Genomic DNA, 60,948 nt, shown 5'->3' with positions numbered 1-60,948 from the left:
TCATTTTTATGATTTTTTTAGGATATCGGTTACTTTTTAAAGTACAGATATATAGAACAGCTTTCTAGTAATTCAAGTATCACAAATATATGTATTTTTGATTCTTATCACATAACTTTGTATCAGTAACAATTTATGCAATATAGTTCAAAATAATTGAAATATATGGTATAAATGTACATATATAAAATATATAATTATATTATAGTATACATATATATATATTTTATTTAATCATATATGTAAATGTTTGTATAATTGTAATAACTTTTAACGATACATTGCACATTTATTTCAATTGCAACAGAATGAATTTATATTTTTGTATGAATATTGAAAATAAAGAATGGGCCCCTCCATCGCCCATTCTCGTGAGAACGCAACCATATATTTTTCTTCGTCTCTCCGATTTTAACACGACATACATATTTCTGTCTGATAATTTTTTTCTGGATGATACTTTTTGAAATGTCATGAAGCTTAGGTCAAATTAGAAACTTATTGCACTCGTTTTAATGCAGCGCTTACAGCAGCTTTTATAAAGCGCCAGAGCAGCCGAAATTTTATTTTGGCGCTTACGGCAACTTTTATACAGCGCTAGAACAGTTGATGTTTTAATGTAGCATTTACGGCAGCCTTTATACAGCGCCAGAGCAGCCGATGTTTTATTTCGGCGCTTACGGCAGCCTTTATACAGCGCCATTATTTAATCTGTTCTAAGAACAATATGTATGCCCCTTGTGCTCCTTTGGGCCATTTTTTCTTGAACACTTCCATATCATTAGAGTAATACCATTCCGATTTTGTGTCAGCTCTCAACATACACGTGTAGTGACCACGATTCATTTCTTCACCTTCGTGAAATATAGCGCTTATTACCTTGTACTTTTTTTTATTAATCGTGATATTACTTGTCGGCACGGCGTTAATCCGATTGTTGATAATTTTTTTAGAAGCATCGTTTACAAAAGTATATAAATTGAGCTGTATTACTACGACGGATAAAGTTGATTCGATTACAGTTTTCTTTTTCAACACGGTACCCTTACATTCGTTACAATTGCCGTTTATCGTTTCCCATTTGGAAAATTCTACATTAATCAAACTTTGTAGAGTGACACCTTTTTCCTTTTTAATGTCGAATGTATAGGTAATATTAGCAAACTACTGCTTTCCAGCTTAGTTACATTGTAATTACATTTGACATTCGAGCAACATGTTACGTGCTTTAATTCGAGTTCTAATACATCATTGATGTCGGAATACGTCGACATTAGAGCCGTAAAAAATTCCGAAACATTTTGTTGTTTTCGTTCTTCGAAGCGTTTTCCGACAGATCTTCTAACCGCTTGAATGTTGCAATATTTACGTTCACCATACGCGCAGATAGCATCAGTCAATGCATTCGATGCTTTATTTTTCAGTATTTGTTACCTAATACGTACGCAATGAAACGCACATTGTAATATTACATTAGCGTAACACGAAACAGCATCGTTATTGCAAAGACCATATATTTTCCACGTAACTATACTTTCTGGTTCCTCACAATCATAATTCTGCACATCATCAATAATATTAGGGATAGCCCATCGACGATCGTACATTTTCACAACCTTTTTCTCGGACGCATTGATTTATGGCAGTTCAGATTTGAATATAGATCTCAGTCGATTATATTCTACAATGGCTCTCGAGTTTGCTTTAACTGATGCTGGATTGAAATTTATCAAATGTAGACCTTCCAATTTACTTACTTGTGACAAACCTACATAGGCTTGACCATCACTGAATACAGTCGTTCCTAAATCCATCATTGCATTGTTACATGTAATTCCTTGACTTTTGTGTATAGTTATTCCATAACTGAGAGACAATGGAAATTGTTTCCGATGTACCACTAATTTGTGGAATACTTCAAATTTAATATCTACTTTTGTTATTGCGATTTCTTTGTTATCCGAAATAACTATTTTGATGGAATCAATACGATTGCCGTCAGCAGAGCGATTAACTGCAACTACATTGCCTATCGTTCCATTGACAAGTCCTAAAGTTACGTCAATGTTTCGTCGAATCATCACTTTAGCGCCAATTTTAATCGCTATTACTTTTTCAATGCCAGCTGTTTCAGACACTTTATCATCTTTGTCTTTCAAAATTTTATGCACCTTTTTTTTTATTGCTGGAGCACAGTCGACATCATCTTCTGCTATCAGTAGAATTTCATCGCTGTCGATTTTATCGAGCATTGCTGTGTTCAAAACCTTGCACAAATAACACGTGGGCAATAAACAAATTGTATCAATCGGTAATTGATTCATATAAGTGCAAAGTTCATTCAATCTTTTGTCGCAACTACTTTTTTTGAACATGGCTTGACCTTTTCATTTTTATGATTTTTTGGAGATAGGGTGAGAGAGGACGAATGAGGGTAAGAGAAGACGAGATAGGCGAAAGAGGGTGAAAGAGGACGTAATTGGGTGAAAGAGGGCGAAAGAGGACGAAAGAGGACGAAAGAGGGTGAAAGAGGACGAAAGAGGGTGAAAGAGGGTGAGAGAGAATGAAAGAGAGTGAAAGAGGACGAAAGAGGGTGAGAGAGGGCGAAAGAGGGTGAGAAAAAATAAAAGAGGGTTAGAGAGGACGAAAGAGAGTGAAAGAGGACGAAAGAGGGTGAGAGGAAATGAAAGAGGGTGAAAGAGGGTGAGAGGGAATGAAGGAGGGTGAGAGAGAATGAAAGAGGGTAAAAGAGAACAAAAAAGGGTGAAAGAGGGCGAAAGAGGGTGCAAGAGGACGAAAGAGGGTGAAAGAGGGTGAGAGAGGACGAAAGAGGGTGAGAGGACGAAAGAGGGTAAAAGAGGACGAAAGAGGGTGAGAGGACGAAAGAGGGTGAAAGAGGACGAAAGAGAGTGAAAGAGGACGAAAGAGAGTGAAAGAGGACGAAAGGGGGTGAGAGGGAATGAAAGAGGGTGAGAGGGAATGAAAGAGGGTGAGAGAGGACGAAAGAGGGTGAAAGAGGGTGAGAGAGAATGAAAGAAAGTGAAAGAGGACGAAAGAGGGTGAGAGAGGGCGAAAGAGGGTGAGAAAAAATAAAAGAGGGTTAGAGAGGACGAAAGAGAGTGAAAGAGGACAAAAGAGGGTGAGAGGAAATGAAAGAGGGTGAAAGAAGACGAAACAGGGTGAAAGAGGGTGAGAGGGAATGAAAGAGGGTGAGAGAGAATGAAAGAGGGTAAAAGAGAACAAAAGAGGGTGAAAGAGGGCGAAAGAGGGTGAAAGAGGACGAAAGAGGGTGAAAGAGGGTGAGAGAGGACGAAAGAGGGTGAGGTAGGACGAAAGAGGGTAAAAGAGGACGAAAGAGGGTGAGAGGACGAAAGAGGGTGAAAGAGGACGAAAGAGGGTGAAAGAGGACGAAAGAGAGTGAAAGAGGACGAAAGGGGGTGAGAGGGAATGAAAGAGGGTGAGAGGGAATGAAAGAGGGTGAGAGAGGACGAAAGAGGGTGAAAGAGGCGAAAGATGGTGAAAGAGGACGAAAGAGGGTAAAAGAGGGCGAAAGAGGGTGAAAGAGGACGAAAGAGGATGAAAGAGGGTGAAAGAGGGTGAGAGAGGACGAAAGAGGGTAAAAGAAGCGAAAAAGGGCGGGAGTGGGGGTGGGGGCGGGGGGCGGGATGTGGGAGGGAAAGGGGTGGGTGGAAGTTGAGGGAGGTGTGAGTGAAAGGTGAGAAGAGATTTATATATATATATATAATCCTGATGACGTCAGCGGACGCGGACAGAGAAGAAGAAGAAGAAGAAGAAGAAGAAGAAGAAGAAGACGACGTTACTTCATTTTTCATGAAAAACGTCACTTTTTGACCGCTTGTATCTCCAGAACGGCTTGACCGATTTTATTTTTTCTTGGCTCAAATTACTCGTGGCGATGCTGCCTTTTAGGTTATATTACGTGCAATTCAAAATTTTTTATATTTTAGTAGTTCTACACCCCTAAAAAATGGACTTTGATGGTGCAGGATAAGGAGACTTGTAGTGTCTTTTAAGGTCTTTTAGGGTTTGAACATGGCCGGAGACACTACCGCGTCTCCTAATAAATATTCCCAGCAAACACGGTATATAAATGTTATATACATGTAAGTATTCAAGCATGTTACATGTAACGTATATGTTAGTTATAATTTCCCACTCATAGATGTAACATTTTTAATATAACATATATTACATTGTAGTTATATTGTCATTATACCCCAAGATAGCACTAACTTATCAATACATCAATGTGCTATTTGGTATATAATTACAATATAACTACAATGTAATATATGTTATATTAAAAATGTTACATCTATAAGTGGGAAATTACAACTAACATGGATGTTACATGTAACGTACACGTTATATTACCTGTTACATTTCGTTTTATTATAGCAATGTAACAGTTATATCGGTGTTTACTGGGTAAGCTTAGCAGAATGTAAATTTTGGTGTCGTAAGTATTAATAAATAATATACGATACTTAGGAACGACGAAGTTCACATAGGAAACCTTTTTTGATAAAAGAAGCGAAGTCCAGCACGCCGTAGTTTATGAATTGGCCGACGACTATACCGCGAACAGTGTCCATAAAATGAGACCATATTTTGACTCACCCCACCACTGGAGTTCGGTCTCCTGTTCTCTAGTCTTCTTGTCTGGTTTCAACAAATTTCAGTTCTGATTAAAGCTAATCTTGAGCTGAGTTAACCTATAATTTCTAAGCCATATAATAGCACAAACTATACTTTTTTAGTTCTTGAGTGTTGGTGTCCCTGTACATCTTGGAACAGGTGAAGTTATATAGCTGCTAGTAGTTCATTCTTATACAGGGTTTCCGGTAACTAACGGATCAATGATTAAGGGCGAATTCTATGGCCAATTTGGAGACAATTTTTCCTTAGCAAAAATGTTGAGAAATCAATAATTTTCGAGTTAAGCGATTGAAAAAAATGGGTTTTTTGAAAACTAAACATTTTGGAGTTAAAAGTCTAACATAATTACATTCTTTAGTTAATTTCAGGTAGAGTTTACTATAATAAAATTTTAATTTGAGGCTTAGTTATAAAGATACATAATGACAAATATTGGAAAGTTGTAAAAAATAATGACCTTTTTCGACATTTTCGCTCAGGAAAAGTCGTTCCCAAATTGACTAAAGAATCTATTTGTAATCGTTGGTCCGTTAGTTACCGGACACCCTGTATAGTCAAAGTTATAAACTAATAAATTATGAAATATAAGATATTATATTTAGTTTTCATCAAGAATTGTATTACTTGTCTAAATCATTTTTTGAACTAAAAGATTTATTTTTTGACTGTTTAATTATTTGCTTTTATATGTTAACATATAAATAATTTGACAAATGTAAATGTAGCGATGGATAATATCATTAAATTCATTACATGATTTACAAAGTGGTATAGTGGTATAGAATGTACCCAAGAAATCATAAATATTAAGTGTTTAAATAATTGAGGATGTACCTGCCATCGATCCAAATGCTAGAAGGGAAAGGAGAGAGAGAGAGAGAAAGAGAGAGAGAGAGAGAGAGAGAGAGAGAGAGAGAGAGAGAAAGAGACAGAACGCAAAGCGGAAAAATCGAATTTCGCATACAGCCGGGATTACGATGAACTTAACGTAACGCAACGCTACAGAACGTGAAGTAACGTTACGTGAACTTAACATTAACTTATCGGTTGAACTTATCTGTGAAATTACGATCGCCGTAACGTGCCGTAATAAAAAAGTAAAAAATGATTTAATAGCGTTGTAAAAACTTAATGTCAAAAATTTTCTCTTATTAAAATATACTTATTGTTTTCCTCGTTGATAGTTGCTGTGTTTGAAAATTTAAAATGGATTCTATTATTAGACATTATTAATATTTAATTTAATTTTGGTTGGATATTTATATTTACAATTGCGGAAAAGAAATCGAGTTCGAACTATTGGTGTAAAAAAGATTTTTCGAAGAAGAATCCAGTTTGATGATGGATAATCTTTTAGCATTTTTTTCAGTGATTTCTCTTTTTTTTATTTACACAAGAATGAATGTCGAAAGTAATATTTAATAATTATTTTGCATAAAATATAATCGTTTTTACAAATTAATATGTTTGCTTTTCTACATTCTCTTGATCTTGCTTAGTTTAGTAATGAAGAAGCGGAAAAGATTAATGATTTTTTGCCACAGAATTTATTTTTGTAAATTATATGTTTGTTTTCTTAGATTCAAGTATCTTCTAAGCTTAGTTGATCCTCTGTTAAAAAAGCGAAATATGTACTGCTCTTTTACCCGCTCAGATGTTTGCTATGGCATTAAGGTAAGATTACCAAATATTTACTTTAAAAAATTTTTATTAATTTCTCAGAACCGATTCAATTTGTAACTTTGATTTGCAGGTTTTTAGCAGCAGGAGATAGCCAGGATACTCTAAGCTTTTCATATCGATGTGGCCAAAGCACTGTTTGCAAAATTCAAGCTAAAACTATGCGAGCACTTGTGAGCGTCTTGAAAAATGTGTTTGTAAAGTCTCCAGCAAATGAAGCGGAATGGCGTGAAGTGGTTGCTGGATTTTGGGAAGAATGGCAGTTTCCTCATTGTATGGGCGCCATTGATGGAAAGCATATTCAAATGCAGGCTCCACAAGCTTCACAAAGAATTTTTTGTAATTACAAGAAGACATTCAGCATAATTTTACTGGCAGTTTGTGACACACATTATAATTTTATTATGCTGGATGTAGGAGCAGAAAGCTCACAAAGTGATGGCGGAGTTTTTTAATCGTCTGAAATGGGTCGGCGATTGAATGATAGCTCTATTAATTTACCAAATTCAACTAATCTTCCAGGAACTGATATTAACATGCCCTACTTTCTTGTCGGAGATGCAGCTTTCCCTCTGAAACCTTTCTTAATGAAACTGTATGGCGAGCGCAACATATCCCATTACAAGTCTGTCTATAACTTCAGATTAAGTAGAGCAAGAAGAGTCATTGAGAATGCTTTTGGGATTTTAGCAGTTCGCTGGAGAATTTTCCGTCACCTTATTATAGCTTCAGAAAACAATGTGGAATGCATTGTTGAATGTGCGATTTGCCTCCACAATTTCCCAATGAGAAACGACAAGTCGGAAAGGCGACTATTAAACGTCTATGCCGTGTATGGTTGAAATTGGTATCCAAATTAAACCCACTTTTAAACTACTTTCAAAAGTTTTGTTTCTATTGATTGTAACGATGTCTTTTTTACAAATTTATAACTTGTATAATACAAAACAGAATTTAAGAATAAAAACACAAAAATTTGACTTTGAATAGACGTGGATTTGACGTCTTTTTAACCAATCATTTTATATACGATTTTTTTCTAGTCAGGTGATATTGATTTTTTTTGCATAACTGATTTAATTTTTTTATACTATGTGTATATTTTTAATCGTTTTTTATTTTTATTTTGAGAAATCTTAAAATTGACTAAAGAATCTACACACGAATGTTAGCTCGTGAGTTATGAGACCTGTATAAAATAATTTATATTATATATATATATATATAACTGTTATATTTACTATGAAATAATTGGTTAAAAAGACGTTTAATCCACGTTAATTTTTTTGCTTTTATTCTTAAATTCTGTTTTATCTTATGATACAAACGATGAACTCATCCGCAAGACAGGCGACAAAAAACTCAACTTGGAATATTGCCCCCCTTTTTTTGTGGATTTTAAATTGCCAACTGGCAAATTGGTAGAGGGAGAATGGCATGATATAGTAGCTGGAGAGAATGGAGCTCTTATTAATGGTCGAAGATTAGTTGCAAGAAATGGTGCTCTTGGAATTGTACAGCAGCGAGATGCATTGAAAGAATTTGTAAATGGGCCTGGAACTATACGGCATCAAAATACAATTGTGAGAATTCAGCAAGGAATTATCTTCAAGATATCCCTCAAGATTTGCGCTTATTGCCTTAAAAGTAGATATTTAAAAAAACAACTCTGATTTCTGTTTTTTGATTTTTTGATTTTTTGATTTCTGATTTTACGAAAAAAGAGCATATTTCTATATATTATGCATGCAATAAATTTTAAAATTTAATTTTATGGGTTTTCCTAACATTTAAATTTCAAAGACATTTTGAAAACATGAATTAAACATTTTTATTTTCAATTTCAAATCAATTAATATATTAGATAATATATAGTAACAATAAAATAATAATACAATCAAATATTAACACGTAATATTAATCTGATATATTTATATCTTTAGTCTCCTCCTTACAATCTTGAACAATAGATCTATATCTCCTCCTGTATTTCAGTTTTAGTACTATATTTTTTAGATTTTTTAGGCAAGTTTCAACATTTTTAGACAAGAGCTTCTTTGAATATCTCAGTCGTTTCATTTATCTTTGGCTTCTTGCATCAGCTAGTAGGCCCTAAGTAAGGTATATTTGCAGCTGTTGATGAGTTGCACTTAGGTGAAGACGACGAGATAAGAGGACAGGAAGCGATAATTTTAAACAGACCGCTAACATCATTTACAGCCTGCTTGTATAATATTATTTCGTTATTGCCTGGAAATTCCGACAGAAATGATATTTCTTCATTAGTTGATGACAATGTTGGTGAAAGTGTGAGTGCGGGCATCAACGCTTTTGATGGAATTGTCCACAGATCTGCAACCAGAAATAATTGAAAGAATTTGTCGCAATTATTTGAAAATACATGAAATAAACTATTATATATTAAACTTACTTTTTTTCTAATGTAAGGTGTCAAAAATGACATGACATTATAAAGAGACTATTCTGGACGGGTTGAAGCCGCTGCTCCAAACCTTCCATCTTACTTAAGAATAGGCTTTTCCTTTGCAAATCTCTCGCGAAGGGTATGCCACCTGGCCGTACAATCTGTTACAGATACTGAAATCATGACAAATGATATAAAAACACAAATAATGTAAAATATAAAAAATAAATACAATACAAGAACCATGCGATATAACCTACCATTTACTGCTTTAGCCACAATCTTCCATGCAGACTCTTTTATTCCGGCATTCTTAAATCCTGCATGTCCCTTATTGTATATTTCGGGATGCGCCCGCACACATTTTATTAATAAAGTGTCGTTTATTGACATTTTTTATAACGTGCTACGAATACACAACACAATGTAAAATATGTCGAACTCGAGTAGCGCGCGCAAGAAAAAACAGCGGAAAGTTTACACTACAATATTTTCAAGATAAAATATTTGAATAAAATAAAATAAAATAAATAAATACCACAATCGTACATACAGATCTGGAAACTCTAGTAGAGGGGGGCAAATGACAACGGCCGCTAGGGGTGCTTAATGACAACGGTCGCTAGGAGCGCAACATGTAAAAGATGTTTTTTGCATTTGTTTTTAAATAATCGCAGTTCATGGAAGTAATAATATGGTAGTAGTTCATTTTAAATATTTAAAAAATAATAATTAATAAAATATTATCAAAATAATAATATAAGAACAACTAACAATAATAACAACAAAAACAAAAACCTCTCTTCTTAAACTCTAGCTCTTATTGCCTTTTATTTGTTGATTAATTTATTAAAGAGCTGTTACAAATTATAAAAACAAAAACAATAATAATAATAAAGTGTATAGGACGGGCTAATTAAGGGCCAGGCGCGGTAATTAATGCGCAGAGAATTATTCGTGGATATTATTCTTTATTCAATGTACATTTCGGTCCGATATTGAACCATCTTCAGAATCTGCTGGTACAAAAAGAACGGAAACAAAATTAAAATTTTTAGAACATATCTATGGATCTACGACGATTACGTCAAAAACAGATGAAATCTTTTTATATGTCATATACATACTTATTTTGTTATGCGCGTTAAAGTAGTTTAAAAAAGGAAGAAGACAATCATGAGCCTCCTTTCGGTTCCCGCCGTAGGAATGAGCTTTTCTTTTTGTTTGAAGATGGCTTATAACACTTTGTCATTCTATTGACGAGTCATAAATTGTTAAATATTAAAATTTTTGATCACAAGATTTGAACAATATAATACAGGGGAGACTCACTTCTTTCCTTCGAAATTACATGTTTCAACGCGCGACAGCAATACAAAACTGTCAGATATTCAATAGTTACACAGTCATGTCGACGGATAAACAAACAAACGGTAGACAGTTGCGTACAAGAATTAAATTTTTTGCAAATCATGTATGACGGAAAGATAGGAATTATATAGACCTTCTGTATCGCACTAATGATTTAGGCCTGTTTTTTGCCTCTTTATAAAGATCATCTCCGATGTCAAACGTTTGCCGTAAATATGTTCCTCGTCTAAGACCTCCACGCTATCCCACGTAAATTTGTGATTCAATAATCTATGGTCTGTGATTACAGATTGCTGTGTTGTATTTCTCCTTATGTGATTCTTGTGTTCCGCTATACGAGTTTTCAGCAGTCTACTGGTCTGTCCGACATATGAAGCGTCACAGTCTTTACACGAGATTTTGTAAACTACGTTGTTCTTTAATTCTCTCGAGAGTTTATCTTTATGTATGCGGATAAATTCTCTTAGTTTATTTAACCCAGGGGAATAATTTCTTTAGGGGGAATAGGGGATACATGGAATTAAAAATCTCTTGTAGAGATTATTCCAATTTTATATCTTGGCCGTGTCCAAGTAAAATTTGGTGCCTTGTGCACAGGTATTTAATTCTAACGAAAAAATTTAGTTTCGTTTAAGATAACGCACTGTCATCCGCGATTTGGCTCTTATTGCCTGTCTTATATATGTTAAATTTATATTTATATTACAGAGCCTAGTTAAACTCTTAATTTATACACGCTGGCTTAAAGGCGTTTGTTTACCAACATTAATATATATAACAGAGAAAAATATAGAATCGAAAGGATCCGAATAGCTCAGTTGGAAGAGCAGTCGCCCGGCAAGCGAAAGGTCTCGGGTTCGATTCCCGATTCTGCGACTTTCGGATCTATATTTTTCTCTCGCATTTATTTCTTTAGGGGGAATAGGGGTACATGGAATTAAAAATCTCTTGTAGAGATTATTCCAATTTTATATCTTGGCCGTGTCCAAGTAAAATTTGGTGCCTTGTGCACAGGTATTTAATTCTAACGAAAAAATTTAGTTTCGTTTAGGATAACGCACGTCATCCGCGATTTGGCTCTTATTGCCTGTCTTATATATGTTAAATTTATATTTATTTAACCCAGTATAAGATAATTTGATCTGCAGATCACGAACCACGGTCATGAAGCGTTCCGAAATTGTCGGAATGTATGCGATGTTAAAAAATTGAATATGCTTTGTGTTGTTATCCTCATTTGCTCTTATATCAGTTGAATTTTTTTGTTAAATTTTATGTCTAGATATTAAGGTTTTTATACGTTCTCTTAGCGTCTTAAATTTTTATATTTATGGCAGCGGATATTCATTTTCTACGACATTGACAACAAGGCACAGATTCTTTTCTTGGAAGCGTGAATGTGATAGACAAACGGCTCTATCGATGAGGCTGATGGCCGTTACTTTTTTATGGCAGAGAGGGTGTCGAAACTCAAAGTGTAAGAACTTACTCGAAAAAGTAGATTTACGATACCAGTCAAAGTTTAAAAAATTGTTGTTTAAAATTAAAGTCACATCTAAAAAGTTGATTTGATTGTCGATTCCCCTCTCCATCGTGAACTGTAATCTCGGATGGAAAAAATTAAATATATCTAATATGTTTTTATGCATGAAGGAGGGGACCGCCAATATAATGTCATCAACATATCTAAAATAAAACGGCAAAGTAAATGGTAACGTCTCGTCCTCATCTCTAGATCTTGTAAGGTGACATCGGCGATGATCGGGGAAAGCGGAGATCCTATAGGAGAGCCGAAGGTCTGTTTGTAGTAAACATCATCGAATTTGAAAAATGTAGAATCTAAGACAAACCAGACTGCCCCTAAAAATTCATCGTGAGGAATAGCACATTTTTCTTTTATAAAAGTCCATCTATTTGCAACGCTGTTTAAAGCCAAGTCTACAGGAACAATTGTGAAAAGTTAATTACGTCTAATGATGTTAGTTTATAATCATATTGTATATATTTATTTGAAAGTTTTTTGACAAGTTTGAAACTATCAGAAACATGGCTTGTTGCAGATGATAAAGCTTTGTGTATTATTTCGTGTAAAAAAAGCCGTTAGTCCATAAAGAGGTGTATTAATTGATGAAACAATAATCCGGAGGGGCAATCCGGCTTGTGGATCTTCGGCAGTCCATAAGCTCTTAGTAGTGTACCGTCAGTGCAATTCAGTCTATTATACATCATGTCAGTGATGTATTTACATTTCTTGTTGACAACCGAGTATGTATCACGATCACTAAGGAGACTTTTCATTTTGTCTATATAATGAATTCTGTCAAGGGCAACCGTAACGTTGCTCTTATCTGCTCTCGCGAATATCACTTCCGGATTATTCCGTGTGAATTCCTGTGCTATACGAGCAGCCACAACAACTTCCCTATATAATATGACGCAAAACGAGATATATGTATGATACGTATGGTCGGATTAGAATACTTCGTATGCGATGTTTCACAATTGTTAAAATCTTAATTTATCATGTACCGAATTTTATTTGTAACAAATTTTTTAACACGCAACATTGTTCTCTTGATTCTTCGCTTACGATCCGCGGTTTCTGGCGTTTTGCGTATTTTCTGCCGCGTTCGCGTCTTCTCGCGATAAGCGTTTTGAGAGCGTGAGAACTTTATAATTCTTTTTTTTAATATAATTATATAATATGATTATGATTATATAATATAATAATATATTTATAATTATATAATATAGTAATATGATATTCAAATATTATTATAAAGAATATCATAATAATATTCAATATAAATTAGTTATAGTCATTCGGACTATAACATTCCTCCTCCGTAAAAAAAAACGAAGGTACGAAGTTTTTCGCTTTAATTCTTATTCGTAAAATTTCTTCTTAGTCTATGTATAATAGTTGTCTCCGGTTACAATATGGTGTTACAATCGTTTTTTAGAATCTAGTACTTTGGCTTCTTCTTAGTATTGATCTCGGTATTTCAAAGTCATCGCTTATTGTAACTCTTGGTTGTCTTTTATTTTTCTTTTTTCTTTTTATTATTATCCATGTTATAATGGATATTGTAGTTACTATTATTATTGTTCCGCTAAATGTCATCGGATAGATAAATTGTTTCTTTGCATAGAAATTTTGCTCGTTGTTTTATAAGTCATTGTCTATAGTTTCCAATTTGGCTTTAAGTTTTGTCAATTCTAAACGATGTTGTGAGATATTCTCTAGTACGTCCTTGTTATGTCCTATTATATGTTTGTCTTGTGGAATTGTTATGTTTATATTTGGTAGGAAGGTTTCTAGAGCGTTTTCGTATGATTCCTTTCGTTTGTAATATTGTGTCCGTTGTTGTCAGTTTACAGTTTCCGTTTAATGTAATTTCGCCTGTGTTTCTTATTATTTTATTTTCTGACCGTCCGTTGCATTGTATAATTATCATCTGTTCAGCAGAGGTCGAGTATAACCAAGTATCTCCTTGGTGTAGGGTTATCCATAACATATGGATTGAGGTATAATGTCTTACATTACATTTATTTTGATAACGCTGTCGTAGCGTATACATTTGGATTTTGCAAGGCGCGTCTACATCTATGCGGTATATAGATGTATTTTGTTTACATACATGTTGTATATTTAATTTATTACATTGTTGTAATTCGTTTTCTGTTATTATAACGTATGAGGAGGTATACTAGGCTGGTTCTAACTCAGGTCGTCTGAGGGGGGGTGAGAGGCGGGGAGGAATCGGGGGCAAGGGAGGTGACGTCACGCGGGGGAGGGGGTCTTATCAACTGATAAGCTTATCTTATCAGCTCAGGTTACCTGATAAGGGCCTCTTATCGGCTCATGTTACCTAATATGTTTCTAAACAAATATAAACATATATCTATTACAAGATAAGCGGATATCTATTACGGCGATATCTATTACAAGATAAGATAAGGTAAAAATTCTGTGTGCAGAAACCTTCGATTATTTTTTCTCACAGAACGGAAAATATTTATTGGATTGCTGGTTCGACCGTTTGTACGGATTAGGCAGGATGTGATCTTGACAAATTACTTGTGGTTTGTTAAACGTGTGACTTTATTCAAAATAATTAAAGTAAAAATAAACTTTATTCGCTATCTCGGCTTTGCTCGCGACAAACTCGAACGAGCTCTTGGGATGATCGTTCTCCACCGAGCTCTTCGGGCCGACTCCTGTCCAAAATACGCAGGATCGACGGCAACGGCAGCCGATCGATCCTTCGCTTGGACGCGTGGCACGCGCGTGCAGAAAACGTGATTCGCTAGCGAGGCTCGAAGGCTCGAGACAAAAGCGCGTTTTTGTCAACTTCTCGCTCTCGGAATCTAAAATACGCGGAATAACAACTCGGCGGCGAATATATTCGCGACCTTGCTTTAGCATTCTCGCAAGGCTTTTATAATTTTAAACATTCTAGGTAATCAAATTCTAAGAATTATTAAAAACAAAAGGGCTGCCGCCGTTTCTTTGGCGAGCGCCGACAATTAGATATCTATTACAGCGATATCTATTACTCAAGATAAGGTAAAAATTCTGGTTAATCAAATTCTAAGAATTATTAAGAACAAAAGAGCTGCCGCGGTTTCTTCGGCGAGCGCCGACAATCAGATATCTATTACTAAGGGGATTGCGTTTCTTCCCCCCATAAGTAGCTGCGAGCGCGGCTGTTCAGCTGCTGCTGATCTATACGTTATCTGTTTATTTCTAAAAAATATCAGCGGGGATATTTTGCGTCATCGGGGGCGAACGTGTCGCCGCTTGCGACATGTCTTCGCCGCTTGCGGACGGGGTAAAATTTACACCAGGGATGTAACGATGATTTGCCGAGCGGCGGCTTTATAATCGTTATCAAAATTTTCTTAGAAAATCTGAAGAATATCAGCGAGAAGATATCGCAATTATTTCTTGCGAATTAACAATTGCATCATCGCACGTTGAAGAACAAAGGGTTAATCGGGATATATAATGAGGACCGATGCTGCTGCCGGGTCATAGTACGGTGACCACGAGAGCGCACGCTTAAATTCGGTCTGCAAGAAAAAAAGTTTAGTGATCACAAGTAGTAATACAGTGTGAAAAAGTGACAGACAACAAAAATGGAATACGCGGAGAATGTTGAGCGCTACCTGTTGGAGCGTTCCCACCAAGTCCCCACCTTGGGCAAATATTTCGGATGGTTGCAAGAGTGCGAAGAGTTTATTGAAGAGCTGGAAGAACGCAGCTGTGTCAAGCGTCCGCATCTCTCGATTGGACATAGGCAATCTCTGGTGGTGAGAATAGCACGACTCGAGGGTGCAAAGGTGCGCTTGCAAAGACGGTCGGTGGATCCATGCCTGGATTCAGTGGCGGTGGTGATGAATACAATGGCGGCGGCGGCAATAACGCGCAAAAACTTGTTTGGCGCGAGATCGATACGGCGTTCGATAACCGTATACTGACCGGTGCGGTAATTAACGCAGACTATATCGAATCGCGTCAATTTTTGGAAAATGCCGCAGACATTGTAGTCGAAAACGTGGAGAATGTGCTGCAAAGACACGTCAGTGTGAAAGTGAACACCGTTTTCAACGGCGAATTTATGTCTGGTGACAAGCGCGCCAATAAAAGTATCAACACGAGAAACTTTGAACTCTTTCGCACGTCTGATGTACGCGAGTGGTACGAGCGCCGCGTAATCGAGCCCACGCTAGCATCGCTAGAAGAGTTCCAGGAACGCGATAGCGGCTGGACATTGTCGCGGATAATCGATTTGACAGTGAATGTAAATAAGTACAATCAAATGCGCGCGGGATGTCATGTCAAATTACTGCAAAAAATTATGGCAAAGAGAGTGGTGGTGATGTGCGATCAGCGGACAATGCGTGTTTCGCATGGTCAGTAGTGGCCGCTCTGTACCCCGCTAAAAGAAATGTGGAACGAGAATCCTCCTATTCGCAATACACCACAGTGCTAAATCTCCAAAACATTCAGTTTCCAATGACTGTGAACCAAATTAAAAACTTTGAACTGGCAAACGACATCTCCGTAAACGTGTACATTATCGACAACGAAAACATCGTCCCGCTACGTCTTTCGAAAAAAAAGAAAGGCAGACACGTCTATCTGCTGTACGTGGAGGACACAGAGTGGGACATTTCACGTGCAAAAAGAATCTGTCTCGCCTCGTGAGTTCGTAACTGAGCAAACAAGCTCATAAAAAATTTATTTGCGATCGGTAAGTATATATTTATTAAACTTAAATTATATTAAAAAAAAAATAATTTTAATTAAAATTTTTAATACTTTCAGATGTTTACACTATTTTGGAGAAATGGATAAATTGCAGGCGCATTGTACACGTGCTTTAAATTGGTGGCGTCTTGTTTAAACAGGATTAGCAGGTTTGCGTTGTCGCGTATAAGATGTTTTGGTATTCTCGCGTATGTCTGACAGAGATAAAAGCGTTTATTGAAAAGTACTCTCTTATCGCATCTTGCTTGTCGCATGCCACGTCAAAGACAAAAATTGAATTTGGACATGCCTTGCTCGGTGGAATGACGTCACTGTTATTGGAAAATGTAAAGTAGCCGATTTCCTCAATGGGCGTCAATAAATCCTCCAAATAGCGATATTTCGGTTGTTACAGTGATTTTGAGTACACGTACACGTTCTCGAAACGCACACCGTGCGGACTTTCCAGCAGGCTTATCAACACGTTGGTCTTACCGCAGTTTGAGAGGCCGCAAACAATCGCACGTATAGTTGTCGGTAGCATCGTACCGTGTTTGCGCACACCTTTGTTCACGCTGCAGCGTACTCTGTCGTCGTAATTCATCACTCGTCAGAAATTGTCGCATGAATTTCATTTTTCCCACTCCCGATTTGACCTCAAACGTCCGCCTATTTATAGCTGCGCTCAGTAATGTTTAGAGATTGCAGCAAATGTCAACGAAAGTAGGCACAGGTCTATTACATTATGCGATAAACGCACTTCTGGTCAAGCTGTCTGGGCAGCGATGAAAGCCAAGACGAAGCTCGGCATAGGCTTGAGGACAAAAACGAGGACGAAGATAAAGACAAAGAAGAGAATACTTCCGGCAGCGAAACGAGACGAATTTTTGCCGATTCTACCAATGCTAAGCGCGCTCGGATCCCTGGTTAGCGGAGCGGCTGGCGTAGCAAAAGCGGTGAACGACAAAAAAGCCGCGCAACGTCAGTTGCAAGAGATACTACGCCAGAATCGCGCTATGGAAGGCCGCGGCCTGTATCTCGCCTCTTACAGATACGGACGAGGAGCGAAGAAAAAAAAACGTCAAAAACGTTAAAAATGCCGCGAGGTGTAACTACCAATGTGCAATTGCTACAACTGGCAAAACGTATGCACATTCCGTACTTTAGAGGTGTTTTCATGCGCAATAATTTACCGATAAATGGTGCGCGAGAAAATGAAAGCGGTATCGCCAATCTGGACGACACAGATGGCCCTGGCACTCATTGGGTGGCATATGCAAAAAGGGGAAATTGCGCTATCTATTTCGACAGTTTTGGCAATTTTCGACCTCCCGAGGAAGTGGTGCGATATTTAAATGTGTCGAATTTAGAATACAATCGCGCTTCTTATCAAACGTATAATCAGAGCATCTGCGGACAATTGTGCTTGCAGTTTCTTTGAGAGATTAAATTTTAGTTCAACTCTCCGCGAATTTAAAGATTGACATTGCGCTATGTAATTCAGTTTTGTCAACATGTCGCTAACACTAACATTGACTGAGAAGAGTAGCGTCCTCGCGGCGACCTACTTTCCGTCCATAGATTTGAACGACGCGGACTACGAGCTCGGACTGGCGTATTTTGAAACTTATCACACTATATCGAATGTGAATTCCTCGAATAATAAATTTTACTACAGCAAAGACGACGCGGAAATTACGATTTCCGAGAAATCGTACGAGCTGCAAGCAATACATGCATTTTTGAAACGCACACTTTCCCGAAAACATAATGCTGTTAGTGATAAAGGTGTCGACGATAAAGATTACTCAATCGTGCTCCGCGCTAATTACAATACGATGAGAAGTGAGATCAAGTGTGCTTACAGAGTAAACTTAGCATGCCCAACATTATAGGATCGCTGCTGGAATTCGCGAACCGTATACTGCAACCGCGAAAGTGGTACGAATCGGACATGCCAATTAATTTTATCAACGCGAACATTATCCGCAAGAGTGCAACGTGACCGCGGGTGCATACAGCAACGGTAAACTCGTTCACACGATACACAAATTTTCACCCAGGGTACCACCAAGATATAAAATATCGGAAACGCCGGCGCAGATCAGTAGGGATACTAGGGGAGTTCTAACTCAGGGGCAATGAGGGGGGGTGAAGGGCGGGGGGGAATCGGGGGCGAGGGGGGTGACGTCACGCGGGGGGAGGGGGTCTTATCAGTAGATAAGCTTATCTTTGTTTATAAACATATCAGATAACCTGATAAGGGGATCATGTTACCTGATATATTTATAAACAAGATAAGATAAGGGGATCATGTTACTTGATATGTTCATAAACAAGATAAGATAAGCTAAGCGGCGTCTTTGAGCGGTATCAAAGTTTTCATAAATTTTCTCCGAAAATCCAAGATAAGATAAGCTAAGTTTTCGAATCCAAGATAAGCGGCGTCTTTGTAAGGTATCAAAGATAAGCGGCGTCTTTGTAAGGTATCAAAGATAAGCTTGAGCGGTATCTAAGTTTTCATAAATTTTCTCCAAAGATAAGATAAAAATTCTGCGAATGGCTGCCGCCGTTTTTTTAGGCTGAGCGCCGACAATCAAGGGGGTTGCGTTTCTTCATCTAAATTTGATAAGATAAAAATTCTGCGAATGGCTGCCGCAAAATCCAAGCTTGGATCGAGCGCCGACAATCGGATATCTAAATTTTCATAAACAAGATAAGATAATTCTGCGAATTACTAAGAACAAAAGGTTTGCCGACAATCAAGCGGGTTGATCCGTACAGGTTGCGACATGTTAATCCGATCCGGCGTGTCTTGCCGACGGGGTGAAATTTATCTATGTATTTCTAAGAATTATCAGCGATATCTAAATTTTCTCCGAAGATATCACACAAATATTTCTCGCGAATTAACAATTGCATCACCATCCCCACGAACAAAGGGATGATCGGGATATATAATGAGGACCGATGCAGCTGCCGGGCCATAGTACCACTGGCGAGCGCACGCTCTCTTCATTCAGAATGTTTGTAATACTATCAAGTGCTTCCGACATTCTCAGTTTAAGTGCCGAACAGTTGCAATATATTCCGAAGATTGTTTTACTGCAAAAGTGCGGATATTTCGTAGAGCATTTGTGGGAAAAACTGCCGGAGCACATTAAGACGGATCCGGAGGTTCAGACATATCGTCGCTGCCTCGAACACTACAATCGGCCGTGGATGCGAACGCATATTGACGGTCCTGCACCGATGATCAGGGATTGCAGCGAATGTCAGCGAAAATAGGCTGAGGTTAAAAGTGCGAATAAGTGATAGACATTGAAAAATGGAGAGCGCACCGCAAAATCATGCAGAGTGTCATGAGAAGGGGTGTTATAAGACTGCTGAGAGATGGTATAGACATCTCGAGGTATGCTGTCACAATGAAAAAAAAAATAACCCGTTTTGTAATAAACGTGAAGCGGTGACTTCAATTGTACAATATGTACGAAATCGCGAACTTGGTGTGCGAAAACCGCATACAAGACGTGTAGCCCAGTTCTTGGAAACGCATGAAGACATTGTAAGAGTGGCTGGTGATTTATCTAAATGCACCAGAACGTCTAAGCGACACAAGCGAGTCGCATGTTATCAACGTCGATACAAAAATTGTGTCGATTATTTCACTGTGGACAACTATGAATTTGGCTACATGGACATGCCATCACCATCGGTGTCATGCAAAACACAATCATCCGAAAATGATTCTGACCAAAAAATGGAGGAGGAGGAGTCAGATAAGAGAGAACCATCGTCATCATCATCATCATCATCATCATCGCCAGATTTTTTGTCGGCAGCCTATTTATCTTTTCTGTGATAAAATAGGTGTACAACATATGTGATATCAACGTGTTCTGAGAGAGAGAGTAGATATGTCTTCGCGGAAGGTGTAAACATGTCGATAGACAACTACTGAGCAGCCGCTATTTTTTGTTTCGTCGGAGATCATCTTTCGGAGATAATTGCATCATTGCATGAACAAAGGGATGACCGGGATATATAATGAGGACCGATGTCACTGCCGGGTCATAGTACGGTGACATTTCAGCGCAATAAGTGACTCGAGAATCAATTGTTTTTGCAAAAATGGAGAAAGACATGGAAGTAGTGATCTCCGACGATGAAGAGATGAAGGTGGTGGTCATCCCTGATGACGAGATGGAGGTGGTCGTCGTCCCGGATGACGAGATGGAAGTTATAACCATCTCCGACGACGACAGTGACAGTGATGGTGCGGTGTACGACCCTGTGTACGACAGGGATGTGAACATCCTATTGGACGACATTGAGGATATGGATGTTGATATCGTGCCCATTGAAGAAAACGGTGATGACAATGACGATGACAATGACGATGACGATGACAATGACGATGAAGATGACGATGACGATGACGATGACGATGACGATGACGATGAAGATGAAGATGACAATGACGACGGGTACGATACTGACAACGCTGTCCGGGAGTCGTGCAGGTCCCGGATGTATGGCATACGCGCCACTGCATCCCTCGACGAGACAGCGAGGGTATGCACTGTGGCGTCGTATGTCATGGCGTTCGTCGCACCATGGGGGATGATCAGGATCTGCTTTCGCTGTTTCGTGAGAAACAGGGGCAGATTCCTAAGCATCACGACCGTCGAGGAACACACAACATCGCGGTACATAAATGTACTCGAACAGCGTTGCGAGGATTGCCGGGAAAGATTATACATATTCTACCTGGCCAACGCTTGTCCCACATGTCAAGGACGTGAGTATATATAATATGTCAAAAATATAGAATATGTCAAAAAAATATATAAAATATTAAATTATTATATTTCTATGCACAGATGTCGAGTCCGATGACAGCGATGGGTGATGCGACCCCCCCCTCTCTCTCACTGTCCCGTCAGGGCTGTAAGTATATTAAAATACCAAAAAAATATTGAAGCAAATCTATAAAATATTAAATTATTTTTATATTTCTATGTGTAGATGCCACTACCTCGAGCCGCCGCCACATCTCTCTCTCTCGCTGCTCACTCGCCGTCACCGTATATTTTTTATATTTTATATTTTATATTTTTTATATTTTTATATTTTTATATTTTTTTATATTTTATATTTTTATATTTTTATATTTTTTTATATTTTACATATATTATTTTTTATTTTTTATTTACACACACAGTAGAGAGGGTTTGGAGTCATTAAATACCGCGGAAGTGACGAACCGCGGGGTCCTCATCTCTACTGCAACACATGTACAAGTACACACACGCATACACACATGCACATACTCTGACATATGAGGTGTAAATCCGACCGGCAACCTCCACGCGGTACACCTCGGGTAATGCTAATGCCGGCGGTAATATATTAAATAAAAAATATTAATAAAATGTTTATTAATTTAAAAAATGTTTCCCTTCTTCTTTCCTTATAGAAAAAATATGTAAAAACTAATGTAAAAAAATATGAATAAAAAAAGTAATGAATAAAATATATATTTTATTAAAATAAAAAAAATGTTTTTCCTCCTCTCCTTCACATCCCTCGCCGCAACATCTCTCTCTCGCAAAATCCAGGCTTGGATCTCTCTCGTTCACCGTCGCATCTCTCACCGTCGCATCTCTCGCCGCCGTATCCAGGCTTGGATCTCTCTCGCCGCTGCATCTCTCGCCGCAGGCCCGAGCCGCCGACTCTCTCGCCGCTGCATCTCTCGCCGCAGGCCCGAGCCACCACATCCAGGCTTGGATCTCTCTCGCCACCGCGCGCTACCTCTCTCTCTCGCTCCGACGGGAGAGCTCGTATACCGCCGCGCGCTACCTCTCTCTCACTCTTGAATGCATGCTGCATCCAGGCTTGGATCTCTCTCTCTCTCTCGAAGGCGTGCGTCTCTCTTACTCTTAATGTCGCGTGCGCCTCGTAAGATAAAATTATCGATTCTGCCGCAGCATGGATTGGTCTTATCTCGTAAGATAAAAATATCGATTTTTTTTTTCGCTGAATGCAATGTCCTTGACACAATAATTATCTCTTGCAAAGTATGTAACGGGTGGCACGCAAATAAAGTACACCATGATATATACATATAAGTATTTATTCGTCTTATATTTAATACATAATTATATATAAGTTTTATTACATATTAAAAACTAAAGCCACCAGCTCGCAATCGACAAGTTGGTGCATGTTGAAGGCATTGCTAGCGCGTATCGCATTCGACAATTCTCTCGCATTCGTTACAGTGGATGCAATATTGGAGAATTGAGTATATTTGATATCAACCGTTGCGACGAGCCTCGTCAATCGATCGTACATTATTTCGATACATGAATCGAGCTCGAACATACGATGTAACGTCGATTCGACCATCATCATGCGCACGTCCGCCTGATTCGAGACTTATGAGCTTGGTGCCGTTTATCTTGTGAAATCGCACTGTTAGCGGCCCGACACTTATGCAATTATACACATCGTTGTTGGAGGAGGAGTCATTGTTCAGGTAATTATGAATAGCGTGGCGTTGCTCGTAGAGTTCTTTCCACGTTTCGAGAGATAGTAATAGCTGTTTTCCCCGATGATCTTCTATGGCGATCTCCACGTAACTCGGCGGATCCACTCTGATGCCGATTTCGAGGAATTTGAATTCCGTCGCCGTCAATGCGTATCGCCTTCCAAGTATGCGAACCGCACGAGGCTCCAGCGAAACGCTGTATAAAATTTGGAAAAAAAATTAAAACTAAATTAGGAAAAAAGAAATTATAACTCATAAAAAAATATAGAATATAAAAAAATATATAAAATAAAATTAAAAATATAAAAGATACAAAAAAAGTTATACTTACTCGTCGCATTTCTTCTCGCACGTTTCTTCATGTCTCGGCATGTAGTAATTCATGCTGCTGCTGCTTCTTTGAACCGAGGGTATTAAAAAGTGAACCGTCAGTTAGAACGGTCGACGAAAGACTGATTGTATAATAAGGTACTAATAATCGAGTAACGGTCATTTTTAAAATATTAGGAGAAGGGGATTCTTAGAAATATATCTGGAGGGAAAGACAAATTATTAAAAGTAGTGGGGGTAAAAGAAATTCTTAGAAATACGATTGCATGAGAAATATTTAAAATATTAGGAGAGGGGGATTCTTAGAAATATATCTGGAGGGAAAGACAAATTATTAAAAGTAGTGGGGGTAAAAGAAATTCTTAGAAATACGATTGCGTGAGAAATATTTAAAATATTAGGAGAGGGGGTAAAAGAAATTCTTAGAAATACGATTGCGTGAGAAATATTTAAAATATTAGGAGAAAGGATTTCTTCGAAATATCTGGTTAGGAAAAATAATAAAGAGAATAGTATGTAAAGAATATGTTTATTCAAAAAAACGGATGATCGTCGCGATTAGCCGACCACCAATTGAATAATTTAAATACATTTTGTAACGCACAATTTTTTACATGTTTACATCGTAGAGTATATGTGGGATCTAATTTATTTAATGCAGGCACATCTTCATATATGGCATCCAAGGTCTCAATCATGAAACCGCTGCACGCATCGTCCACTATTTCGGCAAGCCACTCTCGCTTTTCGAGTCCTTTTACATACACGAGAGAGGACTCTTCTTCTTCCTCCTCGTCTTGTTCATTTATGCCATTGATAGCTGCCGTGATCAAGCGCTGAGCCATGCAGTATGGAACATTTCCATCCTCCCATTGCAAGCTATGATGATGCTGAGTTATCCATGAGGCCTGGCGCCTTTCCGACTTTATAAGCACGCTCCACGGCACAGGGCATGCGAAGAAATAGTGTGACATGATATATCCTCTTCTCAGGATTGCCGCTTCCTTCACGATAAATCGCTTGTTTAGGATAAATCCTTGCAGGTCGACAAACGTTGGTGCGGACATGATCTCTTCGATGTGAGTCAGTCGAGAGGTATTACTTCACTAACATCAGACATCTCGCATCATCATGATTATGTATCCTCCTCCCCCTCCCTCACACGCGTAGTTGTGTAAACATTTTTTAGGTGATTTTGCGCACAATGTTAGTGTTAGCGACATGTTGACAAAACTGAGTTAAATAGCGCAATGTCAGTCTTTAAATTCGCTGCAAGTTGAACTAAAATTCAATCTCTCGGAGAAACTGCAAGCACAATTGTCCACAGATACTCTGATCATACGTTTGAAAAGAGGTGTAATTGTATTCCAATTTCGGCACGTTTAAATATCGCACCAATTCCTCGGGTGGTCGAAGATTGCCAAAACTGTCGAAATAGATTGCGCGATTTCCCCTTTTTGCATACGCCACCCAATGAGTGCCAGGACCGTCTGTGCTGTCCAGATTGACGATACCGCTCTCATTTTCTCGCGCGCCATTTATCGGTAAATTATTGCGCATAAATACACCTTCAAAATATGGAATGTGCATACGTTTTGCAAGTTGTAGCAATTGCACATTTGTAGTTACACCTTGCGGCATTTTTAACGTTTTTTTGACGTTTTCTTTTTCCCCGCTCCTCGTCCATATTTGTAAGGGGCGAGATACAGTCCGCGGCCTTCCATGGCGCGATTGTGGCGTAGTATCTCTTGCAACTGACGTTGCGCGGCTTTATTGTCGTTTACCGCTTTTGCTACGCCAGCCGCTCCGCCGACCAGGGATCCGAGCGCGCCCAGCATTGGTAAAATCGGCAAAAATCCGCCTCGTTTTGCTGCCGAAAGTACCCTCCTCCTCCTCTTTTTCGTCCTCTTCTTCAAGCCCATGCCGAGCTTCGTCTTGGCCTTCATCGCTGTCCAGACAACTGCGGCCGCGGCTCTCTCACCGAGACTCGAGTTTTTCGCGACGATGCGAGTTTTCGCTTTCTCGGCGAGTACCTTATCCGCCGCGTGTCTCTCGGCGAGTTCGCTGCTCCGAGAGTACGCTATATCGTGTTCACGACACGCCGCGTCCAATGGGTTGACGCCTTGATCACCTCTAGCCAATCGCTTTTCCAAACGAGTTCCCGGGCCGCAAAATTGATAGCCGGGGATATGAAGCTCGACCGGAAGTGCGTTTATCGCACGATTTAATACACCTGTGCCTATTTTCGTTGACATCCGCCGCAATCTCTAGACGATACTGAGCAAAGCGCGAGTCCGCGCAGCTATAAATAGGCGGACGTTGGAGGTCAAATCGGGAGTGAGAAAATGCAATTCGTGCGACAACCTCTGACGATACGAGTGATGAATTACGACGACAGAATACGCTGCACGATCGACGTGCTACCAAACAACAATGAGTGGCAACAATGAACGACTCGGAAGCAGCAGCTGTGAACGGCTCGGAAGCAGCAGCTGTGAACAACTCGGAAGCAGCAGTGAACGACCTGGAAACGGTGGTGAACGCGACCGCTACGATCGAGGTTACGATCATGTCAAACAGGGTTGCGAACGAGGCTACGAACAAGTCCTTAAAGGTTACATACAAGGCTATCACCAACTCAGTAAGGGTTGCAAACAGGTCAGGGACGGTTACGATCGATTCAAAAGCGGCTGCGAACGGATCAGAAACGACTGCGAAAAAGGCTGCAAACGAGTCAAAGACGATGTTCGAATGGGTCAAGGACGGGAGTGAACTACGCTATAACGACTACCTAACCCGAAAGAACCCCGAAACAACGTGAACGAACCCTGAAACAACCCCGAAACAACGTGAACAAACCCCGAAACAACGTGAACGAACCCCGAAACAACCCCGAAACAACGTGAACGAACCCCGAAACAACCCCGAAACAACGTGAACGAACCCCGAAAGAACCTCGAAACAACGTGAACGAACCCCGAAACAACATGAAAGAATCCCGAAACAACATGAACGAACCCCGAAACAACGTGAACAAACCCCGAAACAACCCCGAAACAACGTGAACAAACCCCGAAACAACGTGAACGAACCCCGAAACAACCCCGAAACAACGTGAACGAACCCCGAAACAACCCCGAAACAACGTGAACGAACCCCGAAAGAACCTCGAAACAACGTGAACGAACCCCGAAACAACCCCGAAACAACGTGAACGAACCTCGAAACAACGTGAACGAACCCCGAAACAACGTGAACGAACCCCGAAACAACGTGAACGAACCCCGAAACAACCCCGAAACAACGTGAACGAACCCCAAAAGAACCCCGAAACAACGTGAACGAACCCCGAAACAACCCCGAAACAACGTGAACGAATCCCGAAACAACGTGAACGAACCCCGAAACAACGTAAACAAACCCCGAAACAACGTGAAACAACGTGAACGAACGTGAACGAACGAGAATGAATAGTGAAAATAACAACGAGCCACATAGTTTGGAGAGAAGGCAGTTGGTAAACGAGTTGCACGCGTCAGCGAGAAAAAATTTCCCTCGAAGACATGTCATAGTGCGAGGATACGATGATCTGTGGCAAGCCGACATTGTCGAGATGCGTCCGTACTCCCATTTTAACAGAGGTTACCACTACATACTCACCGTCATCGATGTGTTGAGCAAGTATGCGTGGGCTGTACCACTCAAGAGTAAAGGAGGAAGCGAGACAGTTGACGCAATCGCTGAGATAATTCGAGACAGCAAGACATGTCCGAATAACATGCAAACCGATAACGGGAAGGAATTTTACAACGCCGATGTGCAACGACTTATGCGAAAACATGACATTAATCACTATTCGACATATTCGATATTGAAGGCGTCGGTCGTCGAGCGATTCAATCGCACGCTAAAGAACGACATGTGGAAGATGTTTACGCTGAATGGCACTTACAAGTGGTTCGACATACTGCCACGCCTCGTATCAGATTACAACGGACGCAAGCATCGAACGATTGGTATGCGACCCGCCGACGTTACCCCCGCGATCGCCGAAAGACTCTTGGCTACCGTGTACAATCGTGTAAAAATCGCGGGCCCGGCAAAGTTCAAAGTAGGTGATCAAGTACGCGTCAGCAAGTACAAACAACTTTTCGAGAAGGGTTACACGCCAAATTGGACAACCGAGGTGTTCAAGATTGTTAAAGTGCAGCATACTAATCCCGTAACATATCTACTCGAGGATTATCGCAAGACATCTATCGCTGGAGCGTTTTACGAGCACAAGCTGCATCGCGCAAATTGTCCGGAAGTGTACCTCGTGGAGAAAATACTGCGCAGGAGGGGTGACGAGGTTTACGTGAAATGGCTGGGATTCGACAGTTCGCACAACTCTTGGATACATAAAAACAATGTTATTTAATGTATTTTATTCAATCATTGTATAACATAATATATATTATACCATATATATAAAAATATATAAAAATATATAACAAAAAATATATACTTCTCATTAATACATCCTCACAATATAATACATATAATAAATATAATTTACAACGGTATTCTATAATGTCCCCACGGCAAGGTGTCGGTCGACTCAGGTACGACATACCGTTTGTCGTCGTAGGGACTTAGAGCAATTTTTGTCTCGCTGATGGTATACACTTTATGCAATTTCGATCTTATGCATGACTGCTGACGCGTCATTTCAATTTCGTCATTAAGACAACGCGTATAATCGTCGAATGTTATACTACGCGCTACGACGTTATTTTTAACACCTTTTGCCTTTTTAGTGTCCTTTTTACCGTCCACCCGCAAAGCATACATTTTTGCTCTAAGCCCGACGAATTCGGTCATTATCGCGCCGTTATTCTCATCTTTCATCAGACCTGGCACCTTTTTATTCGCGAGTGGTATACCGTACGCATTATTCGCGGCGTAGTCGCTGGTATCGAATCGAGCGATATCGCGTTTCAAATTTTCATAGACATCCTGACATTTAATTTGATAAATTAAACTGTCCGTGTCGGTGTACATTACTCTACAATTGTCACGATAGAGCGGTGACATGTATTCGTGATGAAATTAATAAAGACATACTTTTGATATGTCGAGTATACACATGCCGACGTAGATTGGCTTGTAGATTTTAACTTCGAGTTTGCATAATTCAATTGCAACTAATTTTTCCGAAAATACGCTAGTACTATGAAAATTTGGTTTCGCGATCATTGCCTCCGCACCGTACCGTCCGTCCCATTTTGTTAATAATTTTACATCAACATGATTGCGCACATTTTCCATCGTCTTGCCAAATACCGCATTATTCATCAATTTATATAAATTTTTTTCAAAATCGTTTTTCGCATGTGTTCTAAACTGTGTGTTGAGTTCGATGTATTTTTGCAGCCACGCTGACTGCGTGAATTGTAGTATGCGGTATATTTTTGTTATGCGTAGCCCGTGGCACGTGCACTGCTGTAGATTACGATAGTGTATCACGTAGCGCTTCTTATCGCAAAGCGTTGCGAGGAGTTTATACTCCCGCTTGCCGGGCGGCTTATCGCGCGTCGGGCAAAACGGTAAGTCAATGTGCGCGTCATGAAGATGCCGCGGATACTTTAAATCTACTTCGAGAACATAGCCTATAGGCGAATTGAACGCGATAGATGATACGTCAAAATTCGATATATCGTCGACCCACCGAAAATCGGCATACGGCAATGGTTGACACATTGCCCATCCGTACAAATTATTTACATCGAAATACATGAGGTACGATGAGGGTTTCGATGGGTCGTACGATTGCATGTACTTGTTATTAGCCTGTGCGTATCGGCCTGAACATTGACTAAGGCCTCTGCGTATACCTCGTTCGACAAACATTACCATGTCAATGTCTGTTAATAATTCAAATTTTATATTCGTATGTTTTAACATGGCGTCCCATGTATATCCGGGGAGAGTATAATAATACGCGGGATCGAGTCCATAACTTTTTATACAACTATCGCAAAAATTCTCAAATATATCGGCCAATAACAAGACACCAATTTTTAAATATAAATCGCTATATTCGCCTAGCGTTCGAAGGGAGAATCGGCTCCAGACGGTCTCGGCGTGCGCGTAATCACTCTCGGATACTGTGTCGCCGGTTAAGGAACTGTAAAATGAGTCGCGCGGCGGTAAACGTGTGTCTTGTAATCTGTCCACGCAGTCAATGTATTCGTACGGAAAGACGCCCTTCCGTGTCAATAAATTGAATTTTTCACTAGTTAAATTTTGATATTCCGAATGTAAAATTTTTAGTTTTTCTTTATCCAAAAATGACGCTAATTTGTCGAGACTAGCGCATCGACTGAGAAACTTGTACGAATCGATAAAGCGTAATTTAATATAATTTTTCGAATTATTATCTTGTGTCAATCTAACAGTCTTCGAGAATGAAATGTATTTTTCCTTTGTTATCGGCAGTAATTCCATTTCCCCTTCGAACGCTGTGGCTATGTCCTCGATAATAAAATGCGCGTCGTAGCCGGACAGATTGTGAAAGACTATAGGGATACAAAATGATTCTTTGTAATTTAAGTTACAATTTGAATGCGCAGGACCCCTGTACCGCTCGGTGAGGTGGCAATGATCGCGGACGCGTGTATCGTCTTCGTCAAACGGTTTTTCACAAATGTGACAATGCGTCGCGCTGCGAAATTTTAACCACTCGTCAGGCGTTAAATTTACCATGGGGACATTGGTCGTTAAAATATTTTTTACGCGGATTGCTAAATTTTTAAGCTGTTCGGCGAACCATGCGACGCAATCGACACTACGGCGGGAATTGTACGCGGACAACGAACTGTCGTACGAACACTGTACATAGTATGCGATGCTGAACACTTGATGGTGTTGATGATTTTTGGCATCTTCGGTCTTTGCCAAAACACACTCGAGGTCGGCGTACACTACAAACGGCAGCCGCTCCTTCCTCGTGTAGTTGTCGAAGCTGAGCCACTTGTCATTCTCGCTCGGCAACCGAATAGCGCAGTCGTTCAGTTTCCCGCAATCTTCCATATGCGCCTGCAATTTATCCACCGCTCCGAAATAATGTAGGCATCTGTAAAAAATTTAATGAAAATTTAATTAAAAATATAATTTACGTGTAATAAATAAATATATATATATATACTTACCGATCGCATATAAATTTTTGACCATGTTTTTTGCTCAGTTGTGAGCTGACGAGGCGAGACAGATTTTCAATGCATGTGAAATGCCCGTGTTCGTCCTCCACGTACAGCAGATTAACGTGCCTGTCCTTCTTTTTTTCCGAAAGACGCAACGGGACGATGTTCTCGTTCTCGATGATGTACACGTTTACGGAGATGTCGTTTGCAAGTTCGAATTTTTTAATTTGATTCACAGTCACTGGAAACTCAATGTTTTGGAGATTCAGCACTGTTGTGTAATGTGGATAAGAGGATTCTCGACCCGTGTTTCTTTCAGCAGGGTAAAGAGCGGCCACCACCGACCATGCGAAACACGCATTGTCCGCTGATTGCACATTAACCACCGCTCTCTTTGCCATAATTTTTTGCGGTAATTTGACATGACATCCCGCGCGCATTGGATTGTACTTATTTACATTCACTGTCAAATCTATTATCCGCGACAATGCCCAGCCGCTATCGCGTTCCTGGAACTCTTCTAGCGATGCTAGCGTGGGCTCGATTACGCGGCGCTCGTACCACTCGCGTACATCGGACGTGCGAAAGAGTTCAAAGTTTCTCGTGTTAATACTTTTATTGGCACGCTTGTCACCGGACACAAATTCACCGTTGAAAACAGTGTTCACTTTTACACTGATGTGTCTCTGCAGCACATTCTCCACGTTCTCGACTACAATGTCTGCGGCATTTTCCAAAAACTGACGCGGTTCGATGTGGTCTGCGTTAATTACCGCGCCGGTCAGTATACGGCTATCGAACGCCGTATCGATTTTGCGCCAAACGAGTCTTTGCGCGTTATTGCCGCCGCCACTGAATCCGCCGCCACTAGGCATGGATTTACCGACATACCGTCTCTGCAAGCGCACCTTTGCACCCTCGAGTCGCGCTATTCTCGCCACCAGAGATTGTCTATGTCCAATCGAGAGACGCGGACGCTTGGCACGGCTGCGTTCTTCCAACTCTTCGATAAATTCTTCGCACTCTTGCAGCCATCCGAAATATTCGCCCAAGTTAGCAACTTGGCGGGAACGCTCCAACAGGTCGCGCTCAACGTTCTCCATTTTTTGTAAAAAATTCACTTTTTTCACACTTATTACAAAAAAAACTTCTTTGCACACTAAACTTTTTTTCTTGTACCTCGAATGAAGCGTGCGCTCGCCAGTGGTACTATGGCCCGGCAGCTGCATCGGTCCTCATTATATATCCCGATCATCCCTTTGTTCGTGGGGATGGTGATGCAATTGTTAATTCGCGAGAAATATTTGTGTGATATCTTCGGAGAAAATTTAGATATCGCTGATAATTCTTAGAAATACATAGATAAATTTCACCCCGTCGGCAAGACACGCCGGATCGTATTAACATGTCGCAACCTGTACGGATAAACCCGCTTGATTGTCGGCAAACCTTTTGTTCTTAGTAATTCGCAGAATTATCTTATCTTGTTTATGAAAATTTAGATATCCGATTGTCGGCGCTCGATCCAAGCTTGGATTTTGCGGCAGCCATTCGCAGAATTTTTATCTTATCAAATTTAGATGAAGAAACGCAACCCCCTTGATTGTCGGCGCTCAGCCTAAAAAAACGGCGGCAGCCATTCGCAGAATTTTTATCTTATCTTCGGAGAAAATTTATGAAAACTTAGATACCGCTCAAGCTTATCTTTGATACCTTACAAAGACGCCGCTTATCTTTGATACCTTACAAAGACGCCGCTTATCTTGGATTCGAAAACTTAGCTTATCTTATCTTGGATTTTCGGAGAAAATTTATGAAAACTTTGATACCGCTCAAGGACGCCGCTTATCTTATCTTATCTTGTTTATGAACATATCAAGTAACATGATCCCCTTATCTTATCTTGTTTATAAATATATCAGGTAACATGATCCCCTTATCAGGTTATCTGATATGTTTATAAACAAAGATAAGCTTATCTACTGATAAGACCCCCTCCCCCCGCGTGACGTCACCCCCCTCGCCCCCGATTCCCCCCCGCCCCTCACCCCCCCTCATTGCCCCTGAGTTAGAACTCCCCTAGTATCCCTACTCAGATCATTTACCTGCTGATCTTTGCGTGGAGCATTACGGATTTAACTTTACGAGTTGTTGACCAAGAGGGACGATTGCTCGATTTTCGAGGAGAAGAGATAACAGTTAGATTGCACGTACGACGGCGGGCCGCAGCGGCGGCAGCGATAACACCTCGTGCGACGGGATGCTCGTGTTAAATAAATATACGAGAAGGGACAACAGGCCAGCAGCAACATTTGCACCTAATAACAAATCAACCACGAAGAAACTCACCTCGTCAAACGTTGCGTTTTTACAATCTTTGGGATTTACGGTGCGTGTTACGACCTGAACAATGACTGAGATTCTCAACATCGAAGAAGAGCTAGTCTTTGACGATCGCATCGTCAAGATTGAGACTCACACATACAACCCGTTTGCCAACACAACATTTGGATACAGCGACGAGATAAGAATACTCATACAACAACAGGACTTGTATACGTTGCCGTATGAGAGTTTTCTCTACATCGATGGAGAACTGAGAATAAATCATCCAATTGAGGGATCCGATGTAGTGCTGGGAAATAATTGCGTTGCATTTATGTTTGACGAGATTTGCTACGAACTCGACGGTGTGGAGATTGATCGCAACAGAAAAGACGCGTGGTGATTAATGCGCGTCATGAGTTAATCTTAATACGAGCACGCAACGATAATAATTGTCTGTATGGAAATTCTGCACTGAAGCCTGTACTCAACATATTCAAGATACCATACAATGGCGAATGTCACACGTGTTGTTGAGCGAGATTAAGAAGCTGTCGATGTTGCGCGCTTTGGAAAGCGGACGTTACCTCAGCATGGGTTTCCGCTCGTGGGATCTATACTAGTTTCCGCTGTTGCAGCGCACGACTAAGCATACGTGGACCATTAAGACCGCGACTCAACTGGAGAAGCCGCGATACGTAATTTTTGTTCTGCAGACAGACCGGAAAAACGTCATGTCCGAGGATACGAGCCGATTCGACGACTGTAAATTAACCAACGTGAAACTCTATCTAAACTCGGAATATTATCCGTACGACGATATAAATCTGGATTTTGATAGAAACAGATGGTCAATTCTGTACGATACGTATGCGCGTTTCTGCAAAAATTATTACGGATACGAGTATCTCGAGCCGAGTCATCTCACCGTCACGTCATTTCTACGTTCCGGTCCGTTTGTGATTATCGATTGTTTTCGACCAAACGAATTGGTCAAAAGCGCAACGGTGGATGTGAGATTGGAGTTTGAGTGTAAAGAGAATATGCCTAATAATACCACAGCATATTGTCTCATCATGCACGATCGCGTGATCTAGTATAACCCGTTGACGAACGTTGTGCGCAAAATCACTTAAAAAATGTTTACACAAATACGCTTGTAAGAGAGAAGGGAACAGGATATATAATCAAGATGATGTGAGATGTCTGAAGAGTATTGTTATACCCCTCGACTGACTCACATCAAAGAGATCATGTCTGCACCAACGTTTGTCGACCTGCAAGGATTTATCCTAAATAAACGATTTATTGTGAAGGAAGCGGCAATCCTGAGAAGAGGATATATCCTGTCACACTATTTCTTGGCATGCCCTGTGCCATGGAGCGTGCTCATAAAATTGAAAAGGCGTCCGGCCTCGTGATTAACCATCATCACGGCTTACAATGGGAGGATGGAAACGTCCCATACAGCATGGCTCAGAGCCTGATTACAGCAGCTATTGTTGGTGTAAATGAACATGTACACGAGGACGAAGAAGAGGAGTCCTCTCTCGTGTATGTAAAAGGACTCGAAAAGCGAGAATGGCTGGCCGAAATAATGGACGAGGATCGTGTAAGAATCGGTTTCACCATTGAGACCTTGGATGGCATATATGAAAATGTACCTGCAATAAATAAGTTAGATCCCACATATACTCGTTGTGTTAAACATGTAAAAAATTGCGCGTTACAAAATTTATTTAAATTATTTAATTGGTAGTCGGCCAATTGCGACGATCATCCGTTTTTTGAATAAACATATTGTTTATATACTATTCTCTTTGTTATTTCTCTCCCTCCCTTTCTCCCTCACCAGATATGTATATTTCTAAGATTTCGTTTTACCCCCCCACTACTTTCAAAAATTTCTCACGCGATCGTATTTCTAAGCATTCCTTTTACCCCTTCTCCTAGTATTTTTAAAAATTTCTCTTTGTTCTTTCCTTCCCCTTCTCACCAAACATATATTTCTAGGAATTTGTTTTACCCCTTCTCCTAATATTTAAAAAAATTAACATAAATTTGATAAAAGGCTGTTAAGAGCAGTAAATATAAAAATTCAAATTATGTTAGAAAGTGAAGTCATATATAAAAATAATATTCTTTAATCTAATATCTAATAATGAATTACATTAAAAGGTGACAAAAAATAATTACACATGAGTACTCTTTAAATATAAATACAAAGCGAACGTTTCGGCCAGTATTTTGACCATTATCAACGCTAAATACATTCTGAATTTAAAAACTAATGAACGGTGTCATAACGGTAATATATACATCAAGCATAGTCAAAAACGTCATAGAGTATGTAACGCATTAAACATACAATGATAGATGTAATGACTAACAAATATTATCGTAAGAGAAAAAGAAAACATGATGTAAAAATGAAAAGCGATATTCCTCCAACATAGTCATAATGTGATGGTTAAATTTCGTAAATTGTGTTTCTACTCCGGTTATTAGACCCGATAGACACATAATGATTTGAATCATATGATTAGATTGCAATGTAAAAACAGTAGTGTAGGAGGAACATCGATTCCTGAGATCCGCACTCTTATAATGTCACAGAAAAGTTGCAATCTAATCATATGATTCAAATCATTATGTGTCTATCGGGTCTAATAACCGGAGAATCGGGCCCTAATCGAACGGCTCTGGTGGATCGAACAGTTCCACCAAGTCGAACGCGTTCGCCATGATCTTCGGGCAGTGGTCCTCTAGATCGCTGGCCACTGGACGTCGCCCCACAGGTGGTCCAATTGCTCCCGCCTTCGCGCCCTCTGCCACCGCACCCACTTCCGCGAAGTGGACTCCCGCCGCTCTATTTCCGGCTCGGGAACTGGCGGTACTTCCGGTTCCTTGAGCATAATATTAATGAGCTGGAAAAAATTAACATTAAATAAATATAATTACAATTTTATATTATTAAATATTTTTTTTTACTTTAAGTACAATACTTACTAATTGGCGGGGGACCATGTTTTCGTTACCTCCAGGCATTTTTGGTGTTGCTGCTTCTGCTGTTGCTGTTACCGCTTCTGCAACATTTAACTTTATGCCCATTGCAAATAGACATCTCTCAAGTCTTCATCCCCACTCAAAAAAAATCTTCACAAAGGGCTATAAAATTGATAATACCAGGCGCTATCAATATCTAAAGCCGCGCTCAATTATCAGCGCTTGTTTATACCCCCGTGTGTCTACACGTTAGAGAGATACGGCGCGGCGAGAGAGGCGCGTTCTAAAGAAGAGTGACGCGAAGGAGAGAAGAGAGACGCGAAGGAGAGAAGCGCGCTAACTAGTGACGGGGTAGTGAGAGAGCCGACGCGGCGAGAGAGGTCCATGCGGCAAGAAAGAGTCGGCGTGGCGAGAGAGGCGCGAAGGAGAGATAGACTGTAAAAATTTTGTTTTAATAAAAAGAAATATATTAAAAATTTTATATTTATAAAAAGACAGAACTATATTAAAAATTTTTTATTTTATATATATATTAATTTATTTTTTTATATATTAACAGGGTGTCGCAATGGATGGGAAAACGACAAGGTTTATTTGTACATTATTTGTATATAAAAATATAGTTTATTTTAAATTTTTATGTGTGTATATTTACAAATGTGTTTGTATGTATGTATGTGTGTGCGTGAACGTGTAATTATTATAATATAAAAAATTATAAAAATTTTAAAAATATACAAATATATAAAAAGATATATGAAATAAAAATTATATAAAATAAACATAAAAAGTATATAAAATTATATAAAATTATATAAAATAAAAATATATAAAAGATATATAAAAAATATATAAAACTATATAAAAATATATTAAAAAAAAGTCGGAGGCGAGAGAGATTCGGCGACTCGGGATTCACGCCTGGATTCAGCAGCGGCGAGAGAGAGAGAAGACGGCTCGAGATCCACGCCTGAATTCAACGGGCCCGATAGAGAGGGCCGCATCAATCATCGTTGTCCGCACCTGCATACAGAAATATAATAATTTAATATTATTTTATTATATTTTTTTTGTTATTTTAATATATATATATATATATTAAAATAACAAAAAAAATATAATATATTAGGAGACGCGGTAGTGTCTCCGGCCATGTTCAAACCCTAAAAGACCTTAAAAGACGCTACAAAAGTCTCCTTATCCTGCACCATCAAAGTCCATTTTTTGGGGGTGTAGAACTACTAAAATATAAAAAATTTTGAATTGCACGTAATATAACCTGAAAGGCGGCATCGCCACGAGTAATTTGAGCCAAGAAAAAATAAAATCGGTCAAGCCGTTCTGGAGATACAAGCGGTCAAAAAGTGACGTTTTTCATGAAAAATGAAGTAACGTCGTCTTCTTCTTCTTCTTCTTCTTCTCTGTCCGCGTCCGCTGACGTCATCAGGATTATATATATATATAAATCTCTTCACACCTTTCACTCACACCTCCCTCAACTTCCACCCACCCCTTTCCCTCCCACATCCAGCCCCCGCCCCCACCCCCACCCCACTCCCACCCCTCTTTCGCCTCTTTCACCCTCTTTCGTCCTCTCTCACCCTCTTTCACCCTCTTTCGTCCTCTTTCACCCTCTTTCACCCTCTTTCGTCCTCTTTCACCCTCTTTCGCCCTCTTTCATCCTCTTTCGTCCTCTTTCACCTTCTTTCGCCCTCTTACACCCTCTCTCGTCCCCTTTCACCATCTTTCGCCTCTTTCACCCTCTTTCGTCCTCTCTCACCCTCTTTCATTCCCTCTCACCCTCTTTCACCCTCTTTCATTCCCTCTCACCCCCTTTCGTCCTCTTTCACTCTCTTTTGTCCTCTTTTACCCTCTTTCGTCCTCTTTCACCCTCTTTTGTCCTCTCACCCTCTTTCGTCCTCTTTCACCCTCTTTCGTCCTTTCTCACCCTCTTTCACCCTCTTTCGTCCTCTTTTACTCTCTTTCGTCCTCTTTCACCCTCTTTCGTCCTCTTTCACCCTCTTTCATTCTCTCTCATCCTCTTTCATTCCCTCTCACTCTCTTTCACCCTGTTTCGTCTTCTTTCACCCTCTTTCATTCCCTCTCACCCTCTTTCGTCCTCTTTCACTCTCTTTCGTCCTCTCTAACCCTCTTTTATTCTTTCTCACCCTCTTTCGCCCTCTCTCACCCTCTTTCGTCCTCTTTCACTCTCTTTCATTCTCTCTCACCCTCTTTCACCCTCTTTCGTCCTCTTTCGTCCTCTTTCGCCCTCTTTCACCCAATTTCGTCCTCTTTCACCCTCTTTCGCCTATCTCGTCTTCTCTTACCCTCATTCGTCCTCTCTCACCCTATCTCCAAAAAATCATAAAAATGAAAAGGTCAAGCCCTGTTCAAAAGAAGGTCTTCAAAAATTTAAACCTAGTCTGTACAATAAAAAATAATTACTCGTAATTCCAGAGTTCCAATTTGTTAATATCGAATAATGTATTTGTTTCAAATAATAGCAGTAGAGTTAAATACATACCTACGTATATGCAGTTTTTGCTGTTAAATGTACTTGAACGAAAAAAATAATTAAATGATTTTCGCGTTAGGTTAATCGCTCTGCTGACGGCAATCGTATTGATTCCATCAAAATAGTTATTTCGGATAACAAAGAAATAATAAACGAATAAGAAATAATAAACGATAAAGAAACAATAACGAAAGTAGATATTAAATTTGAAGTATTCCACAAATTAGTGGTACATCGGAAACAATTTCCATTGTCTCTCAGTTATGGAATAACTATACACAAAAGTCAAGGAATTACATGTAACAATGCAATGATGGATTTAGGAACGACTGTATTCAGTGATGGTCAAGCCTATGTAGGTTTGTCACGAGTAAGTAAATTGGAAGGCCTACATTTGATAAATTTCAATCCAGCATCAGTTAAAGCAAACTCGAGAGCCATTGTAGAATATAATCGACTGAGATCTATATTCAAATCTGAACTGCCACAAATCAATCCGTCCGAGAAAAAGGTTGTGAAAATGTACGATCGTCGATGGGCTATCCCTAATATCATTGATGATGTGCAGAATTATGATTGTGAGGAACCAGAAAGTATAGTTACGTGGAAAATATATGGCCTTTGCAATAACGATGCTGTTTCGTGTTACGCTAATGTAATATTACAATGTGCGTTTCATTGCGTACGTATTAGGCAACAAATACTGAAAAATAAAGCATCGAATGCATTGACTGATGCTATCTGCGCGTATGGTGAACGTAAATATTGCAACGTTCAAGCGGTTAGAAGATCTGTCGGAAAACGCTTTGAAGAACGAACACAACAAGATGTTTCGGAATTTTTTACGGCTCTAATGTCGACGTATTCCGACATCAATGATGTATTAGAACTCGAATTAAAGCACGTAACATGTTGCTCGAATGTCAAATGTAATTACAATGTAACTAAGCTGGAAAGCAGTAGTTTGTTAATATTACCTATACATTCGACATTAAAAAGGAAAAAAGGTGTCACTCTACAAAGTTTAATTAATGTAGAATTTTCTAAATGGGAAACGATAAACGGCAATTGTAACGAATGTAAGGGTACCGTGTTGAAAAAGAAACCATAATCGAATCAACTTTATCCGTCGTAGTAATACAGCTCAATTTATATACTTTTGTAAACGGTGCTTCTAAAAAAATTATCAACAATCGGATTAACGCCGTGCCGACGAGTAATATCACGATTAATAAAAAAAAGTACAAGGTAATAAGCGCTATATTTCACGAAGATGAAGAAATGAATCGTGGTCACTACACGTGTATGTTGAGAGCTGACACAAAATCGGAATGGTATTACTCTAATGATATGGAAGTGTTCAAGAAAAAATGGCCCAAAGGAGCACAAGGGGCATACAGGGTTTGTCCGGAAAGTAATGCGTCGCATTTTTTGTGTGACGCGACTATACATCGCAGAGCGATGGGACCGGTTGGGGAGGAAGGGGGGTACCCTTAGCTTTCCAACGGTAGGTCGCTCAATTGTTTCCATGCGCTTGGAGGGTTAGGACGGCTTATTCTGTGAACCTCTGCTTAGTGGTCGCGTCGAACTTGTGATGGAGCAACGCTATGCGATAAAGTTTTGCGTGAAGCTGGACAAGACGCCGCTGGAAACTTTTGAAATGCTCAAGAAAGTTTTCGGGGACGATTGCCTTTCCAAATCGCAGTCAAACAGATGGCACAAGATGTTTAGAGAAGGTCGGAAGGAGGTCGCCGACGAGGCCCGCGCAGGACGCCCGTCAACATCGCGAACGGACGACAATGTGACTCGTGTGCGCCAATTATTGAATTCAGACCGTCGAATGAATGTTCGCTTAATGTCGGAATTATTAAGACTGAATCACAGGATCGCCCGCGTCCGAAAGGAGATCCGCGCTTCATGGAAACTCCATCACGACAACGCGCCGGCTCACACCGCCTTTGTTATTACGGCCTACCTGACCCGGATCGGTGTGGCAACGGTGCCGCAGCCGCCCTACAGTCCCGACTTGGCCCCGGCGGACTTTTTTTTATTTCCTCGGCTGAAAAGGGAGCTCAAAGGACAACAGCTCGAGTCGGTTGACAACGTACAAGCTACTTCGACGGCCTCCCTGAACAGCATCCCAGTCAAGGAGTTCCAGAAATCTTATGACGCATGGAAATCGCGTTGGCAAAAAATGTATTGACGCAGAAGGGTCATACTTCGAACAATTTTAAGTTGTTTTACCTATGCGATCAATAAATTCTTTTTTAAAAAAATGCGACGCATTACTTTCCGGACAAACCCTGTACATATTGTTCTTAGAACAGATTAAATAATGGCGCTGTATAAAGGCTGCCGTAAGCGCCGAAATAAAACATCGGCTGCTCTGGCGCTGTATAAAGGCTGCCGTAAACGCTACATTAAAACATCAACTGTTCTAGCGCTGTATAAAAGTTGCCGTAAGCACCAAAATAAAATATCGGCTGCTCTGGCGCTTTATAAAAGCTGCTGTAAGCGCTGCATTAAAACGAGTGCAATAAGTTTCTAATTTGACCTAGGCTTCATGACATTTCAAAAAGTATCATCCAGAAAAAAATTATCAGACAGAAATATGTATGTCGTGTTAAAATCGGAGAGACGAAGAAAAATATATGGTTGCGTTCTCACGAGAATGGGCGATGGAGGGGCCCACTCTTTATTTTCAATATTTATACAAAAATATAAATTCATTCTGTTGCAATTGAAATAAATGTGCAATGTATCGTTAAAAGTTATTACAATTATACAAACATTTACATATATGATTAAATAAAATATATATATATGTATACTATAATATAATTATATATTTTATATATGTACATTTATACCATATATTTCAATTATTTTGAACTATATTGCATAAATTGTTACTGATACAAAGTTATGTGATAAGAATCGAAAATACATATATTTGTGATACTTGAATTACTAGAAAGCTGTTCTATATATCTGTACTTTAAAAAGTAACTGATATCCTAAAAAAATCATAAAAATGAAAAGGTCAGGCCATGTTCAAAAGAAGGTACTCAAAAATTTAAACGATCTAATAATAAATTATCACGAAAAGTAACTGATATGTTATTTAAGGTGCCAGTTCAAAGTGAACATACGTAAAGTGTATATTATCTAAATTTAGTAATAATATATTACCATGAAAAGTAACTGTGATATTTTATTCAAGGTGCAAGTTCACATTGAATATACATACATATAAATAAAACTGATTACAATTTGATTCTAGAAAATAAGTGCGATATGTTATTCTTAGTGCACAAAATATAATAGTCGCGTTTATAGAGATTTGATTTGAAATTCATACTAGCCCGTACAATGAAAAATAATTGCTCGTAATTCCAGAGTACCAATTTGTTAATGACTCAGAAAAATAACATGGCGGCCTGCTCTCAAAAAACTTTCGATGAGTAGAATAAATAATTGAAATAAGAGTTGTGAAAATTGTATAAATTAAAAACCTCCAATCTTTCTTTAGTAAAATTTCGAATTTTCGTATCAACTTCCGATTTGTGTTATACCGTATTTTCAGGGAGTAAGTTATTGATCAGAAAACTTTGCCTTGTTGCTCGAAACGGGTGTATATTAAGTAAAATTTATAAATGTACAGTTCTCAGGTCAACTACAATAAAGCTATACGCTTAAAAAGTTTACTGATTATTTGTCGTAATATACAATAAAAAATTATATATAAATTATTCAAGATACAAGTGAGAAATAAATATCATTAAAATATACAAAAAAAATTTATCAATTTGACTCTGAAAAGTAAGTGACATGGTTCTCAAAGTGCAAGGTTTCATTTGACTTACAATTTTCTTCAGAAACACAGAAGAAAAAGGTATTTGTATATAGTTTTGTATATTCACTTCGTTGTGTGTAGAGCTTTTAAAAATACGTTGAATCTTTATTCTAATCTAATCTTCTTCTAATGTAATACTTTTCGTATTTCAAATGTTGTAGTAATTATTCTGTAAGAGCTTCGACATTATTTCTAAATAGACATCGAAAAACATCATAGTTTTTTGAGAGCAGGCCGCCATGTTATTTTTCTGAGTCATTAACAAATTGGTACTCTGGAATTACGAGCAATTATTTTTCATTGTACGGGCTAGTATAAATTTCAAATCAAATCTCTATAAACGACTATTATATTTTGTGCACTAAGAATAACATATCGCACTTATTTTCTAGAATCAAATTGTAATCAGTTTTACTTATATGTATGTATTCAATGTGAACTTGCACCTTGAATAAAATATCACAGTTACTTTTCATGGTAATATATTATTACTAAATTTAGATAATATACACTTTACGTATGTTCACTTTGAACTGGCACCTTGAATAACATATCAGTTACTTTTCGTGATAATTTATTATTAGATCGTTTAAATTTTTGAGTACCTTCTTTTGAACATGGCCTGACCTTTTCATTTTTATGATTTTTTTAGGATATATATATATATATATTATATTTTTTTTGTTATTTTAATATATATATATATATATATATATATATTGTTACGTCCGTGGCACTGATTTGCTTAGTATCCGACCTCACTCACACAAGCACACGCGAACCGTAAATAAGTAGAGAAATTAAATGAAATGCTAGAACACTTTAATAAATAAAGAATGTTAATACAGAACAAGAATTATAAGATGATAATTATCGGATAGCTATCGTGATATACGTCCACGCAGAACGACAACTAATTTCTAAATCTGACAGTCGTTCTTTACTCAATAATTTTCTTGACAACGGGATTCTGACAATTTCGCATATCGAAGACGGATCGATAGCAGGGCCGCAACACTGCTCCCCGCCGAATTTAGGTTGTCATCCCGACAACCAGCGATAAAAGGACCTTGAAGTCAACCGATTTCTTGTGCCAATATTAGGGTATCGCGATGATTTCTTGGCCCTACCCTGAGCTGCTGCCACAGGTTACCGTGCCCCATCACTTCTTTGATCCCCATTAGACACCATAAAGATTTGTCGTTGAATTCGCTTGTCGACTCTAAGGTACTACGACCATTTTCTGACCTTACCCTGAGCTGCTGCCACAGGTTACCGTGTTACGCCGTTTTTATAATTCCAATCGACTGTGTTCTTTTTCTGCATCCATCTTGTACACATCTTCAGACAAGAGGGGGATATTCACCATGGACCCATTGTCTTTGAAGGACACCTCTAGTCCCCGCCTCGGCATTTGCCTTTCGTCTCACGGGAAAACCATGGCTCAAAAACTGTGAGCAAGGCAGCCTTCATCCAGTTGAATGTTGATGAGCAAGATGATATTTCAGATCTCCGTGTTTTTTCTTTCTCTGATTTACGACTTCTATCTTTGACGTTCTGTCTTCCTTATAAACAAATTTTTCGCAAAACACAGCAAAAAGTAATGCAATTTAGAATTCTTATGATTTACTTATAATTATTCTATTACATTGTAAATGTACAGGCTCAGACTCAGTGTCAATATAATTATCTATAATAAGTATCTAAAACAAAATTTTATTCCCTCTCCTGGAAACGAGCTAAACAATCTATATGCACTACTTTATTCCTATGACGAGGAGATTTTTGTATACAATATACAACGTCACTTAATTTTTTTATTATTATCCATGGGCCTTCCCATGGACTCTGTAATTTCGGTGCTCTTCCTGCAATCTGACGAGGATTATAAAACCAGACTTTTTGTTTCGGCTCAAATAATACCTGTCTAGATCTACGATCATACCATAATTTAACATTTTTTTATTTTATCTGAAGATTCCTCCTAGCAAACTGATAAATCAAATCCAATTTGTTTCTGAGTCTACTTACATAGCTTCCTCCTTTTTTATTTTCTATTACTTTTGGTGGAAAACCTCTTAAAAGATCTAAGGGTAAGCGAAAATCTTGACCAAGATACATTTTCGCCGGAGTTGTACCAGTAGCCTCTTGTTTTGATGAACGAAAAGCCAATAAATACAAAGAAATCCATCGATCCCAATCTCTTTGATTTTCACAGATAAACTTTGCTAAATAATCCAGAATAGTTCGGTGTTGACGTTCAATCTGTCCATCTGATTGTGGATGAAGAGTTGTTCGTGTCTTTCTAATCCTCATTAACATCGTCATCTCCTGGAAAAGTCTAGATTCAAAGTTCCTCCCTTGATCTGTGTGTAATTCCAAGGGAATTCCATGTCTGGAAAATACTTGATCAATAAGAAATCTTGCCACAGTGTTAGCCTTTTTATTTCTCAAAGGAATAGCTTCTGGCCATTTTGTAAAACAATCCACGACTACTAATAAATATCTATTTCCTGTTGTAGAAGTTGGTAAAGGACTCAAAATATCTACTTGCATTCTTTCAAAGAGTGCTCCCACATTATAAATCTGTAGGAGAGATTTTCCTTTTCCAATGGGACCCTTCCTTACCACACAAGTTCTGCATGTAGCGCACCATTTTTCAATATCTTTTTTACTCGTTGCCCAATAGAAGCGTTTTCTGATTTTTTCAAGAGTCTTATTTACACCAAAATGTTCTCCAGAAGGCGAGTTATGAGCTTCTTCTAAAATATCCTGTATCTTTTGTGGAGGTACCACAATTTGGAAGAGATATTTCTGTAAATTTGGAGAGGTTCATTTTTTATAAAGGACCCCATCAATTATCATCAACATCTCCCAATGAGATCAATATATTTTTAAAGAAGCTTCCCCAGAAGCAACTTTTTGCCAAACTGGACGTCTTTCAATTTCCTTAGCTCGAATAATTTTTGATATAATTGGGTCCTGAAGTTGCGCAGGACGCCACTCTTGAAGATTATCTTCTACTAACACCAATTGACCATATTTTTCCTCCTTAAAGAGCTTTTCCTTGAACTCTACTTTAACGCAATAGCGGCACGATGCTTTCAAACATGGACGTCTAGATAAACCATCTGCGTTACCATGAGTTTTTCCACTCCGATAAAAAATGTCAAAATCGTATTGTTGTAGTCATTCAAGCCATCTTGCTAATTGTCCTAGATTTCGAAAGGACACCAACCATCGTAAAGAAACGTGATCTGTCCTTACTAGGAACTTTCGTCCACAAAGATAATGGTGGAATGATTTTACTGAATCCACGACGGCTAGCAATTAACGTCTAGTAACGCAGTAATTTCTTTCAGCTTTGTTAAATATCCGACTAAAATAAGCAATAACCCTTTCCTGTCCATCCTGAAATTGGGAGAGTACTGCTTCGACACCGTGGTTAGAAACATCAGTATCTAAAATAAATTAACCTTCTCCTGACGAAAATGATAAAATCGGTGGAGAGGTTAAAATACCCTTTAACTTCTTAAATGCTTGTTGACATTATATATATCAAATAAACTTACAATTACTCTCAGTCAGTCTATATAATGGTTTAGCTAAAATGGAAAAACCCTTAACAAATTTCCTGTAATAAGAACAAAATCCTAGAAAACTTCGGACCTGTTTCTGTGTTTTTGGAAGTGGCCAATTTTCTATAGTAGAAATCTTATCAGGGTCCGTGGCGACTCCTTCGGCAGAAATTATATGCCCTAAATATTTCACTTCCTTTTTTAAAAATACACACTTCTTAGGATTGACCTTTATATATATATATATATATATATATATATATATACGAAGTGTGTTCAAAAAGTATCGCGAATTTTAAATTTCCGGGGGTTACGTATATTCGATTTTCGATTTTTTTGTGGCGTTATGTTGGTACTCATGTTTCTCATTTATGCCGACAAGTACGGCCATTTTAAATGTTTAGTTAATTTTTGACAGCTGCTTTGCTTGCACGTGTTTTGGCTCGTTTTCGATTTTTGCCTATTCCAAAAAATGGATCAAAGAATCTGTATCAAATTTTGTGTGTTGTGAACCCATGATTCATCACCAGTTATGACCCTCTGGAGCAAATTTGGGTAGTCGCGGACAGAGTCCAACATCTCCTGAGCAATGTTAATGCGATGCTGTTTTTGGTCGAAATTAAGCAATTTTGGTACGAATTTCGCGGCGACCCGTGTCATGCCCAAATCATTGGTAAAAATCGAATGGCACGAGCCAATCGATATGTTTAGGTCCTCAGCAACTTCTCTAACGGTGATTCGACGATTGACCAATACTATTTTTTTCACTTCATCAATGTTTTCGTCTGTTGTTGACGTGCTCGGGCGTCCGGCACGCTCTTCGTCGTTCACATCTTCTCGGCCCTCGGAAAACATTTTGTACCACCGATAAACGTTGCTTCGGTCCAAGGTAGCTTCACCATATGCCACAGTCAACATTCGGAATGCGTCCGCGCACTTAATTTTGTTTTTCACACAAAATTTGATACAGATTCTTTGATCCATTTTTTGGAATAGGCAAAAATCGAAGACGAGCCAAAACACGTGCAAGCAAAGCAGCTGTCAAAAATTAACTAAACATTCAAAATGGCCGTACTTGTCGGCATAAATGAGAAACATGAGTACCAACATAACGCCACAAAAAAATCGAAAATCGAATATATGTAACCCGCGGAAATTCAAAATTCGCGATACTTTTTGAACACACCTTGTATATATATATATATATATATATATATATATATATATTTGCCTCTTTTAAACGTATAAAAACCTCTTTCAAGTTATTAATAATTTCCTCAAAGTTCTTTCCGTAAACTATTACATTGTCTAAATATACAAAGCATATTGTTTAAATCAATCCTCTCAAAACTCTTTCCATAAGACGCTCAAAAGTCACAGGGGCATTACACAGACCAAAAGGCATTAAATACGGTAAATTGCCACAAACCATGACGTATAGAAAAAGCATTTTCTCTCGATCTTTAGGATCTAACTTTATCTGCCAATATCCACTCTTAAGGTCTATAGTACAGAACCACGAATTCCTCGCTAAATAATCCAAGATGTTATCAATTCTTGATAACGGATAGGAGTCTTCTATGGTGACAGCATTAAGTCTTCGATAATCCACACAAAATCTTAAGGAACCATCTTTTTTTTTTATCATAACGGCTGGTGAAATCCTGGACTATTTGACTCCTCTATTACTTTTTCCGATTTTATTTCCTCTATTATTTTATTCACTTCTGTCTGAAGATGAAAGGGAATTCGTCGGGGTACCTGTTTAATGGAGCGGGAATCACACAATTTTATATTATGACACAAAACATCGCAATTTTCTGCAATAATATTCTGTGAAAATATTAATTGAAATTCTCTCAAAAAATCACAGAAAACATCTTTTTGCAAATTATTCAAATCAGATGAACTTTGCTCAAAAACTTGACTAAGAGAATTAGAGAGTTGTATAGGATAGTTCTCTATTTGAGAACAGACTAATCCATATTTATTTGCATCTCTTTCTTTTAAACCAAAAATAACTTTAACAAAACCGTCAATTATCTCTGTCTCAGAGAGAAAATCTTTCCCAAGAATACAATCATCATTTATATTTGCAACATAAAAAGGTATCTCTAAGCAAAATTTTCCTAAAAAAACTATCGCAAGAACTTTAAAAATTATTGGTACTCTTTCCCCAGTAGGATATCTAATATTACATTCCACTTTCTCTTGTGTTAAAGAAGCTGCCAATCTAATGCTTAATACTGACACGTTTGAGCCCGTATCAATTTTAAAAATGCATGGCTTATCATTCAACAAACCACTTACGCAACTTCATTTTCCCATAACCGTGTCTGCCTTTTCAAGGCGGCGTAATATAGCATTGTTATTATTATGTACTAAAAATGAATTTTCAGCGATTTTATTATTTAATAAAGATTAAGATTAGATATTTAAAGACAAGGCTCGTGTAATATTATAAAAATAAGATTTAGAAAGACAGGGCCAACCATAACGAGCATATTAAATTAGTTAGAGATGTAATGTCAACACATAATTACTTTATTTGTTAGTATATACAATGATATTAATAAAAAATAAACGTTTCGGCTGTTACCTCAGTCTTCTTCAGTAAATATATAAAAAATAAAATTAAGAAATATTACGCATTAGAGTCTATTTTGTAATGAACCTTTGGTTTGATGAGTCATTAAATTTATATTGGGTGACGCTTATATCATTTATTAAAAATAGATATTGTTTTTGATCGGCTAACCATTTTTTAACTGAGATGGTAACTTTTAAATATGTCAAAAAACATGCAAACGAGCTCACTGTTGTTATTAGATCAAGTTGACAGTCCATTCCACGTCATCAATCCTTTTGCACATTATTAGTTGAGAATATCATCAGAACTGCTTAATATGAGAATTGAAACAATTAGATGTTATCCAGCATCAAAAAGTTAGTCCCCATCATCAAGCATATTTCCGAATAGGTTCATCATTGTAGTGTATTTCACCGTGTTTGTCTAAGTATATTTTTATTTTTTTGATATATTAATTTATATTAATTAGTTATTTTTTATATAAAAGATCTTGATTATGATTAAAAGTGCTTACTTAAATTGATGAGTAGTCAAGATTCCGCCAAGTCAATGTGTTCATTATACAGTGTCACAATATGATATGTCGAATTCAAACCGTGACTCCTATTATTATTATTATTTATTTATACGACAATTCTTCTAGAATGTCAAAATATGACTCGTCAAGCATATCAGTATCTTTTTTTAAGTTTAGACCGTTTTTTTGTTCCTTTATATGAATTATTTCAGAAACATTTCTCTTCTGAAAATTAGATTCGGAATCTAAAATTTTTGTCTTCCCAATTAAATGAGTGTTGGTAATTAAGAATATGTTCCGAGATGACCGAATTAATGACGAAATTAAAAAAGTTGTTCTTCCGCTACAGTAATAAGTGTCATAACAATAGAGCAAATATATGCAACGATAAGATTCTAACACAGAAAAAAGTTTCGTATTTTAATATCCCGTATATTAATAATGTATCGGAGAGATTTAAAGACATAACGCGTGATTTGGATGTCATTCCATCTTATACGGGTGTTCGCAAACGCGCTGCGTGAGAGAGGATCGCGCGACACAATAGAATAAGTCACCCTTTCTTTTGTATTAAAAAAAGTTTAATTTCAATACACACTTAATTACAAAATACTTGAACAAGACTTATAACATTTAAATATTTCAGTGAAAATGTAATCGAGAACAAAGTGCGGAATAAGCGGCGGTCGTCAACGAGATTTTAGCGGATCAAAATAATATGCGGTTTGCGTTATGCGGTCACTGCGGAAAGCGATAAGGCGCGGATTTCGGGTGCGAGCTCTCTTTTTATGGGTTTCCGAAGAAAACCTACTTTTTCGGAAAGCGCCAATTATTGCGAGCAATTTAAATTGTGCTCGAGGTGACTCGAGGGCACAGCTCATTATTGGCCGCTTTTCTAAGATGCGCAACGAACTCGCGTCTTGCCATGCGCGCGCGGCCGCTCGCTCTTTTTAATTGGTGATCGAGGCCGCGTGGCAATTTTGCGCATGCTTGTAGCGCGAAAAGTATCCGGTGAAAACGGTTGCGATACCGCTAATTGTTTGTGTGCAAAGAGTGTTTATGAGATGACAGGTTTAATTTATGACAGTTTTTTTACCGTGACAAACATACAAAAAAGACCGTGACTTTTATTATTGACGCGGATGGAAAATTCTAGAATTTACAAAAATTTTACTTAACATCTCAAACAACGGGAATTAACAGTCTCCGTAAATTCATTAAAGTACACAAGAATAAGTTACCAAGGGAACTCCATAACAATGTAGTTTATAAAATCGATTGTATGGATTGTGATGCGTCGTACGTAGGGCAGACGGGTAGATTATTAAAAACTAGGTCGAAAGAACACCGTAACAATATAAAAAGAAACGCGTTACAGTTATCAGTCATATCGGAGCATAGATTGCTGAATCATGATTTTAATTGGGAGGATATAAAAGTCTTAGACGAGGAGCCTTTTTTGGGCAAATGTTTGATATCGAAAATGATCCACATAAAACGTCAGAGGAATAGTATAAATTTACAAAGCGACACCGATAAATTAAATGATATGTTTGATCCTTTAATTGAAAAATTTACCAAAATCTAGCTCTGTGACCATGCATATCTGTGTTTTGTTAGACCTTCGATATGAGCGCCGATAAGTTTTAGTTGTTTTCATTTTATATTTTATTTTTATTTTTATTTTTTGTCGTTTTGCGTATATATGTATCGATTGTGCCGAGGTAGAATACCGCACAGTCGTCTAAGTGATGTGTCACGTGTAGCATTGTCTTCTCTTTGTTTTTACTGCCGGGGTGAGTGATCTCTCCGATTTTTAAATTTTAATTCTTGTGATTTTTATATGTCTAATTTATATAATGTTGTTGTGAATTTGATTAGTGTTGGTAAGGGAGTCACTTATGTGCTCTGCTTCCTTCCTGACGATGGTCACCGTTAGGGAGACACTCCGACGGCCGGACATTGTGAATAAGGAGGAGATTAACATTTAATTTGTTTTGCGGATTGTATGTATATGAGATCTATATTGTTATAATTGTAACGACTATCTTTGATTTCTTTAATTTTTTGTATGTTGTAGCTACTGAAGAAGACCCGAAGTGGGTCGAAACGTTTAGAATTTAATAAATAAGCTTGATTTGAGATCTCATTTTAATTTATTAATTTTGTGCATGATATCCGCACAGGCTCCGATTGCCGTCGATATTTCATTTTTAATATATATGTATATATACTTACATCCTTGGCACACTGGACACATGTTGGCCAAGAAGATTGTGAACAATCGTTCTTGGCAGTCGATGCAATGGTGATGCGGCACATCCCTGTACCGCATCGTCTCGTGCCTCTGGATGACGGAAATGGTTGCGAATCTATTCCTGTTTCTCATGAAATAGGGAATGCAGATTTTGATGGATCCCCCATGGTGCGACGTACGAATACAATACGCACACCCTCGTGTTCTCATTGAGGGATACGATGGCTCGATTTTCCAATGTGATTTCGCGAGACGACTCGATCACACCATTATCACTAGCATAGCCATCGTTTATTATTTGCTGATGTTCTTCTGCTTCTTCTTCTTCTTCTTCTTGTCGGATAATGTCCGGCACAATTTCCATTTCTTCTATATTGTTCAGGACGATATTCACCTCCCTGTCGTACACAGGGTCGTACATGTCATATTCGTCTTCTTCGTCCTTGTCATCAGAGATCGTGATGACCTCCACTTCCATCTCCTCATCAGTGACGTCATCAGAGACGTTGTTCACAATGATGTCTTTATCCACTGGTATGGGACACATGTTTTTCCACAATTTTGACACACAATTTCACGAACACGAAATGAGTCAATTTTCTTACTTCCTGTTATAGCCCGAAAGGCTATAATTATAAGTTTAGCGGATATAGAATATAGAATTACTACACTTTCCGCGTGGAGACCGCTGATACAGCAGCGGGCCGGAAACTGCAAAGACGCAATCTAAAAGCTACATCTTTCAAACAGCTCTGCGCTCAAAATCTAGCCGCGTAAGCAAAAGCTATGCACCAATCGGGTGCCTGTCGCCAGGCACCCCTTCCAAACGAAATAATAAAAAACCGAGTTCACGTAAGAACTCGGGAGTGAACAGAGAGTGAGTTCAACTAGACCGACCACCCGAGTCACATCAAGGATAACTCCCGATTCAAACTCAGACGAGTCGTTAGCTAAAGTTCGAATAAATCTAGAGTCGCATCAAGCAAGCGGAAAAGAAAAACGAAGTTACCAGAGGTTTAGAAATAAATGTACGCAGAGTCTCGATTTAGGTTATGTATCGATATATTGAATAAAGAAAAGGAACTCAAAATCTAACAAGACTATAATTTACGGAGAAACCCCGACGATTCGGAAGTCCACTTCCCAATCCGGCGACATCCTTTCTGTGTCTCACACGAGGCACAACAAATTTGGTGGGAGCGGTGGGATGCCGGAGATCGCCGAGGTTCCCTCACAAGGCAAAGACCTGTAAAAACACAAAATTTTATAAAAGGTGTTAGACGGGCACGTCAGTAACACTGACGGGAACAAATAGAAGTCACGACAAGAACGAGAGAAAGAGAGAACGGACAACACAAGCAGTGCAACGAGTGATAAGCAGCAGAGAACAAAAGAATCGCCGGCGTCCAAAGACAACGCCGACCTACGACAACCTCACGGGCAGCGCATCATCACGAGCGATGACCCGCCGTATTTATCACCAACACGGAGCAGCCGTTATCAGCCCACGAGTGATCGAGTTGCAGCAGCAGCAGCCGACCCGTATAAAACGTAACAATGCGAGCCGTAATACTGTAAGTCCGAATTTTATTAATTACGTGGATGTCGGAGAGACTCGAAACCCCTCAGCAACCGATAGCAAATAAATCGTGGCTGTTTAGCGACTCAGCCGAGCAGGCAATAAAGGCATTGCCACTGACTTTAAAAAATCTCGAAACGGTGCGAATAAAATTTGAAGCACATTACTCGAACGAAAGCGACTCAGAATTACCTACTCACGCGATAACCAAACGCGAATTTCCGTTTGATACTTTCGACGAAAGCCTATTTGCAAAAAGAGAAATCGACGCCGATATAAAAGTAAAAAAGAAATTAAAGTACGCGTAAATCAAACTCCTAGTAACGTGCGCAACGCGGAGAATTCTCGCTTACGTCCTACGACAGCATTTTTGATCCTAACGAATATCAGAACGACATGTCGCGAACACCGTCAAACGGTGCCATGAATGTATCCGAGGGTGCTGTTAACCGTGAAATCAACCGCCTACGTGATGCTGTAGCACGCGGCTATAAACAATTTATGGAGGTGGACGCGTATAGATCACCTGATAATCGCGGGGTCGATGCCAATAATCCTCTATTGCGCGAGTTAATACAGGGTATGCGCAAAATACAAACAGATATGCGTGTAGAAATAGATGTAATGCGCGAGGAAATGCGTAAAGAAATACGTGCGTCATTGTCTCGCGGAGAGGAATCGGACGACAGCCGTCAAGAATTCCACAGGCGTACGTACGACCAAAACATGATACCGTATCCCGATAACCCAAGAAATTCCCACGAATACATTAACGACCGGGACGATATCGTAAGGTACGACAGTCGGCAGAACATACGCGACAATATACGCTAGTAGATAAGGTAAAAATAAAGATAAAATCACAAAATAAAAATCAAGATAAGGTAAAAATTATGCGAATTATTAAGAGCTGCCACCGATTCTTTGGTGAGCGCCGACATTCAGATATCTATTACTAAGGGGGTTGCGCTTCTTCATCTAAATTTTCTCTGAAAATCCAAGATAAAATAAGGTAAAAATTCTGCGAATTATTAAGAACAAAAGGGCTGCCACCGTTTCTTTGGCGAGCGCCGACAATCAAGCGGGTTGATCCATACGTATATTTCTAAGAAATATCACCGGCGAAAGTATGGGAGCGAACGTGTCGCCGCTTGCGACCTTGTGACATGTCTTCGCAGGTTGTGACGTGTCTTGCGACGTATGTATTTCTATCAACGGGTAGATATCGCAAATATTCTTGCGAATTAACAATTGTTGAAGAACAAAGGGATGATCGGGATATATAATAAAGACCGATGTCGCTGCCGGGCCATAGTACGGTGACCACTGGCAAGCGCACGCTCTCTTCATTCGGGGTCCATAATGTTTGTGATGCTATCAAGTGCTTCCGATATTCTCACTTTAAGTGCCGAAACAGTTGCCAATATTCCGAAGATTATTTTACTGCAAAAGTGCGGCTATTTCGTAGAACATTTGTGGGACAAGCTTCCGGAGCACATCAAGGCAGATCCGGAGGTTCAGACATATCGTCGCTGTCTCGAACATTATAATCGGCCGTGGATGCGAACGCATATTGACGGTCCAGCACCGATGATCAGAGATTGCAGCAAATGTCAGCGAAAATAGGCTGAGATTACAAGTGTAATACAGTGTGAAAAAGTGACAGACAATAAAATGGAGAACGCAGTAAAAAATCATTCGGGGTGTTATGAGAATGTCGAGATATGGTATAAGCATCTCCTGGAATGCGATCATGGTGAAAAAAAAGATAACCCGTTTTGTTTTAAACGTGAAGTGAAGAACATTCCGGTGACTTCAGTTGTGCAATTCTTAAGAAATCGCGAACTTGGTGTGCAAAAACCGCATACAAGAGATGTTGCCGATTTCCTGGAAATTCACAAAGACATTTTAAGAGTGACTGGTGGTTTATCTAAATGCACCAGATTGTCTAAACGACACAAGCGAGTCGCATGTTTTCCAGCGTCGCTACAAAAATTGTGTCAATTATTTCACTGTAGAAAACCTTTATTTTGGTAGTATGGATATGCCTTCACCATCGACGTCATGTAAATCACAAATCATCTGAATATGATTCGGACCAAGAAATGGAGGAGCCAGATATGAGGGAATCACCATCATCGCCGGATTACTTGTCGCAACCTATTTATTTTGCTTGATTAAATAGGTGTACAACATATGTGAAGAGTATATCAACGTTTCTGAGAGTAGATATGTATATGTCTTCGCGGAAGGTGTAAGAAACATGTCTTCGAGGAAGGTGTAAACATGCCGATAGTCAACTACTGAGCAGTCGCTATTTTTGTTTCGGCGAAGATTATCTTTCGGAGATAATTGCAATTACGTGTTGAAGAACAAAGAGATGATGGGGATATATAATGAGGACCAATGCAGCTGCCGGGCCATAGTACGGTGACATTCGCGATCATAGAAGTAGTGAGTGAGTGAATGATACAAAATGGAGAATGGCGAGCAAGACGTGATGGTGATCTCCGATGACGAGATAGAGGTCATCATGATCTCCGACAGCGACAGCGACAGCGACGCCGAGATGTACGACCCCGAATATGATAGGGAGGTCAATATCATCTTAGATGATATTGAAGAAATGGAGGTTGATGTCGTACCCATCGTTGAAGAAGATGATGGTGATGATGAAGAAGAAGAATTGAAAGAATTGCAACCACTCCATGACGATGGGTACGACCAGCGGAAACGCTATTCGAGAGTCGTACCACTCACGTACGCTAGATGTGCGGGGCCATCGCATCCCTCAACGAACAGACGAGGGTATGCATTTGTGATGGCATACGTCTCACCATGGGGGTTGGTGAGAATCTGTATTTCCTGTTTCATGAGAAACAGGGACAGATTCCGCGGGTCATCACAATCATCGGGAGACACAGTGACAATGCGTACAGAGATGTACCCGCATCTGCATTGCATCGATTGCCAGAAAAGAGTGTTCACACTCTTCCTGGCCAACTTGTGCCCAATATGTCATATGTAAGTATATATATATGTACAGGATATAGATATGTAAGTATATATATATATTGTAGGCGTAATCGTTTATCTAAGATCGATATCTCAATAATTAGTGATTATGGAAATGTAGGAGGTGCACAAGGAAGAAGGCCGGGGAATGAATTTAGTGACTCAGGAAAAAACAGTCAGGTTTCGGAAGATATATATATAGATATGTTTAGCGAGTCGGAGACGTCTTCGCTGTCCAAGTCCCGGTTCTACTCTATTTCCTTCGCCGCCTCGAATGAAGGTGTCTGCGGTTCGTGAGAGAGGCGTGCTGATCAAGAGGAAAACGAAAGTGATTGTTCGTTCGGTTTTTCTATTGTCTGTCCGTTCCCAAAAAGTCGGCATATTTATACCGGTGTTAAAACCTTCCCTACCCGAAACATCGGACCAATCAGAATTATCTTCGTTCATCGCGCAGAGAATGTGTTTTCGGTTTTCTCGACAAACAAAGGATCGCTCAGAACGCTTTCAATAATAAACATTACAAATAAATAAGTACCCGGCACGAGGTCGACAAAACAAAACACGTAAATCAGCTATCTCTCGTCGGTTAAACGTCTTTATAAAAAAATGCCTACATATGTGAAAAAAGCGTGCAAATTGACAACTTGCACATTGTTTCTTCACCATCAGTGTTTACTGTTATCTAAATAAAATTATATAGATGATCATCTAGATGAAACTTTGGCGTCATTTATCTTTATACAGATAATAAAAATATATATTAATAAAAGAAAAATGTAGGCCACTAAACGAGCTAAATTAATTAGGTGTTAATAAGAAAATTTCTTTATTATTCATACAATTCGCATGTTTAATTGTGTGTACACGTTTTGACCGTACTCAGTTGTACAATACAAATTTAAAAAAAATTAATAAAATAAACATTAACATTAAAATATGATATAAAGAGCTACTACATTGTGGTATCGCAATTATTTAGATGAAAAAAGCTATGTCAATATCAGTTAAAGAAAAAATACAGTTTGAGATATTTCGACACTATTAGACACATGCGTCATCAATACAAAACGCGCTGGACTTTGATCTGACTTTTTACTACCGCTATGTAGATGATATTATACTTTGCACTCGTTCTGAGAGAGTTTCACACATTGTTGAAAAATTTAATAATTATTATGATAGGTTAAAATTTACAGTCGAGCAACTCTCTGGACATTTCTCTCAAAATAAAAACAACATAATATATATGATTGGTTTCACAAAAAACATATTTGGGTAGACTTCTGTTGATTTCTTTTTACTCAATCACCCTAAATGTCAAAAATAGGAATAATATACAATTTAGTTGACAGAGCAATTTTTTTATCACATTCACGGTTTCATGAAAAAAATTTAGAAATCGTTATATATATTAACACTTATTTTCCAACGGATACCCTCTTGATCTAATTTTTACAGAAATAAAAGTAGATTAAAAAATTTTATTTTCAACAATTTAATAAAACTAAAACAAAATAATACAGCAATTAAATAAATAATACAGAAGATAATAAAAATACTTTGTCATTCCTTACATTTAGACGATCTGAGAATTAATGTATCTGCGATAAAAAACCTGATATAAAAGTAGGATACCGCTGTATCAAGAAACTTAATTGTTTTATATAAGTACAAAAGACAAGAATTAGCAAACTTTGCAATTCTAATGTTATTCATATAATAAATTGTAACGATTGCGATGCAACCTATATACATAGGTCAGACAAAGAGACAATTGCGCATCAGACTTAAAGAACACATGAATAATGTTCAGTTGAACTCTACGAGACATTCAGTGGTTTCAGAACAATATTTTAAAGGAACGACACTCATTTGATTGGGAAATGCAAAGATATTGGATAATGAGAGAAATTATAAAAAAAAAACTTATATCCGAGATGCTACATATTAAAGAACATAAAAGCAGCATCAATTTAAACAAGGACACTAAATTACCGATAGCAGTTATTTTTGGCATCCTTGGAAAATATTCATAAATATGACAAATAATCATAACAGTGGGTATAGATATTATTTTATATCAACTATTTTTCATTGTAACTTTGATTTTCAAACGTATAATATTAGTTATATCGAATTTCTGTTGTACTCAAGATATTCAAACTAATTAACCGACGAACTGTTTTAAACTATTTGAAAACATAAGTAAGTAAATTTTTCATCAACTTAAGTAAAAAAATCTTTTATAAAAAAAAATTTTTTTTCAATATAAATGTAATATTTATATGGATAACACAGATTATTACGAACTTTGATGACTTCTAACTTTGACTAAAAGGACTTATTAAGAAAATGACTCATAAAGAATCTTAACCATCTTTTCTGTCGCCTTTCAACGAGAAATTATGTTAAAAGCTTTTTGGAATGGTATGTGTCTAATAATGTCGGAATATCTCAATCTGTATTTTTTCTTTAACTGATGTTCGAATTGACATAGCTTTTTCCATCTAAATAATTGCGATATCACATTATAGTAGCTCTTTATATTATATTTAATGTTATGTTTATTTTATTAATTTTTAAAGAATTTGTATTGAAAAAGACTGAGTATGGTCGAAACGTGTACACCGAATTATACATGCAAATTCTATGAATAAAAAGTTTTCTTATTAACACCTAATTAATTTAGCTCGTTTAGTTGACCTAAATTTTTCTTTTATTAAATTTTTAAGTTATACAAGCCTCTACTGACTAATATTTTGAAAATATGTATTATCTTATATATATGTGCATCTTAGATGAAAAAAGTGTTATTTTCACTAAATTATATAGAATAATTTTTAGATAATTTTGATTTAAAATCGTAGAACATAAAAATACATAAAAAAAATAGTAAAAATCATAGCATATAAAAATACTTAAAATAGTAGAAATACTTAAAATAGTAGTAGAATAATTAAGCAGTAAGCGATAAAAATTATGAATAAAAATATATGAAGACATATATTTTTTGTCTTTTTTATAATTTATATTTTTTTATAACGTGTTTTATAAATAGTGTTAAAAATTATTATCTAGAAAATTATCTAGATAAATCACCATATATATTTTATTTTTTATCTAGATATATTTGAAACAAAATCATCTTAATCTTATCTAAGATAAATTTACATATTTTTATTTTATCTTTATCTAGCTAATTTAAAATCATTTAAGCATAACACTGCTGACTATATATTATTTCGCTAATTAAGATGGTTTTTCAATTATGGCTTCTTCATAAACGAAGCTTAACTTGCACATTGTCATAATTTTAAAATTTTCTTAATTAACGGAATTAAATTATGATTAAGTAATATATATATATATATATATATATAAGTATATAGATTAATACAATAGATTATTTTATTTACGTATAAATAATACAACAACAATACTTATTTGTTTAAATTAGTACGAGGATACATAGAAGAAAATAGACCTTTAATTTATGTGGAAAATTATTTATTTCATATTGTAAAATACACATGTAGGCAAATAAACTTAATTTTCAAACTTTGATTTTGTATATGTGTCATCTATTTTTTAATCGTTATTTTATGTGTGTAAAGTGTCTTCTTGAAAAAACCTATGCTAAAAAATTTTTACACAAGCAAATTCGCATGTAATGTTTTCATATACTTGAAGTATTTCATTTTATTGTGTGTTAAAGATTTTGTTGTAATTAGTTAATATAATTATTTTGTAATGATTATTATAAATGCTTAATTCAATGCTTCGTTAATAAATGATGCAATTTTGTCATTGTCTATTATTGTAATATGAGTACCTTCCACATAATAAATTAGTACTTTACTTTCGGTAACCTGAAATAAAATTCTCGTATAAGAAATATATTAAAATATCTTAAAAATAATTTACAATGTAATTAAATTTACCTTATGTAGACCATAATCCTCTTCGAAAAAAGTAAAGAACGTAAATGTAGGTTTAATAGTATTATAGATGATTTTAAGCGCGGCAACGAAGATATATTATAAACTTTTACAGCGACTATATAATCGTAAACTGTTGAACATAAATATTCCGATTTTCAACAGTTAATGCAGTGATATCCTTTAAAAAGTGAGAAAATACTTCTAACTTTTCCTCCCAAGTATTGCACTTATTCAGCTCTGGTACAAACTGTATATAATAATATAATATAAAAATATAATATAATCTCAGCAAACACAGTATATAAATGTTATATACTTAAGCATGTTACATGTAACGTATATATTAGTTGTAATTTCCCACTCATAGATGTAACATTTTTAATATTACATATATTACATTGTAGTTATATTGTCATTATATCCCAAGATAGCACATTGATGTATTGATAAGTCGGTGCTATCTTGGGATATACAGACAATATAATTACAATGTAATAACATATATGGCCGCTCTTCAGAAATTATTGCTGCATTCTAAATTTGGAGATTACCTGCAAACAGAACGGAGGAATCAATTTGTATTTGGGCTGAAAAATCAACGGATCCAGTCAAGATTGCTGGAGACGGCCAATCTTACAAGGGAATCAGCTTTAAAAATTGCCTGCGGCATGGAATTGGCGGAAAAAAGAGTCAGTAAATTGAAGGAAGAAAATCCGTTGGAAACAGCCGTTGACTTTGTTGGTGAAGGAACAAAACACAAGAAGACAAAAGGTCGAGAGGGCCGTAAAGGAAACAAGGCATATCAACAAGGCCAGAGGAAGAACACATCGGCAACAAACCTTTCCAATTTCAAACAGAATAATAAGTACAATAATAAGCGTATTCATTCCAAATCTAATGATATTGTTTGTTTTACATGTGGACAGGCTCATTTGGCACCTAACTGTACCCTTCCTCGGAGCGTAAAATGCAGAGAATGCGGTGGTTTCGGGCACTTACAGAAAGTTTGTAAAAAGAAAGGACAGGCCCACTTGTTGGAGGAGGTTTTTCATGTCAACGATACGGAGCATCTCGAACATAGAACAAAATTCACAGTGCCCCTCAGTATCGAAAATAGAACGATAAAATTTGACGTAGATTGCGGTGCGGCAGTTATGCTGGTAAGCAATAAATGGCTCAAAAACTATTTTCCGAAATTAAAATTACATAAAACGAATTTAAAATTAAGGTCGTATTGTAAGCAAAATTTCGTGCCCCTCGGTTTTATAAAAGTTAAAGTAAAAGATG

The 60,948-nt window shown here is 38.1% G+C and overlaps 4 protein-coding genes and 1 pseudogene across 4 annotated transcripts; 1 reads left to right on the top strand and 4 right to left on the bottom strand.

Annotated features, from left to right (window-relative positions):
• Positions 1-6,191: 6,191 nt before the first annotated feature.
• Positions 6,192-7,340, top strand: LOC114942370 (uncharacterized). Its single transcript, XM_029317710.2, has 2 exons — positions 6,192-6,354; positions 6,434-7,340. The coding sequence occupies exons 1-2, from the start codon at positions 6,335-6,337 to the stop codon at positions 6,813-6,815; spliced, it is 402 nt and encodes a 133-aa protein (XP_029173543.1). The 5' UTR covers positions 6,192-6,334; the 3' UTR covers positions 6,816-7,340.
• Positions 7,341-10,302: 2,962 nt separating this feature from the next.
• Positions 10,303-12,454, bottom strand: LOC146722898 (uncharacterized; annotated as a pseudogene).
• Positions 12,455-21,354: 8,900 nt separating this feature from the next.
• On the bottom strand, positions 21,355-23,482 carry LOC146722897 (uncharacterized). Its single transcript, XM_085483563.1, has 3 exons — positions 23,297-23,482; positions 22,891-23,161; positions 21,355-21,360 (listed from the first exon to the last, which is right to left on the bottom strand). The coding sequence occupies exons 1-3, from the start codon at positions 23,347-23,349 to the stop codon at positions 21,355-21,357; spliced, it is 330 nt and encodes a 109-aa protein (XP_085339689.1). The 5' UTR covers positions 23,350-23,482.
• A 1,456-nt stretch (positions 23,483-24,938) lies between these two features.
• Positions 24,939-25,668, bottom strand: LOC146722896 (uncharacterized). Its single transcript, XM_085483562.1, has one exon. It carries the CDS (start codon positions 25,548-25,550, stop codon positions 24,939-24,941), a length of 612 nt encoding a protein of 203 aa, XP_085339688.1. The 5' UTR covers positions 25,551-25,668.
• A 4,816-nt stretch (positions 25,669-30,484) lies between these two features.
• On the bottom strand, positions 30,485-31,619 carry LOC146722895 (uncharacterized). The gene has a single exon (XM_085483554.1). It carries the CDS (start codon positions 31,583-31,585, stop codon positions 30,485-30,487), a length of 1,101 nt encoding a protein of 366 aa, XP_085339680.1. The 5' UTR covers positions 31,586-31,619.
• Positions 31,620-60,948: the final 29,329 nt, after the last annotated feature.

Source organism: Nylanderia fulva, unplaced genomic scaffold (genome assembly GCF_048542155.1).
Source record: "Nylanderia fulva isolate GAGA-0341 unplaced genomic scaffold, ASM4854215v1 Scaffold259, whole genome shotgun sequence".
NCBI classification, from domain to species: Eukaryota; Metazoa; Arthropoda; class Insecta; order Hymenoptera; family Formicidae; genus Nylanderia; species Nylanderia fulva.
The sequence above is the reverse complement of the archived record's forward strand: the minus strand, read 5'-3'. Positions and strand labels throughout refer to the sequence as shown.

Bases quoted from the DNA above. Each gene is read 5' to 3' on its own strand.
- LOC114942370 (XM_029317710.2), top strand. From the start codon at position 6,335: ATGTTTGCTATGGCATTAAG. The intron at 6,355-6,433 runs GTAAGATTACCA...TTTGATTTGCAG, and splicing joins ATGTTTGCTATGGCATTAAG to GTTTTTAGCAGCAGGAGATA.
- LOC146722896 (XM_085483562.1), bottom strand. From the start codon at position 25,550: ATGTCAACGAAAATAGGCACAGGTGTATTAAATCGTGCGATAAACGCA.
- LOC146722897 (XM_085483563.1), bottom strand. From the start codon at position 23,349: ATGAATTACTACATGCCGAGACATGAAGAAACGTGCGAGAAGAAATGC. The intron at 23,162-23,296 runs GTAAGTATAACT...AATTTTATACAG, and splicing joins TGCGAGAAGAAATGCGACGA to CGTTTCGCTGGAGCCTCGTG.
- LOC146722895 (XM_085483554.1), bottom strand. From the start codon at position 31,585: ATGGAGAACGTTGAGCGCGACCTGTTGGAGCGTTCCCGCCAAGTTGCT.